Here is a 72,089-nt window from a genome sequence, read left to right as displayed (position 1 = left end):
ATATTCTTGTTGTGCAAAGACCTCTATTTATAGACAAAGTTGGCATTGGGAATCCAACTTTGTCGTATAAATATGGTTGACAACATTTAAGGAAACTAAGTAAGTTCCTTTGAAATGCTTGATAAAGTAAGCCAAGACATTACTTTATCTAACCTGCTTTATGCACTTTTGTACTTTAATCATAGACAAATGATATTGTTTGTATAAAGCTGCATAAAGCAATAAGGTCTTCCTCGTAAACAGTGTAAAGCATTGTAAAGGCTTTAAACTGATATTCTACAGTTTCAATCTGAGTAGAATGTCAACTAGGCTTCGCTACCATTGTCATTCTCTATCTTCCATTTGTTGTCTTCGACGTCAATTGGAATGTCTTCAGTTTTGATCAAATCTCAACTGGAGGAAGTCTTCAGTTGCATTAATTGTACGTTGCAACTGGACTTCAATATATTTCTGGACAATTTTTCTGGTCTCCAGATGCAACTGGAGACTGGCCAGTTTGGACGAAACTGGTTCTAACAAAGATCGAACACCTAAATCCCTTGAATGAAAAAATACCAATTGAAACGACTTGACTCAATTTAAGAAAAATACGATTTTTTTTTTTTTTTGGTACGAAGATTAGAATTATTAAGAAAGTTTAATGGAAGAAATTGGAAGGAAATATGTAGGTGATAGTATGAGTCATTCAATCAAGTGGCTGGACTATCTATCCATAAGCCACGTTTTCTTTCAATTTTAATGGATGTTATACCCGCTAGCCACTAAAGTTTCAACTAAATTAACCCCTTATCTCAACAAAATATTAGGAATTTAATTTAATGTCAAAACTATGATAAGAGTTAATTTTCTGTTACCTTAAAATATTGGAGTGTTACAAAAACACATCAAATTTATGTAATATAATCGTAAAGATAACAATAATTTTTGAAGAAAACCCATTTTTGTGGTGGTGATATGGTGATAGCAGAATTTTTTGAAGAAAAGGTGAAAAGGAATCAATTATAGGGTTGCATGTTTGGATTACTAGATGATTTACATCATCAATTGAAGGTATGATTACCATATTTGTTATTTTTCTAGTTAGGGTTTATAATATATATGAAATGGGGGATTTTGATTCAAGTAATAAAAATGGATTAAACATTGATTATTATTTTTAGGGTTTTATAAAATAATGTCAACAATAGTTATTGCATATCAAATATTATGTAAAGATATAGAAGTATTTATATTATCATGATATTAGAATGAAGTGATTGTTTAGTATTTGGTTGAGAGAATGATGAATTTTAGTGATAAAAATAATATTGTTGGATCATGAAACATATTCAATTGAGTACCTATAAGTGTTATTGAGTTAAGGTTAACTAATAGAAGTGTTAGAAATTGGTTTATGTTGTGTGTTGGTGATTTTAGGTAAAACCCGTAGGTATGGTTGCACTAAGTGCAGAAAGTTTGTTGTTTTTGAAAAATGATAGAAAATCAACCGTAAATAGTTAGGAGACGTATGAGCTATCGGAAAGGTATGTGAGTCTAGTTTTTAACAAAGTTTTTCTCATAAATTAGTTTTGATCAGAAGACAATCAAATCGTTGAAGTTTTGCAGGCTGTCCAGAAAGTGTTGTACAAAACTAAGTTGTGTTCGGAAAATCATAATAAATCAACCATAAGTCCGTAGGAGACGTATAAGCTGTCATTTGAAAGGTCTATGAGTATATTTTTCTATTGGTATGGTCTTATATCATGAATGCAAGGTTTTATTGCTCCAATGTTTAAAATACTACAGGTGGTCCAGAATTATAAAATGAAATTTGAAGGTGTTGATTTATTAAATTGTCGAATAATGAATGATAAAGAGATATATAGGTTATCACATGTATTATTTTAAGTATTCAAAGTATGCAAAGAAGATAATGGATAAAAGTATATATGATTAAATAAGTTAAGTATTAATTGGGTAAAGAATTAATACTAAAGACATTGTAATGATCATATTGTATGTTTAATGTTTTAGATTTCAAGAGCCTAAGTAGAGACGGAACAAAGTTCAATAGCATGAGTTGTCATCCGCAAGGTGAGTAAAATGTAGTTATGTGTATGCTTTTTACAAATGATGAATATTGAATGAATAAATGAACGAATGATGTATGATTAAATGAATGAATGAATGAATGATGTAGGAATGATTATGAATGAATCATGTATGAATGAATGATGAATGAATGATTGAACGAATGAATGAATAAATGAATGAAAGGCTTCAATGGGTTGGAAAAAAAACGTGTTCAAATCTTTGTAGCTTATGATAGAATGTTATAGTTAAATGTTAGTTGTACTCACTAAGCGTTTCACTTACTCGTTAGTTGTTCTTTTATTTGATAGGTGAATCTCAAGGAAAGGTACATATACAAGGATTAGAGCTTGTGAAATAAAGTCATTAGAAAGGTAGAAACTTGTACCGTTTCGCAGTGAGGGTACAAGTTGTCTCCTGTACATTTGCTCTTGATATGTCGTCCATATTTTAATGGGTCACTTTGTAATAGTAATTCAATGAGTACGGTCAAATGCATTTTTGAATATTTATTTTTCGAAACAGGTTTTCATGCTTAGCAATAAGCATAGATACTAGATTTTACGAAAAGGTCATGCCAAAATTTATAACTTTTGTAGATTGTCGTTTTGTAACAAACTTGACATTTGGTATAAATTGTACAAGTATGTCAACGAGTTTTATTGAATGGTTATTTGATGTATACATGAAAGTTGAAATATTTCTAAAAAAAAATGAACTGTATTGTAAGATGTTTTATTTTATATAATGTAAATGTTCCCTTAAAAAAAAAAGATTTTTGAAACTCAGGGCGTTACAATGGTCTCCATAAATATCCCCTGGAAACACCCTGGAACAAGCTGAGCATGACATCTGTAAAGAAAATAGGGGGGCACCTAGCCCATAGCATAGAACAACCGGTAGGTCCTAGCATTCATAGTTTGTCCCAAACCAAATATCGGAACCACTCTATGCCAATTCAAAGTGTAGTCTTCCGTTTGGGATTTCCATAATGCCATCTGTCGAGAAGATAGAGAAAAAGTGGATTCAACCGTTTGAGTAACACGAGTCAAATATATATCTGCCGTTTTCTTCATGAGTTTGGGAGCAACGATCTCACTTCGATTACTCAAAAGGTCTATTATTATTATTATTATTATTATTATTATTATTATTATTATTATTATTATTATTATTATTATTATATTAAAAAAATATGAGTGAAATTTACTTGTACTTGCATTATTTACTTGTACTTGCACAACATGAGTGAAATTTTTATGCAATATGAACTGTCCACCTTCCCACCTCCAATGTAACACCCGTCATTTAAAAACCTGGATTTTCAAAAACTTTGTCAAACGATGTTTAAAATGTAGTGGAAAAGATCACTTTAAAATATGCCCCATCCGTAACGGATGGTACCTTTATAAATGGTGTTACTAAGAAGCATCATCAAAATAATAAAAGTAAATCCAAGTCTTGGCACCAACATCAATGTCACATTATTACAAGTCCTTAAACGTAAATGAGTTATCCAAAACATAAGGCTAATGGGAAGTCTAAGCATTTAAAAGTCTTTGCTAGTCTTCTTTATTCATTCTACCCAATTCACCAAGCTAATCTTCGCCTAGCTCAAGCTTGATTATCCTGAAGGCACAACATTTTCAAAAAACATGTGTTAGCTAATAAATTAGCTAAGTAAGATAACACGTGTTTGAAAACATTTGTCATTTCATAATATATTTACATAATCATTTCATATCTGTTAATATCACATAATCATCAAAACATATGTCATATCACAATAGAGATATTACCTACACAACATAAACATAACACATTAGGATTCATCATACTCCTAATTGTGCCTATCACCATAGAGCTTACTTTTCATCTTTCTTTTCATATCTTTCTTTACTTTCTTTTCGTTTGCCTAGACATAGGCTATGTGACATAAGTCACACATACTTAGGGATGTAGGGTTATGTGTAGGCGGTCATAGACCATACATGGAGTCCTCACACCCGACATGATGGGTAAACCAAAAGGTGGTCTATCGTCGTCATTAAGGAAAGAGAACGTCATTTCCAACTGAATAAACCGTTTATGCCTTTTTGCAATGGTGGTTAGTTACTCCATTGGGAATAATAAAACATAACTATGCCACGGGAGGTATCATGATTCCCGAACCACGTACCCACATACGCCCTAGCTCCGAGGAACTAGCACGGGTTAAGCTTAACACAAGACTTTACTTTTGCTCGAGACTTATTAACTTTAAATTAGTTTAGGCTACACTTTCACCTTAACTAATCACATGTTTCTTTCTTTATTAGCTTAGGCTACAATTTCACCAAAGTTAATCGCATATAACTTTCTTTACTTTACAGCCCTTAGACGTACACGTGACATGGCAATCTTAATCATAAGTCTAGTGACTAGGTGTTCAAGCCATGCATTCAATCACACATCATAAACATTACATCATTTCATAACTTTACATAATCACATATCATAAGCATTTCATCATTTCATATCATAAATACTTACATCTTACCTTTGCAACCTGCATAAGCATACCATACATCGTTAATGGTAAGCAACATATCCCATAACAACCTCACATAATCACCCTTTAACTTACTTTAAACATTCATAAACATTTGGGAAGTTTATCTTATAAAAACGAGTTTTGTTTTACCATCAGGTGACAAAAGATATTATCTTACCTCGGTACAGCTTACCAACAAGTTATGTGTATCTTACAGTGCTTGCTACATGCCCCCGACAACCTAGAACGAGTATAAATGAATCATAAGTCAACTAGACACTTAAACACACCTTAGACCTTTCTGATGTTTGATATCGTCGAGGGGAATAGTGACCTTGTCGAGATCAAATTCCAGACTCACACTAGCCATACTGATCTCGCCGAGGGGGAAAAGTGCCCTCGCCGAGATTGATGACCAGATCAGCAATTTCCATCTTTAACCTAATTCGACTCCCATTCAGTTTTAACACAACTCCAAGACTTATGAACATCAAGTACACTTAAAATAAGACCAAAATCACTCATTGAAAACACTAATTAATCCTTGAATCATTTACCATCATTATACAATCGATTAATCACCCGAATGACTCGAAATTAATTAACGGATTGCAATTAAACCAACCCAAATCCTAAGACCAGATTTGAAATTGATTGACTCATATCATCAAAAATCAAAGGGAAATCACCTATATTACCTATAGATGATTAATAGCATCCGATATCTTCACAAAACCTAATCGAAACACCAAGAAACGGAAAGTTTTGAAGAAGAATTGCTTTAGGAGAGAAGAGGGGGCGACTTGGGGTTTCTTTCTCATGTAAGATCTGAAAAATGATGATTAGGGGAACCTAATTATCATATAACCCCTGGCCATAACTTCCTTAGCTTCCATTTTAGGTCCCTCAACTTTATAAACGTTACATCTAAGGCTTTTCTTTCTATCGGGAATCTTAATGATCTAACAAGCACTTACTTTCATACTTTACTTTAAGTTAAGTTCATTTAACATATCTTTATCATTTCATATTAAACACACAAGCATTTAATCACATAATCCCGTATAGGGCACATAAACTTAACGAACCTGACGTTGACTAACGCTCAAGTCAATAAGTCAAACTTGAAAAGTTTGGGATGTTACATCCAAAGTCAGACGTCCGACAAAATAATCAACTATAGGTCTTTCCCGCCAATGACTTTTCATATACAAACATTTATGGGTTTTTAACTGTGTTCTTGTATGTTATATAATAATTATCATAAATCGTCCGTATGGTTTGTTCGCTTCACATTTTCATCTCTGTGCTTTTTTTTCATTAGGTGTCCTGTACTTTTTATTTTCATTGCCAAGCGTCATTGACACTAACAGTCGTTAGTTTTCATCCGTTAAACACCTCATGCGGCATTTTCGTCCAGTTTGTAACCACACAATTTCGGCCACCATCCCTGACCAGCCGAGAACCACCACCCCACTTCATCTCTCTCTCTCTCTCTCTCTCTCTCTCTCTCTCTCTCTCTCTCTCTCTCTCTCTCTCTTATCCGTCTTTGATTTTCAGCCACCCTTTTCTTTGACCGTTGCTTCCGGAAAGACCTCACCGGAAAACTCATTTTCAAGATTTCACCCGCGATTCTTTGACTTAGAACTCGAGGTTGGTACGCGAATTCTGCACAAACCCTAGACAAAAGAAACCCCCTCTTGTCAAGTGGTGGGTTGGTGGTGTTCACAGTGATTCAACCCATGGAGAAAAGGGAACCCATTTTAGGGTTTTTAGAGAGAGATCGCGTGAGGTGGAGGTAGAAAATGGAGGTTGTCGGCGTGAGATGGTGGCCAAAATTGTAGGGGAAGATGATGAAGTGTATAAACCTCAAAGATGTTTTATCACAAATAGTCCCTGTGGTTACAAACCGGACGAAAATGCTCCCATGTGCATTTTATACTATGACTTGTGCCTTAATGATTATAATGTAATCTTTCAATGATTAAATGTGACTTTTCTTAAAGTTTAATTGGATAAATATTTTATCAGATTATGTTTTATCTTACTTAGCTTTAATTAGCTAACACTTGCTCTTTTAAAATGTTCAGATTTTAGCAAGTTTGGGCTAGATGATGAATAAAGTGCGAGGCATGGGTAGATTATATTAAAGTTGGCTTTAGTTTACCATAGTAGCTTCTCACATTAGACATTTGCTTTTTGTCTAGACATTGATGACTTATAATTATTATGATGTCGGTTGTTTCATGTTGGGCAACCATTGGATTTTCACTTGAACTCATTGTGATGACATTGCTGGTAACACCATTTAATAAATGAACCAAACCGATCCTTTTGGTTTAATCTTCTAAAGTTTATTTCCACTATCTTTTGACGCCGTTAGATAAAAAATTTTGGAAATGCATATTTTTAAACGACGGGTGTTACACCATGCATTGGGTACATTTTTTAACATGGACATGCATATGGTACACTTCTTGATATTAATATCACTTGTTCATGTTAATCATACGTTTTCTAACTATCTTGTATAGTTACTCGTATGAGGGCTTGTATGTGACGAGGTTTTACTATGAGCAAACCTAAATTACGTTCATGTGTTGTATAAGGGCTTATTGTAAGTTCTACTTGCCTACATCTTGTTCATATTGTGGATGATTGACGATGGTTTCGTTTGATCCATTACTACGAACTCACCAACCTAGTGTTGACTTTGTTTAGTACTGATGATTAAGACGAAAAACCTCCTTCAAAGGGCTCACAAATGACTCCGGATCATCTTAGGGTTTTTAAGTGATGAAAATGTTCCTCAAAATCAGTCCAACTAATGTTTATATAAGTAATCAAAGAGTAACGGCTGTTAGTGATGTGTAACGGCCATTACACGGGCTAACAGCAAATCTGTACACTTTTAGTCCTTCAGTCTAATGCCCGTCAAGATTTTTTGAACGCCCGTCAGAAATTTGTTACACCATCAATCCATCAGATCCTAACGGTAGTTAGCGAGTACATGTAATTCCAACTTTCTCTTAACGGCATTTAAGAGATCTTAACGGGGGTTAGGCTCTGAAACTCATGAATTCTTCATTTTAACATCCTTTTTCATCATGCCTTTCACCCGGAACTTCCACGAACATCATTTCATCCTTTCTTAATGTACGTTCCTCTGGTCTTGTACTCTTATCTAACCAGAGATCGACTTAAGGATATGTGGAGGTGCTGAAATTCCTCGAGATAACCCACTGTTTATATATCTATATCTATAATCCCTTATAAAGAGGATTGAGTTTAAGAAATTCAGCATAATTTTTGTTCCTAAAATACCCCCACTTTATTTCTAAAGTTTCAAACTTACCCTTTCACACAAAAAAAAAAACTCACACATCCTAGAAATACATATCCACGCAAACAAAAAACCCACCTGTGTCTTTCTTTATTTTTCTTCTCATGCCGCCGGCGCCGGAATCAAATCCCTACCGTTGTCTTTTTTTGTTTTTCTTTCATGTTTCGTATGCGATAACCGTAAAGCCGCCGCAAGGCGCAGGCACCAGGCTAGTCTACCTTTAGATGATATATATATATCAATATATATATATATATATATATATATCTTTTACGTGATGATAAACACTCCGGGAACGGCTTTCCGGACACACCTTACCAAACACATGGTAATCTGCAGTCTACGAGCCGTTTGGGGGGTCGGGTGTGTGTTTGCGGTTCGTGCACGAGACGAGTATCACCCACAAGAAAAGCTTATACGTGTTCTTAATATTCTCTCTCTAGGATTTGCTTGTTTCTCTCTCTACACTCTTGTTGGAACACGCATGACACACACCCTCTATTTATAGGCAAGGGCTAGGAACACGCAAATGGCCATTTGCGTGTTCCGAAACACGCAGGCCCATGCGTGTTTCCAAGCCTAAGTCCATTAGGGTTTTGGCCTATTTGCGCGTTTATGTGGTCAAGCATACTTTTGCTTGTTTCCACAGAAACTCTCAAACCATTTGAGAGTTCTTGAGAACAAGCATACTTTTGCTTGTTTCTTAGAAACTCTCAAATGACCATTTGAGTGTTCTTACTTTGAACAAGCAAATCTTTTGATTGTTCTTAAGAACCCTCAAATAACACTTAGGATATATTGAGCAAATGTCTTTACTTCTGTCAATACATAGAACCGACATTGTACTCTGAGTTAATGTCTTTACTACTGTCAAGACGTAGAACGACATTAACTCAACTAATGCTTTAACTGATGTAAATATACGCAGAATTAGCATTAGCCTTCGACAACATTTCAACTGCTGTAAATACGCAGAAACAATGTCGTTTATATTACCTATTGGAAGTGTGTATATAAGATAATGTTTATACTGTTGTAAATACGCAGAAACACAATTATCTTAACTTCCCTCTGGAAGTACATTAAGTTAATATCTCAACTGCTGTTAATACGCAGAAACAATATTAACTTAACGACTCTTTATATGTTATGTCTAAAACCTGCAAAATACAAATAATAAACAAACATATAAACATAAGTTGGATCCCAATTGGCTCAACAAAATATGCCAGGGTAATATTAAGACAAACGGTAATTACAAGATAATTACAAGACTTGAACTTATAAATAAGTATTCTACACATATCTAGAATGTTCATGTCACTGAGAATCATGCACTAACACTTAAGTCGGTTTTGGCCATTTTCTTCCATGAACCTGCTCTGGACCTGAAACCACTCGTACATACAATAAAACATCGAAATAAAGGTACGAATGTCTATAAAGTAGAGCATAAATAGCCTAAAACAATGTGGGGAATATGTATAAAATGAGTCACATCTAGGGATGGCAACGGGTCGGGTTTGGGCCGGGTCTAGGTGATCCCGAACCAGGACCCGATTAGAAATCTCCATCCCAAACCCGGACCGAGACCCATCGGGTACCCGTTTACTTACTAACTGTCGAGTTACGGGTATCCCCGCGGGTAATCGGGGATCCATTATACTATATTTATTTTTTAAAAATTCATTTGTTATATATAGTACCAGTATTAATTAATTCATAGAATCATAGTTGCCTTAAGCTCTGTTGAGGCTTTATAATGCTTTACATATAACCACTATTCGTTAGTCACAATATGTTACTCTTGATTAGTGATATGACTTATATACACTGTATGTCGCTCATTTGTTTTATATTGCAACATTCATGATTGATTTTCGAACATTTTTATATGTTGTATGGTTATTTTGGTTTTAATATAAAAATTATATTTTAATAGAAATATATTATCATTATGTAATATATACGGGTCAGATATACGGGTTTGGGGCGGGTTTCGAGTATACGGGTCGGGTATGTGGGTTTTCTTCTAAAACCGTACCTGGACCCGAATCCGGGAAAAACTATAAAACCATCCCCATACCCGCCCCCATACCCAAAAACCCGGACCCAAAACGGGCCAAAAAAGTCAGGTTTTGGGTTTACCCGTCAGGTATGGGTTTTTTTGCCATCCCTAGTCACATCAAGTACACTTTTCAGGTAATCGAGTGAAGCCGAGACGTGATGGTTGAATTGTTGCATTTGCTAGGACTTGGACTTACATGCTGTGATTCATTTGCCCCTTTTATGGTTTCATGCTTTTCATGCATATTGTACCTTGAATGTTTGATGTTGGATTCACCGAATCCTTTTAATTCCATTTAGTTCATATTATACAACAATTTCATGCTAATGGTATATCTTTTCCGTAATATTCATTGCCTAGCTTGGGATGTTACAACATGATTCACAACAAAGATAGCTCAAGCTCATCACAAAAACAACACACATCAACAATAACACCAGTAATATACATAAAAGAATCATCTCATACAATATCCCCGAGCTCTACGTCGTATTCCTAACAACAATGGGGGTGTTAATGTCGCATCCTACCCCGGGGGATTCCACAAGGGAGAGTAGGCCAACAATGCACTTGGTTGGTGCTCACGTTGGTTAGCCAATAGATGCTACAACGAATCAAGATTGTCAGGACGAATCCCCATAAGGAAAACACATAAACATCCCACTATCATCTACATATTGTACCATATATATGATATCGACACTCGTGTATAAAACCGAGTACACTTTCCACCCAAAAGTTATCAAAGATAGGGGTTACGAGATTCACCTGGGAGATCACAACGAATACCGCTTTAAAAGTGAAAAGAAATGAACCAACGCTCAACAACGATCACAACCTATTATACAAGCATCGAATCAACTCAAATACCCTAAAAAATAATGCCTAGGTAGTTGAAGTCGTGTCATAACCTAACAAACACTTTGCAAGCTTTCCCGACTGTTTGATCAAAGAATCGTATGAACCTTTGATCGGGAATAAGGAGGGGTTTTGAATGATTATTGGCGATTCCCTTTCGGTCAGAGGGCCAAAGGCCGCTTTATGCCATTGTAAATGACATAGCCCTCCTAAATGACGGCTCCTTCAGAAAAACGAAGTTGTATCGGAGGTGTTTGTGTTTGCGGTGGAAGATTCTCCTTGAAAGAGAAGTCGTCCACCTTAGATGTTTAGGGGGTGAAGAGAACATGCCTCCATCTTATGAGGAAGTCCTCTATTTATAAGATGTGTAATTTTGGAGGATAAGTGGTCATTAGGGTTTTACCCTAGAGTTTAGGAAGAGATTTGGTAGACATGTTTTATGAGATTTACATGCCATATAATTAAATATATTATAATAGTAAAAGATATGGAAACGCACCTTTTCTTTAGGAGGAAGAAATAAGAGATTTCCTCCATATTTGGCGGTGAGCTCCGTATTTCTGGCAAGAAACATCCTTAAGCAGCCTTCGTAATAACAGATTTACATACGGAGGTAGAGCTCTGGAGGGGTATATCATCACCGACCAAGAACGGGGACACTTTAAATCAAAATTTTGAGAAATGATTTTGGATTCATCCCAAATGGATGGAACCATAAGAAAGTAGACTCTCATACGATTCCAATGATAGCTCATATGTTAAAAACGAAGTTACGGTTTATAAGGTACGGTCGTTTAACGAAAAGATACTTGTACTTTGCACAGGGAAAATATGCGTCACTTCCTAGGAAGATGCGTCGCATCTTGTCAGGAAAACCAAAATATGTGGCCATCGCAAAAATGTGCGGCACATATTATGATAGAAGAGATTCAAAGATTTTGTGCGGCGCATGGCTCAAAAGATGCGGCGCATATTGCCCAGATTCAAACCAAAACCCCAATTTGACACAGATTGAATAACCTAGGAGCCAAATCAAGTTACTAAACTTTAATAAAACATGTTTCTAGTATAATCAAGCATGCATAAAAGTCAGTTCCTTATCAAAACCCACATTCAAAAAAATCAAATCCTCTTTTGAAACCAAGAACTCAAATAAAACCGAATTGATATAGAATTATGAACATAGGAACTCAAGATCCATTTAAGAAACACATTCAACAACATCCATATAGACCTTTGAAAGTAATTACACTTACCAAAACTCCCTTGATGCAAGAGATTTGAATTTAAAATTATTAGGTGAGCATGAAAAAGGAAATCTTTTACTTTTGATTATTATTATTATCACAATACAAGTTATCACTAATATCACTTACAAAATGAGATTATACACGAACTTTAGTAGAAAAAGATGATAAGATGATGGTATAGTTCTTGAAAAATAAAGGGCAGAAAGGAAGAGTGTAGAGTGTAAGGGGGAGAAATATACTAGTAAATGAATGGTGGGAAAGGGTTTCGGCACACTAACACACACATACACACTACCATCTATCCACTAGCTAGTTACCACCTTACGGATACCATAACTAGGCATAAATGTCTAACCAAACACTTTACACTAGGCACATACAACTAGATATTTTATTAATCATATAACTTCACTAATCATAATATTACCAATAACTAGCAAAGTCAAACATAAGTCAACAAGGTCAAAATTCACTAGTGTTACAAGAAACTGATGGCGTCAAAGATCAAATAACGGTCAAACAATAGAAGTTGGCAATTGACTAACGACAAAGTTAAGCTCAAAGATAGAAAGGTTTAAGATGTTACAGTTTGAGTGTGGATCACATGGGTCTAGTTCGTATATCACACTTAATATATAATATTTGTGTACCAATATTAGATATATAAATGCAAATGTATACAATTTCCAAAACATAATGTCCATATCTAATGTTCATTACAGACTCGATAAATATGACAAATCTATCTAGACCGCTAATTGTCACAATACATATACTAATAAACTCCCCATTAACAATAGCTTCTAAATATCTTCAAAAATCTTCAAGTCTTCATTTATACTTAAGACTATCAGCATGTAGATCTTCCTTTAAACATAGTAGGATCATCTTATGATTTTTCTCTAATTGAGGTCTCATTACTTGTGCTTTTAGCCCTTTTAAGTCTTCTTAGAGTCTTCTCAAAAAAATAACAAGTTGCATTGGATCATGATGTTGGGATTGATCACCACAATCAACACGGCAATCACCAATAATAAAGTATGCAATAAAAAGCAAACGACACAATAATTTACTTGAGTTGACTCGGTGAGTTAAATCTACTACCACACAAATATCACAACAAACATTCGATTACAAGAATAGAGACGCTCACAGTCGACAATCTATAATCCCTCGCCAACGTTCACTCTTACAACAAACTCTGAAGAATTTTTCTCACAAGAATAAAGTACATAAAACTAGTAACTAATAACTCATGTTTATATGGGCAACCTACCATGGTAATTTTCTACCCATAACAATGTGTAAGACAAGAATTTAGGGTCAATTACCATCATATGAATCCTCTCAGATATCTTTATTATAACCTAAATCTTCACTAGCTAGCGCGCAGGGCCGGCTTAATTACACAAACTAATTAAGCTCACTGTATCCGATCGACCAGGCAATACAATTAACTAATGCTTTAACCATGCACCTTGCTACATGATTTAACTTTAACACGTACTGACGTACAGTTAAAAGAAAAAATTCCAATCATCAAAGCATAATATACATATGAACCAAAAATTCATCCAACAGATAATAATTCAAGTACTAGCTAGTTGCAGTAATAATGTGTTATAATAAAAATAATAAAGAGTACGACGCAGTAGTTAAATATTTGAGGCAGGCCGGAGGATTAATGGAATTGCAAAACATTAATTATGCATGCATGCATGGATACTATGTGTCCCACACATAGATTCGACCTCCAGAGGTGGAACCAGCAAGCAGTCCAGGGATCATCGGATGAGCATCCAAACGGCGTGGGATTGCATTAATAATGCGCCTGCTTTCCAAGGTGTATAAAACTCGCTGCTCATTAGCCGATACAATATCTACTCCTTTCTTGCCCAGGTTCGCGACCATAATGTGACAATCATCCCAGCCCCATATACCTCTGCAAATTAAATATATATATTTAATTAAGTGATGCATGTGTGGTTTGCTTAGATCGAATGAATTAATGTGGATAATTAATAATCTAGCTAGCTAGATCTATTACTTGATTTGATGGCTTACATATATCATAAACCTTTAAATTAATTATTAATAAACCCATAAACCTTCTTCCTAACATACGGAGTACAATAATTAAGTTATGCACAGGTTTATATATCGATCACACGTATATATATATATATATATTGGAAAAAAGAGGTGGATCGGACATACATACCCGGCCGCCCGCTTATATAAGTTAATACCTACCTACCTGATTGACAAATTAGTACGAGCAGTTTTGCTGGATATGTGATTGGAGTGGTATAGCATGCACTCAACATTATAATCTCTTGCATCTACAATCCCGATGCAATCGTCTTTGCTACATACGTACAGATCATATATATATTAATCATCATCGATCAATCATTAGTAAATTAATTAATTAAGTAGTTTATCCAATAATTTTCACCCTATATAAATATACATAACTTTATTCCAGCTACTAGTATATACTCAAGATATTTTATGAGTACGTACGTACGTATTGAAATATAGATACCTGGTGGTTGCAAGATAAGTTCCAGAAGGAGAAAAATAAGCAGAATTGACGTGATAATCGTGTTTAATTATCTGAAGCGGTTTTGGATTATTATCAAGTTTTCTCAAATCCCAAATGCGTGCGGTGTGATCTTTAGAAGCAGTGGCCATTATATTTGTATTTTGCGAGTTAATATCAATGGTGTAAACCTTGTCCTCATGTAAGCTCCATGACCGAGTAGGACGTGAAGAAGAAGAAGAACGCAAGTCCAAAGTAGAGACGTCTCCGTTACTCTCACCAAAGAATAAAGAGTTCATGTCATTATATGGACTACCACATATGGAAGTAATTAGCTCGTCGCTCTTATATGCTAGATCGAAACTTTCACGTTCAGCATCCAAGACACGTATATACCCGTTATAACAGCTACTTATAATCTGCACATCCATATATACACACAACCATGCACAAATTAATTACTGTATTATGTATATATATATAATCCTGAAAGAAGGTGTCTTAAAGAGAAGGTCCTATAAGCCAATCAAAACGCGACATGTGGCAAAAATTAAAAAGTTGTGCGGTGGCATAATCGTAAATAATATTAAACTTTTTTGAAGCTTGGTCAGCTTGGTCAAATGGGTTAGTTTAGCTTGGAGTTCGGTTAGGTCAGTTTGGGGATGGGTCAACTTGGGTTGGTTAGTTTGGGTTGGATCAGTTTGGTTAGCTTGGGTTGGGTCAGCTTTACACAATCTACACATAATCTACACAAATGTAAATTAATCTACACAAATGTAGATTATGGGTTTTGGGTCAGCTTGGGTTCTGGGTTGGGTCAGCTTAATTGGGGTTGGGTTGGGTCAGCTTGGGGTCTGAGTCAGGTTGGGTCCGCTTGACACAATCTATACATAATTTACACAAATGTAGATTATGGGGTTTGGGTCAGCTTAGGGTTCGGTTGGGTCAGCTTGGGATGGGTCAGCTTAGGTTTGAAGTCAAAATATTTACAAAAATGTCACCGTGTATTTTTTTTTTTAAAAGACGACTTGTCACACTAAAAAGTTCGTTTCTACACTAAAAAATTTTGTCATGGATCTTTAATTTCGCATGCCATTACAATTTACACTATACTGAAATAAAATGAAAATGAATGTTTGTAACACAACTTAATATTAAAATAATTTAAGTATTTTAAAATATATATTAAAATAGGTTGATGTTATGTGAGAACTAATTAAACATGGGTGATAATTGTGAAAACTACTAGTTTCTCTCCCTCTCCCATTTTTTGGTGTGGTTTTTAAATTTTTACGTTTTATTTTTTTGATTTTCTTTTAGTTTTTTATTTTCTTTCAATAAAAAACTCATTCCAAAAAATAATAATAATAATAATAATAATAATAATAATAATAATAATAAAAGAATTATATGAATTACATGTTGAAAAACGTATGTATACTATAAGCACCCTCATCCGTTCTAAAATAAATGTATGGATACGATAGGGACCCTCTCTTATTTACGAGAGGTGATGTAAATGCAAAAAAAATGTTATTTTCAATTACCGTAATTACATACATTTTATACAACGTACAAACTGTATACCACGACAGAGTTATATATTTTCATACAATAGATAATTATATACGTATGTATTATTAAAAGAAAACTATGCATGTGAATAAAATGTATTATCTAATATAATACTGTATTATATTACATTACAATAAGAAAAAAAATATACAGGGTATTATTATTTACAATCAAAGTCAAAAAACCAAACTAACGTTAACTATATATGCTTATGTGTGTTGAAAGCCTCGAATGGCATGGTGGCCAGAATGGTCACAATATTGTCTGTGACACTTTATGTGGTACGTATATCGTAGAGTATATCATGTGTATTAATTAAAGAGATCAGTAAAAATAAAAATAAAAATAAAAATGTAAAATATATAAGTATAAGTATAAGTATATAAGTATAAACGTGTAATACCTTGGACAATGAAAATGGATTAATGGAAAGACCAGAAATGAATGCTGGATGAGGGTAATAAACATAAATCCCAATCTCGTCAGCAGCATCTTCCATCTGATGATCCATATTCCAAAATCCAATATTCCCAAACTCGTTTCCAAAAACCACCATCCTCATATTTGGTGTCGGCATAAACTTGACTTGAGTTATTTGCGCCGACAAAATCCAAGCAGCGTTATGGTGATCTTGCTTCATAGACTTTATTATATCAAATGAATTATTATTATTAATATTAGTACTAACAACCGATCGGGATGAACCCACATTATCTTTGCATACTCCCATTTTCTTTATATCACTTACAAGTTTTTTGTCATCCAAAAGTAAACACGAACGAACATCTTTCATGTTTATCGGACCATTATTGCCCCGTGGTGATTTTTTATAACTCACTTTATCCTCGTATGTCTTCATTTTCTGTGTGGTTCTCTTGCGTTTCTTTTCAGAAGCCATACGAGATTGCTCAATGGTTTTGAAGGAAAAAATTATAAAAAAAAAAAAAAGAATGACTGAGATTTTGAATAAAAGAAAGATAGAATATACTAATTTACAATTCGGATTAATTTCAAGATTACCTCCCAATTTGATCGAGGCGAAGAAACTTGTTTCCTTATACGGATATACAAATTCGGTTTCCAATGTCATATATTTCGAGTACTAATACTAAAATTTATAATGATTAGATTCCGTTACTATATATATAAATATATAAAATACAAAAATAAACATAATACTGTGTGATTACGAAAGAACATGCTAGTCTTTTTTCTTCCATATTTAGAGACTACTAAAAAGCAAATGAACTGGGTCAATTGTAGTAAGTATTTCGTTTAATTTTTCTTTTCTATTGTATTACTAATTATTTTTTTCCCTTCCATATTTAGATTTTAGAGTCTACAAATGATCGATTTGAGTCAATTTTAGTTAATAATTGTGTTTTTTTTTATTGAATCACTAATTTGTTTGAATAAATCATATATTGATATGGGATATGGATGACCAATACGCTACAAACAAAAAAAATTACATTACCAATATTCGCACTTTTAGTTAAAGTAAATAATTAATTTTAAAAAGTCTGTCATATACATTTTTATATGTGTAAAACTATATGTAACGTCTCAACCCAAATGAAAGCGTAATTATTGAAAACCAAAACTTTAGACTTTATACTTAGAAAAATACGGTCATTTTTCGCGAAAAATCAAAATGTTGCAATTCAAAAAAAGACACTTGTAGTGTTCTTAAAATGATGTAAATAAACTACTATATAAGTTTCAAGACCCAAAAAGGTCAAACGAAGGCTCGAAAAAAAAACAAGGTTCGAGGTCAGTGGAGCACGGCCTTTGCACAGGGCAAGAGCCGTACTCTGCGACACAGAGGCTGTGCTCACTGTTGTACACCAAAAACACTTTTTTTGACGTTTTTCAGCATTTCAACTCACAATCAAACTTTTCCTTATCATTCCCAGATAAAAATAAATCATAAACACATTAAATGTACCAAAACCAAGTTTACCAAAGTGACAAGTTACCGAAAGGATTTGTATCAAGAGCCATTAAGTACAATAGGGATATTCTACCCAAGTTACCCATATGCCAACCTTTGAGATGGCAAGAACCTTCAACTTGATTTTCACTCTAACGCTTCTTTACCGTTGCTACTACCAACTCCTATAAAAGATTTAAACAACTAAAACGTAAGCTACGCTTAGTGAATGCATACACATATAATCATAATCATGTCATTTCAACTTTGTGCATCAAGCACCATATAAGCCTAGCAAGCTAGCCTTTTCATACAAATCAAACAACATACATTCATTTTCAACATGGCCATGGACAATTAGGCTAGTAGGAATTTACCCACCTACTAGCTCTTGCATACAATATGACTAGTAAGAATTTACCCACCTACTAGCTCTCAAAATAAATCAACAAATGGGTCATAGGAATTTACCCACCTATGACCTCTAATAACAAGAACATGATTACATGCATATACACTCACCTCAAACTTGACTGGTTGACATAATAAGGCTACAAGATCAACAACTCACTCTTCTACACCTATACATGAATCAACACAACATCTATGAGTTCTACAAAACTCACTCTCTTGCAAGTATCTACTTGCATTCATAAATCCCATCACTATGGTGTTTGGCTACTCAATAATTCCAACAAATTCCATATTCTCCTCATAAAACTTTGTTTCATAATTTACTAGTCAAACACCATAAATTATGAGATTCTTACTATGAGGGATTTTCATTACCAACAAACTCTTTAAATCAAACTAACTATATCTCAATCAAATTTTATTAGGGTTTTACTTGAAATTCCCAAATAGCAAAAAACCCCAAATTCTAAGATTAAGAACCCTAAATTTTAATAACAAATAGAATTAAGGTTATGGAAATCATTACCTCAAGAATGAGAGACAAAGAATTAGGGTTATCAAATCACAATTCTTCCCCCTTTTTCTTCCTAGAATTTTCTGTCACCACCACCTCCAAGAAAGCCCCAAATTTCAATTTCTAATACAATAGGAGATGATTGTTGATATAGTTTTATGATTAAAATTCTTTAATTTATGATTTGATGATTCAATTGCATGAACTTTGGAAGGATTTGAGAGATGAGTTAGTTAGAAGTGAAGTGAAATTTGAAGTGGAGAACATGAGTCACAAACACTATGTGGCTGGCTTTCTTCTTAGATGGCCACGTCCCATACTAATTTTAGTGGGTTTAATACCCGCTAGCCACTAAAGTTCCAACTAAATTAACCCCTTAACTCAAAACAAAATACTAGGAAATTAATTTAGTGTCAAAACTATAAAAAGGGTAAATTTTCTATTACCTTAAGATATTGGGGTGTGACACTATATTGAACTAAAATTTCACACATTTAAATGTATACATTATGATATATGAATTACAATAGTGCAGACTTAAAACTAGATAATATTCGGTCTGTAACCGGGTTACCAAATAAATCAAAAGCCTATTTATCCAAGAATAAAGTTATTATGAAATCGAACATAATGATAAAATAAAGTCTTAAAATTGGATTTGGGTTATGAAATCTCGACCCCGGTAACCTGCTAATTTTATTTTTTTGGGTCACGGTTAGGTTGACTTTTTAGGTTAACAAGTGAATCTGCCAACAAAAAAATATTTAAACTTATATTATGGTTTTTAATAGGTTGACCCGTCAACTTATTTGATCCGGCAACCCACAACCCGTTTGACTTGAAGTTAACTTGTCAAACCACCAAGCCACATAATCTGAAATCAATCCACCAATCCATTTAACGTGTCAACCTACCAACTTACCTACGTACCCATGTGACCTTAAATACAGCCACCAAACCCATTCCCAACCCGATTATTTGTTGGTGGTGGTGGTTGGGTTCGACTTGATTGTTTAACGGGTTTTGGTTGAGATTTCCATGTTGATTTTGATATCAAGTCGTTTTGGGTTGGATATTTTCAACTCGTCAACTCGAACTCATTAGCCTAAACATTTTAGATTATTTACATTTTACAAACGTAATAATTAGATAATCAATTTAAATTGCAATCCCAAACACCCTATTAGTAATATTGACAAATTTTAATGAAAGCTGTCCATGCTACGATTCAATTTATTTGATTGAGTTTTTGAAAAAGTTTCATTCGTTTGACCTTTGAATCTAAGTTTAGAAACATGAATCTAAAATATCGTTTACTTTATAATATAAAAAGGATACTGGATAGTACTTGCACAATGTATCGAGGCTAAGTTAAAATAGAAATATAAATAACCAAAAACATTATATATTTTACTTACGTAATGACAAAATAAATGTTTTTTTTCCCATATTAAAAAAGGATGATGCATATGAAGGTCATCTGTTTATCAAATATTTATCAGGTGGGCCACTCGTTTATTAAAAAAAAAAATTCATAAACCATCAAAATTTCTATTTCATTTCCTATATATTACCAATTTCGGCTACAGTTCCATAAACATTTTGTCAAATTGTGAAAGTATTGCTACTTATAATATTTTTTATATGTTGAATGTTTGTACATATTATTTATATCTTTAAAGTATTATCATGAAAAATATTTTTTTTCATATTAGAAGTATAAAAAATGTTACATAATTTAAATCTTAGTCTCATGTTAAGACAATGGGTATGTTTGGGAAGGAGCTTTTAGGAGCTTCAAGCTAGCTTTTAATATAAAGCTCCTAATTAATTAGAAGTCTTGTTTGGTTAAACTAGCTTCAAGCTTTTGGATTATGAGAAAAAGCTTCAAGCTCCAACGTTGGTATTACTAGCGTTTAACAAAAGCTTGTAGCTTTTAGTTATCAAATTACTTAGATGACCTTACTATGATTACAAAATTAAAGAATGGGTTTACTTGTTTGTGCACCTGAGTCGTCTTAGTTGCCGAGGACACATGTATTTGAATAATTGAACTTTGAAATCATATTTTGTAACAGGTATTGAAATCATGTAACTATATAGGTAGTATTGTTTGAGTTTTCTTTTTTTATGAATTTTATGTTTTTATATTCATGTATAAAGATAGCTATACGTAGTGTTTTTCATGTATGACTTTTATATTCTTATGAATTTTTTCTATACATGTATACTTAATCGAGAAGGAATACATATGAATACACGAACATAATACCCGTGTGTTGCCGCGGAAGTTTGTTTTAAGAATGAAATAGATTCGGGGGTAATTGGTCCAACTGAAGAGGTGGGTATATAAATATATATTAAGGTGAGGGACATTTTAGACTTATCAGGTTCTTAATGACTTAAAGCTAGTTTGTTTTAAGGGAATATATGAATACATATATACAAATGTTTAATATTAGTTATTTTTATGTCTATTTATGTCATTTTACATATTTCATTAGAAGTTTCAGCTACTTTGCCAAACACATCAATAAAGTAATAAGTTTCAGCTAACAGCTTACAGCTAACCGCTACCAGCTAGTTTTGCCAAACATACCCAATATGTAGTTTACATTAAAAAAAAAATACAAGTTTTTTAGTTGGAAGCAATCGAAAGGAAACAAATTACATACTTGAAGGGCTTATAAGTAAATTTTTAGAGTCGGTGGCCAAAAAAAAGTTTTAATATTTATGTGTAAGAATGGTATTTTTAATAATGCCAATGGTGTTTTTAGTGTTTTTGGGAAAAAAATTTGTAAACCTAGCTAGGAACCCTGGCATTTGAAACATTAGACTTCGCTTTTCAATGCAAGGGAGGAGTTTTAAATGCCGGACTTTTATTACGTGGCAATAGATTGTATGACTTTTTAATAGTAATAGAAATCTGATAAAATGTATAATTATTTAATTTATTGCCATGTAATAGATCTCCAATGTTTAGAATGTCTCCCTTATCTTAAAAGTAAAGTCCAACATTTCAAACGCCGGGGTTTTTAGTTTTACAAAAAATTTTCCCAAAACACTAAAAACACCATTGGGACTAAAAAAGTTCCTATACATACAATATTTTCGACAAAAGTATGTTCCCCTAAATTTAGTTACACTATCTTTCTCCATACAAAGGAAGTTTGAAGGCTTGATAACATACTTGAGTGACGGGATTAAATCAAATATCACAAAAGGTTTAACTTGGTGTGTTTTTTTCCTTATTCAAGGTTTTCATAATATTATAATATCATCCCATAATCAGATAACCTTTCCTTAAATGTCATTATACATCTGTCTATGCTAAACATTGTTGAAATTTTTTATTACTTTCATTGGTAAAGGGGAAGAAATTAAAAGACTGTAATTCTGAATAATATAATATGTTTGCGAAAACATTTCACTTCTAACATTTAACAATGATAGGACAAACTAGAGATTTGAGCTCATACACATGAAAAATTAAAGTTGAACTAAGAGTCTAAGACTGAATATTTGACCCGGGTATCGTACCTTCTTGGTCCGAGTGGCAGAAAAGAGATCAGTTTGCGTTGTCAGAAAATGACAAAAGAACATAGTTTAGTTCATAATAATGCAATAAGTAAAATATCATAATTGCAATATATTGGGCTGCTATAAACAGATATTATTCAAGATCCCGTAGATACTCTAAAATCTCATAAGTAGGCGAATCAATTAAGTGTGACGACGATCTAATCACATCAATGTCTAGAAACTGCAATCTTCTATAGAAACACATAAATGGTGCTGCCGACCCACACACACACACACACACACAAAAACATACCTTTGGTAAGATGTTGATAATCTGCTTCATTTCTTCTTCAAGTTGGCTTCCAACATAAATGACAAAGCACTGCAAAAACCAAAACTTACATTTTATCAAAACTTCCTAGAAAAATAGTGTTTCATCAAGACTAAATAAGCTATAAAATCACAGTTAATTATTCGTTAGGTCATCCTCGACAGCATAGATATCTACAGGGAACTACTATACCTTTAGGTTCTCAAATTAAATCCTTTAGTGTTTTGTAGATGATCAAGAAGTCGGCAAGGAGTAGCTACCAATTAATTAACTCCCTTCACAACACGCAGCCTCACCTCTTTGTGCTGCACCACCAATAATCAGACCAAGAGTTGGCGAATGATACTTGACAAGGTCCTTTGCAACTGAATGAGTCTGTAGAATCAAAATAATAGACAAATCCATCGAAATTCATAAATGAGACAGCGAAATAATCATAACTTAGAGTTAGAGGTTGCAAAATGGAAAGGGCAGACGAGTTGGATTAAAAGTAAAATGGTTTAATTTAGTGCAATTAAAATAGATTAAGTCAGATTATTCAAGATCCACAAACACTTTCTTTATATTTTCTATAAAAACTATAGATAATCAATGTGCAGGCTGATCAACTAAAAACTCAAATGAAGCATACTTGTCTTCTATTATACATCATGATTAAACATGCCAGTTGTTCATTAGGTCACACAAATAAAACCAAGAAACAATATAGCGTTGCACCGCGTCATTGGCATAATGAAGACGTTTACTTTGCAACGCTTCTTTCGCATCAAACATTGTAACACTTATAATTACCCAATCTGAGTCTAAATCTAAATCTGATTAGTTTGTACTTTAATCTAAAGAGGCAGCAGAAGTAATGGTGATAGATACTCAATGACTTGGTCGCTGGCTTGGATGGATGGCAGAGTAAACCTCAAACTCAAGGTCAAACCATTGGCGGAGTCATCTACAGCACGCCTAAGAATAGTGGAAATATTAAGGGTAAGGACCCTAAAACGAGAAAGCAATTTTAGCTTGGCAAGGGGCACGCTATACATGTACTGCAATTGTTCAATTCCACATCACTAATCCTATCAAGCTTAGTAATAGGATAGGTCCCAAAACCAACAGTTTGACAGGGCCACTTAGACACAAACATATAAAGAATAGTAATAGCAACAAAATATAATTGATGGGTTCAAAATAAACGCCAGCTTTTGTAAAGATAATAGGCTGATCCTTTATAATTACAGTCCAAGCATAACAAACCATGAGAGAAACTGCTTATTCTTAAATCTCCTTCAAGTAGTTTAGGGAAAACGATAAACAAGAAAGGGTCATCATCCACACATTAAAGAAGCTAGATCATGATCATAAACTGCAATAAACTCCGGGCTGTAGATGTAAGACTTCCATGTTTTGAAAACTCATCAATGAGTTGACACTAGCGCTTAAATATCAAAAGGTAAGAGTGTAAGACAATGTGGTAGTCTGGTATTTTGATTTCGGTTGTAGGGACATGAATAAATACATTTCCTATTAGGGTGTGGAATGGAATCAAAAATCCAGATCATAACCGTCTACCACTAGCTAGACTTTATCTTGTAACACCAATATGAACATCAAGCACATAACCCAAAGCTCATTGAATATACCAAGTGTGCAGATATATAGAGTCTACCAGATATAGATTTCTTATCTTGTTTAATACAGTGAGTTAAAGTTGAGCTGATGACAATATCAGTAAAAGTTCTTGGAGATTCATTAATGGATTGGTAAAATCAGGCCCTCAAAACTTCCACAACTCAACTCTAAAAACATATACTTGAGATTACATGAAAAATAACATATACCTGGTACTCTGGTAGAGAATTACTATTTGCAGGCTTAGAAAGCAATGGCTGCTTGGAGGAGTCAGCAGTGAAACATTTGCTTCTCTTTAAAAAAAAGTTACTGGTTTGTTCCTGGTAAAATTCAAAAGGATGCAAATACATATATAGTAACTTTGCCTCGTATATTCATTATATTGCAGGGTAAAAAATTCAAATCATATCATGTAGATTATATCAAAGATAGTAAAAGTATTCATAGCTGCTTCCCTTTACGCATTGCATTAATAAAATTCCAAAAGATGGATATCCATAATACAATATAGTAAATTAAGGAACAAAGAAACACATTAGCCAAATAAGAACTTCAGTTGCAGCATAACACATTGATTATATTGCCATCTACCATTGTTCTTCTTTACATGCAAGTCTCAAAAGAATTAGACTAGTTTGCAACTTCAAAAAAAATATCAAGCACGCCAATGTCAATCAGCTTATCTATCATCATCACATTTGTCTGGCCAGTGAAGGAACTTGGAACCTTGGAGTGAAACTGGTAAATATGACTGATATTCAGAAGGATTGTCAGGAGGATAGATATAACCTTTTCCGTATCCAAGTTCTTTCATCAGCCCGGTAGGTGCATTTCTAAGATGTAAAGGCACGCCTTCATTTTGCCCAACCGAATCTTTCACAGCCTTCCTAGCAGCCCCTAATGCTCTCCATACAGCTACTGATTTAGGAGCAAGTGCCAGGTAAACAACACACTGAGCTAAATTGATATCACACTCAGGCATTCCAAGAAAATGGCAGGCGTGATAGCAGGAAACAGCCTGGGTGAGAGCCGAGGTGTCAGCCAATCCAACGTCTTCGCTAGCAAACTGTATAAGCCGACGTGCAATGTAGAGAGGTTGTTCCCCACCTTCCAACATCCTTGCCAACCAATATATAGACGCATCTGCATCACTTCCTCTCATCGACTTATGGAGTGCACTGATAAGATTATAGTGTTGTTCCCCGTCTTTGTCATATGAAAGGTGTTTACTCTGCAATGCTTGTTTCGCATCATCCATTGTGACACTCAGAATGACATCAACGACTTTTTCCCGATCCGGATCTAAATCTGAATCAAAACCTGGTTTGTAATCTAAACGGGCAGCACAAGTAACAGCTGAGAGTTCCAAGGCATTAAGTGCGACACGGGCATCTCCATCACAATTTTGTGATAGATATTCAATGACCTGGTCGCTGACTTGTATGGATGACGGAGTAAACCTTAAACTCTGGGTCAAACCATTTTCGGGGTCAACTACAGCACGCCTAAGAAGAGTGGAAACATGATCGGGTTGAAGGGGGTTAAGGGTAAGGACCCTACAACGGGAAAGCAATGGGGTTATCAAATGAAAGGAGGGGTTTTCAGTAGTCGCGCCTACCAAGATAATAGTTCCATCCTCGATAACAGGCAAGAAAGAGTCTAACTGTGATTTGTTAAACCTATGGACCTCGTCTACAAACAGAACGGTTCGACCCCTAATACCATTTTTTTGTCGTTTTCTTGCTTCATCGACTACATCCCTAACATCTTTAACACCAGCAGTAACAGCAGACAAAGATACGAATCGATAAGACGGACAAGAATTAACAATGGCTCGGCCAATGGAGGTCTTACCAGTACCAGGGGGGCCCCAAAGGATGAACGATGGCAAACGACCAGAGTCAACTGCAGACCGGAGAAAACCAGGGGCGAGGAGGTGGTCTTGGCCCACTATTTCGTCGATTGTGCGAGGACGCATACGCTCCGAAAGGGGTTTTTCGTTCCGATGGGCGGTGGTTTTTGTTTTTTTGAGTTGAGGCTGTGATTCCTCCGATTTGTTCTTAGGTGGCGGTGGCGGTGGCGGCGGCGGCGGCGGCGGTGACTTTTTCTTTGAGGAGGGTTGGGAATTGAAACGAAATAAAGAATTGATTTTGGGGTGATCGAGTGTGGTTTGTTTGGTGTGAAGGACGGATGATGATGATTGTTTGGTCAGAATCCATTCAGCGGCAGTGGAAATGGAATCGGGATGAAGGGAAAGTGCTTGAGAAGCTAACTTCTCTGAGAAACCCATTTCTACAAGTTGCTGCTGCAGCTTCTTTTCCTTTTCCATTTTCCCGCTTCTGACAAACCCTTCCCCTCTTCTTTTTGGTTTTTTTATTTGATTTGAGGAGATGCTAATTGCTAACCCTCCCTCCTTTTATTTTATTTGATTTTAGGTCTTTTGATTTTCACTTTCACTGTTTTCAAGATATTTGGCCACTGCAAGTGGGCTGCGGTAGATTTAAGGCTACTCCCATCGTTTACTAGGAGTTACATGACGTCCGAAGGGCGACGTAAGTTTTTAAAACGTTTATGTTTATTGGTGTGGTAAAAAAAAACCACAAATTTATGAGCGACAAAAAATATTGAAAACCAAATGTTAAAAAAATACAAAAAAGAATATACTAAAGCAAAATAATAAAAAAGAAAACCAAAAAGACAAAAAAGAATACGAAATCAAATGACAAAGTTATAAGAAAAACAAATATTAGATGTGAAAAAAGGATAAAAACCAAATATTTAAAAGAGTATAAAGAATATATAATGCAACAAAAAAATTAAAAAAACAAAGAAAAAAAATAGTAAATACCAAAATGTATAACATTATTAAAAAATTTATAACATTTTAAAAAGTTATAAAAAAAATATTAAATGTAATAAAGGTATAAAAAACAAAAGTTTAAAAAAGTTTAAAAAAAAACCATAAAATATATAAATTTAGGGGGTTGAAATAATAAAAAAGAAATATGAGGGATGAAAAAGTCAAAAGAAAAAAAAGGGGCCAAAATACAAATATTTATTATTAATTACAAACTAAAAAAAGGGGGGGAGGGTTGAACCCATGACCTCCTCCCCCACAAGGATAGACACCAACCACTTTATAGTTCATTATTTGTTTTATATTTGCTATATCTCTTATTTATATTTAAAATGCAGATAAAGACAAAAAAAATATTGTTCACATGCTACTTTATTGTAGACTTATAGTATGTAATATAATAGAAGTCTTTCTAATGCGACATTATATGTGCGGCCATGGTGTGCCGGTTGACAAACGAGTGGGGTATATATAAAACAACCAAACCACAATATCAAATATATATATAAAAGTGATAAGATTTTTTTTATTATTATTATTATTTTTTTTTTCACTACGCCGCAATGAGGGGAATTCACGCCCCACTGCTTCGCAGTCACAGCCGAGACCAGAAGCCAAAATTTTCAGAGATATTCCACTGAGCCGCAGTAGAAGTGTACAAGCTTCACTAAGCCACAGTGGGAGCCCAACCCAGATTTTCATAATTACTTTTTGACACTAAATTCAGTTAGTAACACCCTTCTACTCATAACCCTCATCCATAACCTGCCTAAACAACTTTCATAAAAACATTTCAAACATCATGTACATCAAAAGTTAGTTTTGGTTACAATGTACAACTTGGTTCTTACTCCATACGGGTCAATTATCCAACTTGTAACCCTACTTTGCAAAAACATTTACAAGTAGACATTTCAAAGACTCAAGTACTACATTTGCATATTTTTACATCATCGAGACACATTTATAACAAAACCAAAGTATCATTAAGCCATGAGTTTCAAAGAGACATTTTTACCCAAAATTATCCAAGTTGTCAACCTAGTAATGGCAATCCACAAATCTTCAAGCTTTATCCTAACTTAAGCAAGTCTTTTCCCATGCTACTTGCCTCTCCTATAAAAAGAGTAACAACTAAAAACATAAGCTTTATGCTTAGCGAATATATACATATATGATCATAATCTAGCTATATAAATTTTACGTGCATACAAGCAACTCCAAGCCATTATTGCAATAGTCAAAACAACAACATACAAATCATGATCATGCTAATTCTACTTGGCCAAGGATATATGCTAGTAGGTATCTCATTATCTACTAGTCTTACACATGGTATATGCTAGTAGGTATCTCATCATCTACTAGTCTTACACATGCCATATATGCTAGTAGGTATCTCATCATCTACTAGTCTTACATACACAATTTATGCTAGTCAAACTCAAAAGTTTAACCATCATGTATGGTGTTTGGCTTTCAAGATCATTGTAACACCCCAATAATTTTAAAATAAATAAATTAACTCCTTTTTGTAGTTTTAACATTAAAACAATTTCCTAGTATTTTATCTTTGAATCGGGGTTAATTTAGTTGGAACTTTAGCGGATAGCGAGTAATTTACCCATAAAAATTTAGAAAAGGCGTGGCATCAAGGGAGAGATGCCAGCCATCTCATTTCTTGTGAATCACAATTCCACTAATTCTTCCATTACATTCTTCTATCTTCTTCTATTGATTTCTTTCAAATCATATTTCACTTCAATTCAACTCTAGATTCATTCGACCATAACAATAGCAATTATCTTCTATTATTCTTCTAAATTGAAAGTGTGTGGTGGTGGTGTGTGAGTCGATTTCAAGAAGGAAAAAGGTGGGAGAATATAAGTGTGATTTCAATTCTCTTCAAGTGTGTTTATCTTAATCAATCAAATCCTCTCACAGTAATAACAATAACTACTAACAACGAGTTAATTGGAAAATTGGAGATTTGAATATGAGTGTGGAGTGTGTGTCGAATTACATCAAGAAATAAGAGAGAAAGGATTGTGATTTTAGTTGTTCAACTTCCTTCTAATAGGTTACTTTTCCTAAGGTAAGAATTCATTTAACCTAGTTTTGATTTTAGTTTCAAGAATTAGGGTTCACGCAACTATTAAATTGGGGTTTTTTTGGGTTGGTTGATAATTAGGTTATTAAATCCCCAAATCCTAATTATATTTTGATATGTGATTATAGAAATGCTTGAATGGGCTGATTTGAGTTGTTAGTGACCATTATGGTCAAATGAAAATTTGGTGATTTTGAGCAATGAGATGAAATGGCCACATGATGGTGGTAAAAAAAATGAGATTTTAGTTAAATGATAGATAGTTGAGAATAATAATTATGAAAGAAATAATTTTTGTTAATTGAGATTTGGAAAGAAGTCAACTCAAAGAGAATGAGTTGAATATGGTTAGGAATGATAGTGAATCGATAGTATGGCTAAGTGAGTTAGCCAAGTTTGTGAATAAAGTCTTATGCATGTTGTATTGATTTGTTAGGTTGAAAGCTTTGCACTTGTTGTGGCATTCTTGATTGTTGTTAGTCGCGGAGGAGGTGAGTACTATTGCATACTCTTATATGTGCGTTGGGTCGATTACCATTTGATGGTGGATTTCGTGTGTGGTAATCGATTCGGCGTTAGGGCCTAATTTTGAGGCCGGGGCCTAAGAACCCTATAGTTGAGATGAGATAAAGGCCTAAGAACCTTTTAGGCCTAAGAACCTCTTGAGATTATTGTTTAGCGTATATGGATATATCCATGTATGTGTTTGTTAATGCAAAAGTGAATTTGCAAGTGATGATATGACGATATCATTGGCTACATGCGATAGTCTTTTGTGTTTTTGCCCTCCTTCATATATATATTTGTATGCAAGTTTATTCACTAAGCATTCGCTTATTTTTTTAGTGGTTTATCATTTTATAGGTGGTTCTGGTAGAAGGAACTAGCTTTAGTTGATTGAAGTTGTTGATTTTGGAAGTGCTAATTGATTTTGAAGGTATTTTGACCATTCGCGGAAGAATGGTATCTTTTTTGGTTAGAGACTTAGATGTCCCTCTTCATCTTGGCTCTTTGATACATTTGTATATTTGGTTCATTTCAGCAAAATCATTTCAAGTTATGGTCCCATGGTTTTGCAAAACTTGTAATTTGACTTAAAAAGCGTCAACTTGGGTAATGACCTATTTGATGGTGTTTATGGAAGTTGAATCAAATGGATGTTATGACTATGATTAAAAGTGTGATAATTACTTGTTTGAATCTCATAATTATTGCGTATGAAGTTGGTTTTGGAATTTGAAGGTTATAAGTTTGATCAAGTGCTAAATGAAATTGTGGTGTTGCTGATCTGGTGCCCACTGCGGTGCAGTGGAGATGATTTTATCCATTGCGGCGTAGTGGAATTCTTCTGGTCTGGGAAGCATTTGCTCCCACTGCGGCGCAGTGGGTATACTCTGAAAAGAAAAAATTTATCGAGTCCAATCGTTTCAATCAATTTACATAAAATTCTCATAATACTTACAATATAAAAGTTTAGCCAAACACTCTAAAATAATACATTCACCAATATGGGTTCACCATCAAAACACCGTTTCCATCTTCCAATTTTCTCAATACAATCTCATTAGCGTTCTAGAAATTCCCAAACTTACAAAAATCCCAATTTATTTAAATTCCCAATTTCAAATGCAAAGAACTTTAATTTCAATATTATAAGAACCCTAAATTAAATTAAGTACTTGGAAGGATTTCTTACCTTAAAAGAACAATAAAACAAACAAGTATGAAGTCACCAATTCTCCCTCCCTTTCTTCTTGTGAATTTCCAACTCACCTCAAGCCAAAATCAAAACCCTTACTTGTTTCCTTGTTATGTGAATTAGATAGGTGGATTTATGAAGGAGTATTCACCAATTTACTAGAAAAGATTAAAGCTTGGAAATTGAAATGAAGAAAAAGCATGGAGGTATAACAATGGAAACATGAGTCACAAAAGTTTGAGATGGCTGGCTTCATGATAAGCAGCCACGTTTTCTTTTTAATTTTATGGGTATTATACTTGTTATCCACTAAAATTTCAATTAAATTAATCCCTTATCTCAAAACAAAATACTAGAAATTTAATTTAATATCAAAACTATGATAAGAGTAAATTTTCTATTACTTTAAAATATTGGGGTGTTACAATATAGTTGATGTAAAGCTAATTAATATAAAGGGTTATTGGAGATCCTTTAGAGATAAAAGATTGGTAGTGTAATTTAATCATTAAGAATACTTTAGACATTTTTTCCTATTTAACTTTCAACATGAGAGTTATTTTTTTATAAGATAATATATATACTTACTAGCACCTCATCAGTCCACAAAGTCTTTGGACTGTGGAACAAAATTTCAACAGGGTTCAAGTCGCAGCAGTTGGTGGTTGACTCAGTTGTCACTCGAACTGTGAATGGTAGTGTAATTTAATTATTAATGTTAAGAGCATAGTGTGTAAGAAAAAATTCAAAGCAGTACTAGGTGAAAATATTACATATTTTTTCAGATTTTCAAAAATAAAATGGTTTTTTATAAAATAGTATAGCTATCTATTTATATCCATATCTATGTTGCATTATAAAGCCTTTAATTTACTATATTTAATTTATTGACAACCCAAAATGCCTCTTTTTTATTCACTATTTTTAAAGATTTTACAGAAATACCTATAATCATAGTTGTTGACTTGTGGTTTTCGACTCGACTCAAAAACTTGATTTTTTGATGCGTGACTTGAAAACGTAACTCGAATCATAATAGTCAGGATATTATATTACATATATTCTTTTGACATTGTATAAGTGTTATGGTACAGATATAAAGAATAATTACATATTAAGCTAAAAATACTATTAAAAATAAAATTAAATTTAAAAACATATAAAAGAATTAAATTTACAAAAAAAAGAACTTTTTTTAATTGCGAGTCGGAACATAACTCGCACCGACTCAGACGAGTCTGTAGCAAAGTCGTGTTATCCACTGAGTCATATCGTCTTCACTTTATTTTGACTCGATCTCATACGATTCGAATTGTGACTTGTACGAGTTTGACAATCATGTCTACAGTATGTATTTGAAATATTTATAATATCATACTGAATTTAATTTTATAGCATTTATCTTAAAATCTTAATTAATTATATTACCTTTTTCTACATAAATTATTTTTACGTTAATAACTACATCGTTATTGTGTCGACATATGACTAATCATGCTTGATGTATATTGCTCGGTCCATCAACTTATCTGTAAGCTGTATGATGTTTTAATTTTTGATTTTTTAAGAGTATTTTAAAATATTAAAAAAACAATTACTCTAATAATTTATTGATGAATCGTAATTTTTGATTTTTCAAAATTGAACTTTGTTTTTAATTTTGACTTTAATTTATACTTTATATTTTTTTAATCACAAATAATTTTAATATATTAAATATAAAACAATAACTAATATATAATCAATAAAAATTAACAAATATATATTTAAAATATTTAAGATATCTTTTATCCAAAAATAAGATATTATTTATAACAATGTAAATAATTATGACTTCCTCCTCACCGGTCCGATCCTAATTGTCGAGTTCCGCAACCCTGTTCATAATAACTCAACCCTACTAAAACACATGATAGTTTTTCATATATCTAACTAATCTCTTATGAAATATGAAACAAGGAATAATTAACAAACCCCATATAGAACATTGGAAATGAAGTATTTAATCTTTTATCTATGTCTAAAAATATGAAAGAAATCTAACCAATGACTAATGCAACATAACATGTTCACTTGAGTAGTAATCAATTGATATACTATATTTATATAGTTTGAGAACATAATCAGAATATAATTGTTAAAACATTTTAAAGCTATTTAAAAAATATAGTATATCTAACCAATGACTAATGCAACATAACATATGTAAATTTAAAATATTCTACTCTTTATTATTGATAAAATAATAATATTAAATATCATTAATGTAAGTCATTAACAAAGTTAAAATAAACACTAGCGTAGTACTCGTACGCTGTAGCAGATACCATTAACAGGATGCAAATGAAAAAAAGAAAGATATATTGAAAGAAATGTGCGTGTGTTGAATAACTACAAATGAAAATAGGAGAATTTTTTTTTTATGAGGGGATATTTTAGAGAAGTCCCTATGTGTAACTATTTAGGGGATGTGTTTTCTAATAATGTAATACTAGCATGGTAGCGCGCAATGTGGCGGCGACAGTATGGTGGTGAAGGCGGCGTTGACTGGTGTAGATAATCGATGTAAAAGTAATTGATGTAAAAGATTAATGGAGATATTTCAAAAGTTTAAGGAATGATAGTGTAATATAATCATTAAGGTATTTTAGACATTTTGTGTTATTTAACTTTCAACATGAGAGACATTATTTTTATAAGACGAGTCATACGCCCGCATAATGCGACCGCGCCGGTGGTAGTGGTGCGGGGTGGCGGCGGCGACAGGTGGCGGGAACGATAATTGTGGTGAATATAAAAGTAATTGATGTTAAATGAGGTAGTGTAATTATTTTAAGGATAAATTGATTTATGTTGTAAATTATTTTATCGGTATATTAGATGAAGATATTTAAATTAATGAATAGAAAAGAAAAATATTTTATGGTAGTTTAATTAAGATTTTGGGGTTAGTTCATATTCTAATTCTAAATAGTAAGATAAAATAGTATAGGTAGAAAATAAGGTTGTCAATTGGGTATCTGTTAAGACCTGTTAAAATAACTGTTAAATAAAAAATGTACCATGCAATTTTTTTTATTTTTAAAAATAATTATTTTTAATATTTTAAAATTTAACATTTTACTTTTTTTATACATAAAACGAATAACTTTCATATTCATATTCAAATCAAATGTTAAATGGGTTATTTTTATGGTTGAAACCCTACAAATATTTCGCGCGGGGGAATAGAAAATAGAAACGAATGGGTTCCCGCCGAAAAGTAAAAATTTGGGACTGAAAAGAAGGAAATGACTTTTGGGTGACTGACTCCATCCAACCAAAGAAGGAGAATGTCGAGTAGCTGTACATCATGGCATCTGTTGTACGCCGCCGCCGGTGGAATGAACAATATCCGGTGGTCACCCCACCCAAACACCACGACCACCACCACCCCTTTACCTTCAAGTAATAATGATGATATTAACAACAACAATAATAATAATAATGATCATCATCTCCCGGCTATCCCCGATCTCTTGTTTCAAGGTTTTTTTAAAATTTTTATTCCCATTCTTTGATTTAATTAAATTCATTGTTATTATTATTATATTCACTCTCAAGCAATCTGAGCCCTAGTTACAGTCATTGAAGAATTCTACACTATTAATCATAATTAATTTGTAATTCATACAAGAGACTGTCGCTACAATTCAAATCCATCCCCCCCTTTTTTTTTTCTTTCTTTTCTATAATTAATTGTTTCAAAATGAAAAAATACAAACAGGATATTCGAAAATATACGAGACTCCTGACCCCGCCGCATCCGCAACTGACAGTCGAGATCAACATCCATCAGGTTCTGTGTTTGTTTATTGGCAGAGTAAGTAGTAAGAACTTTAGTTAAAAAATATGATTAACATTGAAATCTCAGGGGGAGAATATCTCAAGAAAGAAGAGCAAGTTTCTTTCGCATCCGGAAAACCCGTTGCTATCCAGAAAGCACTTTCTATGTTTGCAGACCAACACCAACAACATGATGATGATGATGCTTTTCCAGGTTGGTCATTCAGAGCTGTTTTTATGTATCTTTTTTACCTACACATTCATCGGCCAAGTGAAAGGGAGGAGAGTCAACATTGTGACTATACGTTTTCATAAGTGTATCACATGCACCGAGTAATGAATTTTACTACTTTAAAAAATATTGGATCGGAATGAACATTATATTATGTATATGTATAATAAATAATAGAGTGAGCGTTCAAATTCAGGATTTTTGAAAACAGGATTTACAATACTAGATGGGAATCAAAAACCGGGATTCAGAACTGGATTGGGGAAACCGGTTGTTGTAAAGCAATCTTCTTTAGCCAAAGCATCATCTATTCTTGTCGATCAAGATGGAGGCACATGCATTACAGATGCAGGTGAATTTTTTTTTTTTATATTACTAAGCTTTGTTGATGTTTTTCAAAATAAATAAAATGGTTGATTGGGTGTATTTTATTTTAATTAAAACAGGACATCCGAAATTATCTAAGAACCAAAATGGGACCCCTCCGACATTTAGAACTGGATTGGGGAAACCAATTGTTGTGCAGAATTCTTCCTTAACGAAAGCATCATCTATTCTTGGCGATCAAGGAGGACCAGGCAGTTCAAACACAGTTTTTTTTGTTTGTTTAGTATTAAGATTATATATATATATATATATTTCATGAAAACAATGGTTGATTGAGTATTTATTGTTGAAACAGGATATCTGAAACCTAATAAGAATCAAAGTGGGACCCCTAGGACATTTAGAACTGAATTAAGAAGCCCAGTTGCTGTAAAGCAATCTTCCTTAACCAAAGCATCATTTATTCTTGGTGATCAAGATGGAGACTCAGGTATTACAGATGCAGGTATATATATATATATGTATGTATTTTATTTTTGTTTTCTTTTTTTGTTTATTACTGCATTAGGCTTCATTAAAAAAGAATGAAACAATAGTTTGATTGAGTGTTGATTTTTTTAGTGAATATAGGGTATCCGAAACTGTATGAAAATCAAAATACCACCCCTCCCATGTTCAGAACTGGTTCAGGGAAACCTGTTGTCTTAAAACAAGCCTCTTTAGCCAAAGCATCAATTATTCTTGGTGAACAAGATGGAGGAACAAGCATTGCAGATGCAGGTGATTCTTTTTATTTGTTACACTTTTTTTTTTTTTAAATTCATTTTGTAATCATTAATCAAAACAATGGTTGATTGAGTGTCTTTACTTTTAATAAAGAAAGAAACTGCTGAGTGCCACCTTCCGTGGGTTTTGAGCCCCAATATCTTGATGGTGTATGGGGGAGGTTAAGATGTAGGCATACCTTACCTCTACCTAAGTAGAGAGGCTGGTTCCAAATTTTTTACCTATAAATGGTAGAAAAAGCCCTCCAACTTTTGCATGGGATGAGTGTCTTTACTTTTAATGAATGCAGGGTATCCGAAACCTTATGAGAATCAAAGTGAGACCCCTTCAACATTCAGAACTGCATTGGGGAAACCGGTTGTTGTGAAGCAATCTTCCCTGCCAAAGGCATCATCTATTCTCGGCGATCAAGATGGAGGAATATGCAATGCAGACACAAGTGATTCTTTTTGATTTTTATTAAGCTTTCCTTTTTTTCCAATCAAAACAATGGTTGATGGAGTGTTTATATTTTTATTGAAAACAGAAAACCCAAAACTGTATGAGAATCAAGGTGGGACCCCCCCAACATTCAGAACTGGATTGGGCAAACCGGTTGTTGTAAAGAAATCTTCCTTGGTCAAAGCATCATTTATTCTCGGCGATCAAGACAAAGGAGAAGCAGGCAGCAGAGATACAGGTGGTTCTTTCTGCTTATACTGAAAATATTTATCGAAGTATTGTTTGTTTGCAACCTTACCATCTTTCTTGTATAACTTGTTTGCTTACGATTTTAGTAAAATGGTATAGCTTTGTAACTATGTATTCAATGACGAAACATTGTTTCTTTTGAAACCAGGATATCTGATGCTAGAGCATTACTTGAAACTAATTGGCAGAACTTTCACATTTCAGACTAAATTGTCGAACTCTATTGCTATAAAGCAGCTCTCTATAGAAGACTTGAATTGAACCTATGTGACAAGTACTATTATTTGTTTGTTGAGATTTGTCAGTGGAAATAACAATATAAAATATCATGAATAACACGGGGAGTTATATAGTTATTTTGATACATATGAACAAACTTTGATATATCTTACTATATACGGCGTAAATTGAGAGCCAATTACTAGCAATATGAATACCTAACTTTGGTATAGGTGGGGGTAGTGGTTGAAGTGTAAACATATTGAATATAACGTAGAAGTTTGTCATTTGACTTATATGAGTAGTTTTAACAGTGTACTGATTGTTGGAGTATATCTCTTCTTGGACAGAATGTATGAACATACATGTGGATAACAATCATAAAGCTGAGGCTCCGGTAACATTTGAGACTGGATCAGGAAAATCGGTTGCCACGAAAAAGTCTTCCTATGAAAAGGCATTATCTATTCTTCAAGATGATGATGACGATGTTTTTTCAGGTTATCCTTAATTTTTCTTTTTTGTTTAAGGTCAACCAGAGTTGCACCTGTTAAAGCAATGTGCTATAAATTTATAACTAATAGATTTAGTTCAATTTAACTTAACATTCTGCCAAAGCTGTGAAAGTGACGAGTAAAAGCAATAGTGTCTGTATACATCTTTACAGACATCTTTACGCAAGAAAAATCAAAAAGTTATATTATTTGTGGAATCTTGTCCCTTTGACTTATTATGGCTCGAGATGTTCTTATCTGGTTGGAGCTACATAGTTTTAAGTTCTGTAATCATTTGAAGCTGGAGAAATGAAACATTTTGCATATGATTCATTTGTTCTGTAATAGCTATCTGAAACTGGTCCAAAGAAGTAGTCTTCGGCTATCATTCTATTTTAGCGAGTACAAAATTGTTTATATTCTTCTATTTTGAAAGTTTTAGCTCACTTTTCACTCAGTTAATGGGCAAATTAGAAACATTAGAATTAGAACTTTTATACATTGAACACATTCTTTTTAGTTCTTTTTATGTATTTGAAACTTTATATCTTTGACATGAATTCTGATTTGTTTGCATTTTTACTTTGTTGCACATTATATTCTAATGACAGATTGGGTGGGTGGATCAGTTGACCGAGACAATGGAACCAGTGGCTTGAATACCATGTTCCAAACAGGGTCAGGGAAAGCTGTAAACATATGCTCTACAGGTCTTATTAAAGCTCGAGCATTGTTAGGACTGGAAGAAAATATTGATTGTATTGAGGCTTCCAAAGGCCACATACAACTGAGACAACATCCAAATTCAGATGATATCTTCACCTGTCAATCTTCTTTGAGACTCCGGAATACCAGTGATGAAACTTATTCAGGGTTTCAAGAAGCTAGATCCATTCCGAATTCTAATTGTAAATCACGTTCTGGTGTATATGGAAATGATATGAAGGAGGTTGCTCAAGGATCTTTCCATTCTGCTTCTAGGCCACCACCTATCCAGTTTCGTACAGCTGGTGGAAGGTCTGTAAAGGTTTCTAGTGATGCCTTGAAACGAGCAAGGAGCCTTCTAGGAGATCCTGATGTGGGGAATTTTTTGAATGAAGGACATGAAGGTTCTCCCGTGGTTTTGGCGAGTACGAACGGTAGCTTTGAGGATAGCATGAACAAAGAAATTAGTGTGTGCACTTCTTCCAGTGCTGATGTACTAAAAGCGAAGAACATGTCTAATGGTTTCACGACCCCATTAAGATCAGCTTTATCTTATAAGAAGACTGCAAGCAGAATACAAAATATAGGTCTTCGGAGTAATTTGATCAAAGAATTCGATGCTGTCGAACATGATATCAGTATAAAGCAGTGTAATGATTTACCATGTTCCTCATTGCCTTTATCAGCAAATATGACTCCTGCTATGGAGGGAGTAAAAGGAACCCTTTCAGAGAATGGCAACATGTTAGGTGCTTCTTCAGAGCGAAAGTCTTCAGAAAGGCCATTGGTGGATATTATAAATATAAAGGGTTCAAATCTTGTTGGGACTGATCAAGTCGTAAGAGCAAAGAGGAAACTATCAAGTCGAAAATATATATCTCCATTCAAGAAGCCCCGCAATTCTACATTTGTCCCTCCATTGAACATAAAATCAACAGCAGTTCCCAACGGTAATTCAAATACAGTTTAAAATTGTTACAGATTAGCTTCTTAAGTTATTCTTTAGCATGTGAAGTTATCCGTTTGCATTAGGTACCGTGCCTGAAGCTCTTGGAGCATCATGCTTCAATAACAGGGTTTCCACTCGATACCCGTCTCAGTTTCCACGCAAGTATATCAAGGAGTACCTTGGGGAGCCTTTATTCTTTCAAAACATGGTCAGTAGACCATAATCACATCTTTGTATTATGAATGCAGACTTTCATTAGATTTCGTTGACACAGTTGTAATGCGTTTATGTCATTAGTTCAAGAACTTGCCTGAATGGTTAAGAAAGATAAGTCCAGAGAATGTGAACAAACACATGTTTGATGATGAATCTGGTACAAAAAGCATTGGTTTGGATTCCTTCTTTCACATGTTGTCTCAATCAGGTTGTTCAACCATTTCAAAAGAGTAAGCATCATTCTCTTTCTTAATTACTTTGCTATCGTATCTGAGATTGAATCAATTAGCTCCAAGAAATATAAAAGTTTGTTTTGGATGCATACCCTTTATAGAATTATATAGTTGCATATACCCGCCAATCCTGCAGTCAAAATTGTTTTTGATGGTATCACAATTTTTTGCGGCTTTCAGTACTGACAATTTTTTCATGCTATAACTCTTGAGTGTAAAGTTTCCATATATATTTATGTAGGTGGATTGCAAATCATTACAGATGGATAGTGTGGAAACTTGGATGTTATGAGAGATGCTATCCTACTAAATTTTTTGGAAAACTTCTGACTGCTTACAACGTGCTTGAGGAACTGAAATATAGGTATTTACTCTTTGATCAGGTGACTTTTTGACTGACTTGTTGAAAGCATGTAAACGAAGGATCAGTTACAAATGTATATATATATATATATATTGTGTGTGAATATAAGTACATTAATATCAAAGTTTAGTTTTTGGGATAACTGTTTTACCCTCTTAAGTCACAACTTAGGAACTTTCTATGGAATAGGAGTTGAAACTTGAAAGAACAGGATTTTTTTATTTGTTTTTCTTGAATCGCATTTCTGCTATTGGTTTTGATACATTATTACATATCTTTCTTTAGATACGAGAGAGAAGTTAACAATGGTCATAGATCGGCACTTAAGAGAATTCTGGAAGGAGATGCTCATCCTTCTTCTCCTTTGGTACTTTGCATATCATCTATACACTTGAAGTGTGATTCAGAAACCGATACAAACGTATTTTCTACATCAAATGCTACTGAAAGCTCTACAGTTGCCAGCGTGGAACTGACAGATGGATGGTATAGAGAATTTAAGATTGTAATTTCATTTTGTGCACCTTGTGAATGTTTGAATTATTTGTCTTGTAGGTATTCAGTGAATGGTCTCTTGGATGAATTGCTTTTAAAGCAAGTTGTTGCGGGAAAATTGTTTGTGGGACAAAAGCTTAAGGTACTGGGTCTATTTCTTAAATATTTATCTATTTATTTAATCACAAATTTATTGTTTTTATTTTTTTTTAACTATTTAGTCATGTTTTCAAGGTCTGTGGAGCTAGTTTATGTGGTTGGAATGCACCTGTTTCACCCCTTGAGGTCAATGCCAAGTCTATTTCGATCTTATACAATGTTTATACTTATTGTAACCAGTATGGTTTTGATAAAATAACTTCTTCAAATAGGCATCAAGGACGATTAGCTTATGCTTGAACATTAATGGGACATATAGAGCTCATTGGGCAGAGCGTTTGGGATTCTGTAAGACTTATTATGTATTATTTTTTTGAGAAAATAGCATGAATACCCAAAAATCACTTTTAATATACGAAAATACCCAATTTTTTTTTAGTTTTCATAAAATACCCATTAAATCGCAAATCGCAAATGAGATTTGCGATTCAGACCCTAAATCGCAAATCGCAAATGAGATTTGCGATTTAGACCCTAAATCGCAAATCTCAAATCAGATTTGCGATTTGCGATTTTGAGATTTTTTAAATTCATACTTGATATAAACAGATCGATATCCAGCTCCATTACATCACCTAATGTTAGTACTTTTCTTCAATTGGCAAAGGCAAACGATGTGTCGATGCTTTGGTTTGAATTAGGGTTACAAGTTTCATATAAACAGATCGATATTATTAAACTCTATAACCAAGTAATTCAATCATAGCAAGAAAATTATTATACCAAAATTACTCGTATTAAATATATCAATAATAGTAGTAGTAGTAGTAGTAGTAGTAGTAGTAGTAGTAGTAGTAGTAGTAAATATCAATACGCCCCTGCATTTAAACTCCAGCGAAAAATTAAGAAAATAGGGTCCATAGGGATGATTGTAGAACTTTGGTGAATATGTCTGCATCCTATATATTGTGCTAGTGAGACGGTTAATGAAGAACGTGAACTTGGCCAGTTGCCACTTTGTCATAGCCGAAATTAATATCGATCAAATCATCAAATTATGGTATGTTTCATGGGTTTGTATTGTACTAGACTAGAAGACAAGTAGACATTTTGACATTGCTACAGTGGACAATGGAGCTGAACAAAAATAGAATTCCCTTTTCATTAAAGAAAAGCATCGACACATCGTTTGTCTTTGCGACTCGAAGAAAAGTACTAACATTAGGTGATGTAATGGAGATAGATGTCGATCTGTTTATATCAAGCATGAATTTAAAAGATCTCAAAATCGCAAATCGCAGATCGCAAATCTCATTTGCGATTTGCGATTTAGGGTCTGAATCGCAAATCTAATTTGCGATTTAATGGGTATTTTATGAAAACTCAAAAAAAGTTGGGTATTTTCATATATTTAAAGTGATTTTTGGGTATTCACGCTATTTTCTCTATTTCTTTAAGTGAGCAGCTGACTATCAGTATATTGACTGCTTTGTATTCTTTTGTTCTAGGCAAAAGCGGCTGTGCCCCATTAGCGCTTAAGTGCATTAAAGGTTCTGGCGGGGTAGTTCCCAGCACATTGGTTGGAGTCACTCGGATATATCCTGTTCTTTACAGGGAAAGGTTTGTTTAGGTCTGCTAATATAATATGCTGTTTGTATAAAACCATTTGGGATTCTCCAATGGAGGTCCCAGGTTTGATTCCTTTCAGATTCAAATTCTTTGGTGGACTTGTTTTAAAAACTTGAAGAAATATTCTATAAATACTCTACAATCTACTATAGTTTTTGACTGTGCTATGTTTTGTTGTTTCTCACGTTTAGGTTAAGTGATGGAGGTTTCGTGGTGAGATCAGAGAGAATGGAAAACAAAAGGGTGCAATTGTATGACCAGAGGTAAATCTAGTCATCATCTACACTGTACAGAAGTTTGCGTATCTTTTACTTAATGAGATAATGGTATGTGGCAGTCGTGTCTAAACATTCAACATCTTGTGAACTATGTGTCTTTTTCCCTTGAAATGATGACAATAATCTAGCTTCTGACGTTAGTTAAATCATGTACTCTATATATGCATGAAAACCACGAGGAATGACACTAGTATGAAACCAAAGGAGGCTATTATAAAATATGAGCAAGTTGGAGTTCATGTTTGATAAAAATATGTGAGATACTATGATGTACATGTGATGGTAGCCAGACATGGATTACGGCATTCAGATTAAGCCCATTGAGTATCTTCTCTGCAAAAAAAAATCGTTATTATACTGAACCCTGGTTCTTAATGTTGAGAATGGCTATTTTGTAGACGTTCAAGCATTGTGGAGGGCGTTATGTCCGAATTTCAAAGGGGGCTCAAAAGTTTTCAAGTTCACGATGGGGAAAATTCTGATGACGAAGGGGCAAAGATCTTTCAGTTACTTGAAGAAGCTGCCGAACCAGAATTTCTAATGGCTGACATGACCTATAAACAACTTAATTCATTTGTCAAGTATAAAGAAAAAATTGAGGTAACTTTCTGGTATACTTGCATGATTCAGGACTAATTGATAATAGAGCAATAGATGGTAAATTTGCATGATAAGAAAGGTGAAGGATAGCATTTCAATAATTGAAACGATTATGCAAAATTTTGTGTCTTGTCGGTGTATCTTTTTTTTTCTTTCTTTTTGTTCAATATATATTTTTTGACCTATGACTTTTTCAGGTGGTCTGCTAATGGACTTGTTCTTTTGTAGGCAATTAGAGAGTCAGAAATGCAAAAATTAATTGAAAAGGCATTAGATGAAGCTGGCCTAAGAAGGAGAGAAGTCAACACGTTTATGAGAGCGAGAGTGGTTGGTTTGACTAGTAGAAGCAATAATCAGAAGAGCTGCTCACGTCAGGGCATGGTAACAATCTGGAATCCAAGTGAGGAACAGGTGAATCTTGTTATACACTGTCATACCTTGCAATCTTAGTGTTTCAGTTATATCTACTCCTTTCCATTCTTTAATCGAAAGGTGGAAATATGGGCGGCTTTTGTAAGCAGTTGAGGTGAGTATTTTTGTATGGCCTATCTGAAATACTTTTGTCCAAAGTTTTAATTGCTTTTAAACAATTAGAATGACAAATTTGCTATATGATTTTTTTTTGGAATAAGATGTTTTTGAAGTTTTTATGCCTTACCAATACACTTTGAATGACTTTTAAATTGTTTGACTTCTTCAACAAAAAATGTTCTTACCAAAACACTTTGAATGACTTTTAAACTGTTTGACCGCTTCAACAAAAACTTTTCTATGTACTTTTGTAGCCAACTTTCTTTCTTTCTTTTTAGTTTACTCTTGACCGTTCGAAATAAAACATATCACCCAGAATCATTCATAAAAGAATGGACCGAGATAGCCAGCTCTAGTCACAACTAATATCTGATAAACCACATTCTTTTTTTTTCTTAATATAAATATTATTTGAGCAGTCTGACAAACACACCAAAGTTGCTTTTGGAAAGACTTGAGTAAATGATACTTGGGTTTTGTCAAACAATCACACTTAAGGAAACAATAACTAACCATATGCATTGTTGTATCTGCTGTTGTTTTAATACTTCAGTCTCATTGTTATCACGTTTCCAATTATAAAATGAGTTGACATTTTGTAACATTATTTGGTTACTTGATGTCGGCGGTAGCTGGAAATTTCATCACTGGATTTATCTGTGGTTGTTGCAGCAATCAGAGTTGGTTGAGGGGCAAGCATATGTTGTTGCGGGTCTTTCACCAGTTCACTCTAATTCGAATATTATTTATTTGCATGGAGGATCTACAACAAAATGGCAGCCTTTATCTCTGTCCACAATTGGACAGTTTCAGTATGTCTCCACATCTGTTTTCTATTTCATAGGGGATGGCAAATGGGCACGTTGGGTAACAACTAACAAGTCAAAACTTTGTTGTACGGGTCATAATGAGCTCAGCTGGGCTGTGACTCATTACAATAAATCATATCTAAATACAGTGTTAAAGTTTGATATCGAAACTATATTGCTACAACAATTAATCATAACTATTTTTTGTGCGGTAAAAGAGGCATCACACCTTGGTTTTATTCATGTAATTACATTTCAGATGGCTTCCTATCCGTTTAATTTTACCTGTTTTAATTTTAAAGTAATATATTAGCTCAACTTAATTTACATGTTATAAAATTGAAAAAGGCCCCCATTTGACTCAGTTGTTTATGATTAGGCTGAAAATACCACTTCTTTTATTTTCTATTGTGATGCATTCTCTTTCATGATCGTTTAAGAATTTTTTTAGGCCATTTTTTAGTGCTCGGAAATCAGTATCATTACTAAAAATGGATGAAATTCCTCTCTCCAGGTATTTTTTAGTAGCTACATTACATATACAATTGGTGATATCGCTATTGAAACTTATAAGTAAATGATGTCAAAGTTCAATATATCATGATTTTGCAGTGAGTTTGATGTTGCTGCGTTTGTTATTTATGTGGGGGAAGTGCACAAATCTACTCATCACAAGAAACAGTGGGTTTTTGTGGCAGATGGCAGTATTAATACATCACATTCACATGACCAGTCAGATACTTTGCTTGCAATCAGTTTTTGTTCACCAGCTGTTGACTGTGATTCTATTGTCCCAATCAACTACAACCTTGTTGGATCAACGGTATGTGCATGACGGGTACTCGTGGCGTTGTAATTAGAGATGGCAAGATGGGCGGGTTGGGTAACAGGTCAAAATGGGTTCATGTTAACCAATTAAAGTTTGGATACCGTCCAAAATGTTCCAGGTTGTGTTGGGTTGGCCGTATGACATCCTACGCATTTGTATATAGAGTTAATTTCAAAAACCGTCCTTGTGGTTTTACCAAAAAATCACGTTTCATCTTTTAAACTTCAAAATGACACTAATAGTCCTTTATACGTGGATAATGGTCACGTTTCGTCCTTTAGTCGACCGTATAAAGGACAAAACGTGACCATCATCTGTTAGATTAAAGGACGAAACGTGACCATTATCCGTGTATAAAGGACTACCAGTGTCATTTTGAAGTTTAAAGGATGAAACGTGATTTTTTGGTAAAACCACAAGGACGATTTGTGAAATTAACTCAACTTATTATAAATTTAGTCATGACTTAATCAAAAATACTAAATCAATTACGTTCTTAAAATTGTTTGTTTTTTTGACTTACTACACATAAAACAACTGTATCGACTTAATCCATACAAACATTATTTATCTATTCAGTCATTTTATCAATTCAGTCACTTAATGGTTAAAAAAACAAACACAATTATTTGAGAGAAGAATGCAAACTGAATTCACCCATTAATAAGTAAAATGGGTCGAAACATTTGCCTCTTTTTCTACAATTAACTTTATTGCTTACAGAATATAAGGGCTTTTTATTTGTTTCTCACACATGTTTGACTGGTTTTATTATGATTACTTTTCAGTGTATATTATAAGATTTACATGCTTACATGCTTAAAATTAACAACACCAAATTAAAAGTTTAACATACTTCTAAGGTTGTAAATATCGCTTTTCGGTATCGTCTCGGTCGACCACCGATAAGCGATATATCGGGGATTTATCGGGAATATATCGGATTTATCGGGGATATATCGGTAATATATCATCTCGGTCGATCACCGATAAGCGATATATCGGGGATATATCGGCCGAGATAACCGAGATTTACAACCATGACATACTTTGATAGCTCTAGTGAAAACTCAACAATGGTGTTCTTATTTATAGTTGGGCTCCTACTTTTAATGGTAAAATAATGTCCCCTACTATTTAGTGTCTTTCATATGTTTTGAATGTATTTGATTATTAGAAGACTATTATGGGTTACAAATAGGATACCTGTGAGGCTTATCGATTTTAATTGCAGGTTGGGTTTTGCAATCTTATAAAGTGTGACAAGGATCATACAAACCGTATACGGGTGGCTGAAGCAACTGAAAATTCTACATACCATCTAAGTTATGATGCTTCTGTTTCCAAACACTTGAAAAATGCTGCTGTGTCTGCTGATCGATGGGCAAAAGCCTCCACCCTGGTATGCTTATCACTAATCCTGGAAAACATATTATTAATTGCATTCTTGGTGAATCTTAATGCAATTTTTGTTTTCTAAATGCAGACTATTGAGAAGCTAAAGAGAAAAGTATTATCTATTCTTGCCTGCAAGATATAGCCTTCTGACTTCCTTCATGATTTATTACATTTTACCAGGACTATGCTACGACCATACTCGTCTCTTAAAGGGCATTTCGTATTAACTTTTGGGAGGCAGTTGGTGCATGAAATTTTGTTAGCTAGCCTCCAACAAAAACGGTGATATATTCTAGTTGCGTTGTTTTTGGGTTGATAGTTATCGTATCAAAAGTATATTTAAATGCAAAAATCCACATCACACAAAAAAAATCATTTCCATAACGAGTATGGTATCCGCGTAATGTGGCGGTGGTGGAGAAGGCGGTCTAGTGGTGTCGGTGATGATACTATTGGTGGTGGTGGCGGTGTCAAGTTGTGTAAGTTGATGTAATTGTGATAGTGGAAATTTAAAAGATAAGGGTTTAAAGTGTTAAATATTAAAATAAAAGTTTAGAGTGTAAATTATAATTCATTGAGAGCAAAACATAAAAAGTCTAAGAGTAATTTTGGTAATTTAAAAGTAGAATTACTTAAAATAAAAAATGGTCATTTTCTTTATAAGAAAATAAAGATAATTACAGATTACTATAAATATTTAGGAAAAAAGTGAAAACAAGTGTTATGCTCTTCTATATAGTTCTATTCTTTTATAAATATTTTTATATTAAATGTACGTTGTACGGGTTAATTATTTGTCATTTAGATGATCTGAATTTATCACAATTTGTTTTTATTGTATCTTTTAAAAACACAATGTGTTTATGTATTCTAAAAACATATTATGTTAGCTTTTAAATCTGTTTTTAAATGCGCGCAAAAGTCAAAAAATTGTTCAAACATACTGATATGAATTTAACACAATGTGTTTTTTAAAAACACATTATAAACACATTGTGTTTTTTAAAAACACATTATAAACACATTGTGTTAAATTCAGATCACAATGCGTTTTAACAAATTTTTTACTTTTCACGAAAATTTTAGTTTATAAATGATTACAACCCAAAGAAAAGAGTTAATTAACTATAGTTGAGAATAATGTGTTGAAATTAAGGAGGATGTAATCTATATATAATTAAACTAAATGAATGTCTGCGCGATGCGGCGGTAATAGTGGTAGCAACGAATATGTGGCAACGGCGACAGTGGTGGCGGCGATGTGCGGCAGTGATGGTGGTGGTGGCGTGGTAGTGAATGTAAAGTAATTGATATAAGAGGGGTTAATATGGTTCTTTAAGGGTTGAAGGATCTATGTTTTAATTTATTTCATTAAGGGTATTATCGGTAAATAGTTGAAGATATTTAAATTGGCAAAAAAAGAAGAAGAAGATAATATGATCATTTTAAAATCTCAATTACTTAAAGAGGGAGGAGTAGTTTGATTTACATAGTAGTATATAAATTGAGTGATATGAAAACAAATTTGAAACCATTTAAAATGGTAATTAATTGTTAAGTATTTAGTTAATTTATAATTCAAGTTACTCCAATGGGTTAATTTCAAACCAAAGACCAAACAAAAGCCCAACTAACAAACCCATTACCCAACCCCAAACAATACCCATCCATTTTATATCCATAAAACATGCCGTCTAACTAATTTTTTTTTTAATTTTCTTTTCCTTTCTTTCCATGATCGATGTCCAATCCATAGCCCAAGCCACATGAAACGAACAAGACTCGATAACCAAGTAAAACGAAAAAGGAATTTTTTTTTTTACAACAGATTAATACTCCATATATTAGTCTACAACAGACTAATACTCCATATATTAGTCTACAACAGTCTAATACCACAATAGACTAATACTCCATATATTAGTCCACAACAGACTATTAGTTCACACAGACTAAAACCACAATAGACTAATACTCCATATGTTAGTCTTAAACAAACTATTACCCTACATATTAGTCTACAACAGACTAATACTCCACATACTTTTGCACAAACCCATTTTGACCTAATAATTCATTTCCACATATTAACAACTAGTAAAATTAATCACAAACACATTCACAAACTTGTTAAAACATACCACAATACAACTAATCCAACAACGACCAGAATTCGAAAAGCAATTGACCAAGCATATCCATAAACAAATGTACCAAAACATGACCATAAACAACCAAAGTTGTACCATGAGCCAAATTAGAGAGGGACAACTAGGTTTCTACCAAAAACATGCCATTCATCCGAGAATAGCCAAATTACTTTCCAAGTATCTACAAACAACTTCAAGCTGTAATCCTCCAAATCAAACCAACCTAGTTCCTTCTTCCGGAACTACCTATAATCAAAAGGGTAAACAACTGAAAGGTAAGCGAAATGCTTAGTGAATATACATGCATATAATCATATAAACGAAGGAGGGCAATGCTCAAGGGACTGTTGCATATGGACTATGACACCGTCGTGTCATATCCATAATACTCACCCTTGGGCTAGGCATTACATGGATCCATATAAGCAAATGTTTACGATCACAATCAATATATCAATAACAAATGCTCCTCATGAGCCAAGGCCACCAATTAGGCCTGTAATCATGCTCAACCACAAACGTGGGACTTAACGCCAAATCAATTACCAACGATGGACACACTCAACACCGAATGGTAATTGACCCGACGAATATACAAGAATATGCAAGTATACTCACCTCCTTCGCGACACAACAAATAATCAAGATAACTGCAAATGCACAAAACCAAGCTTTCAACCTATCATTATAACATAATGCATACATAAGACGATAATCACTTTCCAAGCTATCTCAACATAGCTAATCAATCTTTTCACTAGCATTCTAACCTTTAACCCATTTCACTAAGTCATTGAGTTGCTTACTTAACAAAGTTTTCATATCAATTCCAAGATTTCATCATCATCATCATCATCATTTCAAATATTAGTAAAAATCATCATTATCATAGTTGGAGCTTCACCACCAACATTCATATTTTCAATCAATAATAACATAAGCAACCCAACAACTAACTCATAATATTCTATAATTTGGGGGAAATTCATATTTGGGCTCAACACTATCAAAACCCCCAATTTCTATATTCAAGAACCCTAATTTCAAATAAGGAAAGGAAATAGGTTAGGAAGCAATTACCTCAAAGGAATATAAGATCAAACTAACACTTGAAATCTCAATTTCTTCTCCCCCCTTTTCTCTTGATAAATTCGGCCACCACCACCACTATTTCACCAAAACCCTAACTTTTTATTCTTGAAAGATAGTAGGATAATGTTCTTTGATGATTATTATTTTTATTTGAAGCCTTGGATTAGTGTTTACAATTTGATTTCTATGGAGGTTTGGAAGAAATGAGAGTAAGGAGAAAGTAGTATGGAAGATAGTGGAATTATGATGCATCACAACAAAAGTGGCTGGCATCTCCTAGTGATGCCACGCCCCCTTCACACTTTTGGGTAAATTTTTACCCGCTATCCGTTAAAGTTCCAACTAAATTAACCCCCTTTTCAAAAACAAAATACTAGGAATTTATTTTAATGTCAAAACTACAAAAAGAGTTAATTTAGTACCTTAAATTATCGGGGTGTTACAACTCTCCCCCACTTAGAATGGATCACGTCCTCGTGATCCAAGCCATATGCAAAGACGAATAATACACTAATAGATCATGTTCGGTTTCCCATGTGCAATCGGACATCCTCCCATGCTTCCATAAATTCTTGTAGGTTCTCACCGTCTTATTTTGAACTCTTCTAAGTTCTTCTTCCACAATAGCGATAGGTTCTTCCACATAATTTAATTTGTTGTCAACCTCTATCTCTTCCAAAGGTACATAAGCGGCATCGTTGGCAAGACACTTTCTAAGATGATAGACATGAAAAGTGGGATGAATTCCCGATAACTCATCGGGCAATTCTAGACTATATGCAACTTTTCCAACCCTAGCAAGAATTTTGAAAGGACCGATGAAATGAGGACTCAACTTCTCACGTTTTCGAAATCGTAAGACGCCTTTCCATGGAGACACTTTCAACAAAACTCGATCTCCCACATTGAATTCAATTGGCCTTCTTCTTTTGTCCGCATAGGACTTTTGTCGATCTTGGGCCGCCTTAAGTCTTTCTTTAATCACATCAATCTTTTCGATTGTCTTCAAAACCACTTCCGTGCCACCAAGTTCTCTTTGCCCCACTTCTCCCCAACAAATGGGAGACCTACATTTCCTACCATACAACATCTCATACGGTGGCATTTGTATACTTGAGTGGTAACTATTATTGTAAGAGAACTCCACCAACGGTAGGTATAGATCCCAAGTCCCACCAAAGTCGATGATGCACACCCATAGCATGTCTTCAAGAGTTTGGATAGTTCTTTCACTTTGGCCATCGGTTTGAGGATGATATGCGGTACTAAACTTAAGAGTTGCGCCCATCTCTTCTTGAAATTTTCGCCAAAAGTGAGAAGTGAAACGAGTATCTCTATCTGATACAATGGAGATTGGAACTCCATGCCTTGCTACTACCTCCTTTACATAGATCTTCGCCAAAACTTCGGATGAAGATGCTTTACGAATGGGAAGGAACAAAGCACTTTTCGTCAACCTATCAACTATTACCCAAATTGTGTCGAATTGATTTCTAGGCGTCTTGGGCAATTTAGTGACAAAATCCATAGTGAGATCCTCCCATTTCCACTTAGGGATTTCTAATGGTTGCATCATACAATACGGCTTTTGATGCTCCGCTTTGACTTGAGCACAAGTTAGACACCCTTCTACATACTTCACTACATCCCTCTTCATTCCGGGCCACCAATATTCAACCTTTAAGTCATGATACATCTTGGTAGCACTGGGGTGAATAGAAATTTTGGATTTGTGAGCTTCGTTAAGTAAAACTTGCTTTAACTCGCAAGAGAAAGGAATCCAAATTCTTCCAAAACGTAGGGTAAGGCCACGAGAATCCTTAGTGAAATATTGAGTTTGGCCTTGAATTCTTTCCTTCTTAGGATCCCGTTGTAGAGCTTTTTCTTGAGCCGCTTTTATTTGTTCCATGAAATCGTTGGTGATTAAAACCCATAGTGGAGAGACGATGATAGAATGATGCGAACTTTTCTGGCTTAAAGCATCCGCCACTACATTTGCTTTTCCCGGATGATACAAAATTTCACAATCATAGTCTTTCAAAAGATCAAGCCATCTTCGTTGACGATTGTTGAGGTCTCTTTGTTCAAAGAAGTATTTAAGGCTTTTATGATCGGAGTAAATGGTGAATTTGACTCCATAGAGATAATGACCCCAAATCTTCAAAGCAAAAACAACCGCCGCCGACTCCAAGTCGTGAGCAGGGTAACACTTTTCATGCTCCTTCAATTGCCTTGAAGCATAGGCAATGACTTTTCCTCTTTGCATCAACACACATCCAAGCCCATTTGATGATGCATCACAATACACCGTCATATCCTCCAAGCCATCGGGTTGAACAAGTACCGGTGCTTGACTCAATTTCTCCCGTAATTGTTGGAAAGCCACTTCTTGATCACTTCCCCATTCAAATTTAATGTTCTTTCGGGTCAATTTCGTCAATGGCGAGGCTATTTTGGAGAAATCTTGAATGAATCGGCGATAGTAACCCGCTAGACCAAGAAAGCTTCTAATCTCCGATGGGTTCTTTGGTTGCTCCCACTTCATCACTGCACTTATCTTAGCCGGATCCACCATGATACCTTTATTACTAACGATGTGACCAAGGAATTGTACCTCTCTTAGCCAAAATTCACATTTGGAGAACTTGGCATAGAGTCTTTCCTTTCACAAAGTTTCTAACACTTCCCTCAAATGGACTTCATGATCGGATGAGCTCTTAGAATAGATGAGAATATCGTCAATGAAAACAATAACAGACTTATCAAGCATGGGACGGAAAACACGGTTCATGAGATCCATGAATGCCGCGGGAGCATTTGTAAAACCAAAGGGCATGACCACGAATTCAAAATGGCCATAACGAGTATGAAAAGCGGTCTTAGGGATATCTTCATCACGTACTTTGAGTTGATGATAACCCGAATGAAGATCTATTTTGGAAAAATACGAAGCTCCTTGTAGTTGATCAAATAAGTCGTCGATTCTTGGCAACGGATACTTATTCTTGATGGTCACCTTGTTTAGTTCTCGGTAATCGATACACATGCGCATGCTTCCGTCTTTCTTTTTAACAAATAGTACCGGTGCACCCAAGGAGAATTACTAGGGCGAATGAACCCTTTTTCAAGTAACTTTTGGAGTTGCTTCATCATTTCTTGCATCTCTGTTGGTGCCAAACGATAGGGAGATTTAGCGATGGGGGTAGCCCCCGAAATAAGATCAATAGAAAACTGTAGATGCAAATTCGTGGTGACAATCGCAACATAGATTTGATTATCGTTTATGTTTTTAGGAACTTGTGTGTAATCATTTAAATAAGAACTTGTGTTGATATTTAATGATTACATTTGAACTTCAATATTATATCTGTTTATGTTTTGTATTGTGTTTGTGTGTTATATATTGTTTTGCAGGTACAAGAACATAGAATCAAGGTTTATAAGTGTCGTAGAACACTTAAACGGTGATTGGATGTTATGTACGAGTCAAACAAAGAACAATGGGTCGTCCCTCGTGCTGACGTCATCAGCATGTAGGAACAACCTCGTGCTGACGTTAGCACGAGGCAGATCGGTTGTTTATTGTTTCGGGCCTAATACGTAATTAAGGCCTAAGCCCACACGATCCAATACTTAACTAGTATAAATACAAGACCTAATCTACGAAATTAGGGGAATGATTTACGAATTCTTGATAGATATTCACGAATTTATGAGCTAAGGTTATTTGTTCCTTCGTGTGTTCTTCTACATGAACCACAAGCCTTGTGCATCTCCTTGGGTTGGTTAATTGCTTATTAATCAACAAAAGGCAATAGCAATCTAGTTATCTCAAGAGGATTCTGCACTCTTGACATAACGAATCGCATCTTATTACGATCCACACAACAATAGGGCACCTTACAAGTGGTATCAGAGCCCTAAGGTTGATTACCAGAAGGTTTAAGATCGTTTGATTTGCTATTGATTGCAAATTCGTTCGAAAATCGTGTTTTTCTTTGTGTTCATGTCTAACTTCGCGCGACCTCGTGCTTACGTCAGCATGAGGTGATCCTTGCTTAGTACCTACGTCAGCACTAACTTGACTTCGTGTCAGCTTCGCGCCACGTCTGCACGAACTGATTTTCGTGCTCAGGAGCGTGACCTCGTGTGTCTTCGTGTCACGTGCTTCTCGCGTGACCTCGTGTTCTTCGTGTCACGTGCTTCTCGTGTGACTTCGTGTTCTTCGTGTCACGTGCTTCTCGTGTGACCTCGTGTTCTTCGTGTCACGTACTTCTCGTGTGACTTCGTGCCACACAATCTACGTTGTTATTTTGTTTAATTTGTCACCAAAAGATTCGAAAATGACGACTTTACCAGCTGCCGCAAACTCACCCAATGCACTACTTATCAGCCAGATGATCATGCACGATCATGAGGTTGGTCGGGGTAATACACCTCCAAAGCTTTTCCGTATGGAAAATTATTGGATGTGGAAGAGACGTTTTGAAGACTACATTCGTCTCACTGACATGGAAATGTGGCTAGTAATAACTCAAGGTTTTGATTGGCCTTCATATGAGAAGAACGGAGTGATCAGTAGGTATAATTATGCTGATATGCCTATTGAAGAACGTAAAAGATACGCTGTTGAGGGAAAGGCATTGTCTACTCTTACTATGGCCTTGCCTCAAGATAGTGTACATCTGTTTAAAAAGTACACTACTTCAAAGGATTTATGGGATGCTCTCAAAAGATACTGTGAGGGCGATGTAACTTTGAAGAAAAACCGTATCAAGCTTCTCAAGCGTCAGTATGAAGCCTTTAATGGACTGAAAGGGGAATCTCTAGACGAGATTATTATTCGATTCAGTCATCTGACCACTGAGTTGTCATACTTTGAAGTTGTTTATCCTCAAACTGAGCTAGTTGATAAGTTTCTGGATTCACTGCCTAAAACTTGGACTGATTATGTTCATCAACTTCAAGATGATCAGGAATACAGTACATGGGATTTTGAGAAGGTAGTCTCCAAGCTGAAGAACAAAGACATGAAGAGAAGGATTAAAGACACTCACTCGGATTTTACACAAGATCCATCCTTATATCATGCTAAGTCTGTTCATTTAGCAAGTTCCAGCTCAGGAAATAATGCATTTCTAAGTGGTGCAGAAGCTACACCAATAGTAGATGATGATGGTATTGCCGGATATGTTGCTTATGACAATACAAATTCAAATGTTAAGAGCAATGTACAATCTTTCCACTCTATGCCAATGAGTATGAGTTCTGCAGAAGTAAGAATGAGTATTTACTCAGCCTTTTGTAATGCTCATGAAGCATTTATTGGGGGAAAGGTTACTGATCCTGCAGTAATTGATGAGGATTACAATCAAATAGATCCTGATGATTTAGAAGAAATGGATCTACAATGGCAGCTTGCTATGCTTACTATTAAGGTCAGAAGATTCACTCAGGGAACTGGGAGACCTATAGGTAATGGCACTAAAGGCTTTGACAAATCCAAGGTGAAATGTTATAATTGCGATGGATTTGGTCATTTTGCAAGAGAGTGTCAACGACCTAAGAGGATTGATAATACTGTTGCTGGTCGTCAAAATTACAATCAAGGCGGTATTACACCGAATAATCATAAGACGCAAGCAATGATTACATATCCTGTTACTCCACAGCAGCCAGTTTCGTCACCATTTTCGGAGTCAAAGGCTGTTGTTGTTCAAAATCCAGATGGTACTTATCAATGGGATACACAATCTGATGATACCTCGAATCATGCCTACATGGTAGAATTATATGATGAGGTAGATGCAATGATTGATTATGCTGTGTACTCAAGTGAAGAAAGTGCATTTGAGATAGTACAGAAGAATATGTGTAATGTTGCTGAGACAGTAAGATCTGAGAGTGAACAAATGACTGCAGTAAAAGCATCTGAAGAAAAGGAAGAGTCATCAAATCCTGTTGATGACATTTCTATGAAGAGCATTGAAGAGCAGATGAAGAACTTCGTGATACCTGACGGTATGACAACTGAAGATTTTGTTGCATACATGGCAGATTGCAAGGCTGCAGATCAGAAGGTATCTTGTTCTTTATCTTCTATAATTGACGTATGCAGAATGGTGTCAGATTTAAAACTTGAGGTGTTTATTTTGAATAAGTCAGTTATTAACTTAACTAGTCAGAACAACATGTTTAAAAAGGAAAACGACTCTTTGTTTGCCAAAAATTCCGGTTTGGTAAAACAAGAAAGTCTTTATCAAGATAAAATTCGTGCATCTGATAAGGATATTCTTGCATTAAAAGAAAAACTAAAAGAGTCAGTTCTGATGGAAAAAGTGGGAAATGAACAATATGCTCAACTAACTGAGGACTTTTCTAAAAAGGAGAAAGAATTAGTTGACGCAAAGTTGGAAATAGTTAAGCTTAATACAAGACTAGATCAAATTAGGGGATCTGATTTAATATGATCAATGCAGATGCAAAAACCTGTACCACAGGATTCAAAAGATAAAAGTGGTTTGGGTATGAGTTATAATGAAGTTAGAGGTCCGTTCAATGATAATTATACAGAGTCTCTAACACAGGTTACTAAAAAGATTGACAGTGGTGAAATAGATTCAATAGTTTCGGAAAAACAAAATATTGATCCAAAGACCCCTAAAAGCTCTAAAAGCTCAATTGATAAAATTAAAGAGCTTAACAAGAAACATAAGCTTGAAAGTTCATTTGTTAAACCAGTAGATCCTAAGAATGGAGTGTATGATGCTAGTACTTCTAAAGGGTCTAGTCAAGTAAAGTCAACTTGTCCTGTTGATAAGAACATTTAATGTTTTACAATGAAAGGATGTGATACTGTTTTTACATCAAATGAAATTGATTTTGAAAAGATCGATCATGACAAGATTGATAAAGTATGGAATAAGGATGAATCTACGTCTAGTGAAGTTCCCTTAACTCCATACAAGACTCATAAAAATTCTCAAAAGAAGGTACATTTTTCGGGTAAAAATGAGTCAACTGGTTTATCAAAAGAAGAGTCAGCCACAATTGAACTTAAAGAATGTTTAGACATGACTTCAGCTGAGTTTGATGTTAAAGCTAAGAAAGTAAGAGCTAAAAAAATATTGTTTCTATTGTTATGAAGTAGGACATGTTTATAGTTGCTGTCCAAATAGGAAATGGAGATGTCCGGACAAGGGTATGTCTTCTGGTGGATCTAGTGACTCAGATACTGTTGCTCATAATAATAGATCTAAGACTGCAAAACGACAGGGACCTTCATAGAATACTACTTCTAGTAGTGTAAGTCCGAGTCGTTCTCGTACACCTCAAAGGAGTAATTCACCTAGGAAGATGGCTCAACAAAATCGATCTCCTCCTGTTAGAATTAACAGTTCGTCTAAATTCTATGATCGATTAGGGAGTCAACCTAGATTTGATACTCACTCACCAAGGAATTCACCTCCTAAGACTCGTTTCACTTCGCCTAAGAAACAGTTTGTGACACCATCTTCATCCAAGGCTCCATTAAAGAGCGATGGATATTGGACCGAATTAATCATTAGAGATGAATTCGGCAAACCTAAACCTCAAAAGGTTTGGGTTCCCTTCAGAAACTAACCATCTTATTATCTGATGTGCAGGGAGAACCAAGGAAGCCTATCAGTCTTTGGTATGTTGACAGTGGATGCTCTCGGCACATGACAGGGGACAAGAACGTTTTGTCCAATTATGAAGATGTAAATGGGTCGTATGTTAGTTTCGCAGGTCCCAAGGGCGGCAACATCTCGGGCCAAGGTGATGTTGTCAATGGGAAGATTACGCTGGAAAAAGTCAATTATGTGGAACAGTTATCACATAATTTATTAAGTGTTTCTCAGATTTGTGACAAGGGTAACACTGTCCATTTTAATGAGAAAGAAGCACTTATATTGAAACCAGGATATATTATTCCTGAAGACTGGATCCTGCTGAAAGCTCCTAGGAAGAGAGACATCTATGGCCTTGTGTTAGGTGTTGATAATCCAGAGGAGTCTGTTTGCTTGTTATCAAAATCAAATGAATCTGAATCGTTACTATGGCATAGAAGAATGGGACATATCAATTTCCGAAAGATGAATGACATTGTCAAACATGGTTTGGTTGACAGCGTTCCCATGAAACGGTTTGGAATGGAAGACAAATGTGTACCTTGTCTGAAAGGTAAACATCAAAAGTCTGCACATAAACCGAAACAAGAAAATTCTATTGCCAATCCTTTTGAGTTACTTCACATGGATTTATTTGGTCCAGTAAATGTAAGAAGTATCGGTGGGATGTATTACTGTTTGGTGATTACTGATGATTACTCGAGATTCTCATGGGTATTCTTTCTTAAGTCGAAAGACGAAACTCCGCAGATTTTGATAAATTTCTTTGTTGAAACTGAAAATATTTATGGAGTTCGTGTTAAGAGAATCAGGAGTGACAACAGAACTGAATTTAAGAATAATGTGATGGATGTCTTTTGTTTGTCAAAGGGAATTCAACATGAATATAGTTCTCCGTATGAACCACAACAGAATGGAGTTGCTAAAAGAAAGAATAGGACTCTAATCGAGACAGCCAGAACTATGCTTGCAGATTCAGGGCTTCCTACTATGTTTTGGGCGGAAGCAGTGAATACAGCTTGTCATATTTTAAATAGGGTTACTGTAGTTAAGCGTCATAATAAGACATGTTATGAGCTTCTACATAAGAAGAAACCAAATTTACAGAATGTTGAACCATTTGGTGTACCGTGTACTTTCTTGAAGTATCTACCTCAGTCAAAGTTTGATTCAAAGGTTGAAGAGGGATTTCTCATGGGTTATAAACCGGGAACATCAATTCGACGGGTTTACAACAAACAGACCGGCAAAGTTGATTTGGGAACAAATGTCAAGATTGTCAGTCATAAGCCCGCTATACATTCTGGAAGTGGCAAAAACTTCGATTATGATAGTGTGTTTAGTTCACTACATGGTCCTGATTCTTATTTAGATCCTTAGACAGTTGATGATGTGATTATTTTAAGAGATCACATGGATAATACTCCTACATTTACACCTACTCGGAATGTCGATACTACTCCAATCAACGTTCAGTCTACTACTGATGTTGATGAAAGTGGTAAGGACAAGGATAAGATACCAGATTCAGCCAATAATGAACCCGCAAACACTACACCACCTACTCCATCGAAAGTTACACTGCCTGATGATGATCCTATTTCTGAAGAATCGGAAGATGATTTCAGCTCTCCTGAGTTTCAGATTAGAACAAATTTAGGTGAAAGTTTGAATGTTGATTCGGTTCCTCAATATCGAATTAATAAGGATCACTCAGTTGAAAATATTCTTGGAAATGCTACAGAACCTGTTCGAACTAGAAATCAGTTGAATAAGGATCTAACTAGTTTGTTCTGTGAAGTGAAAGACACTGGTTTGATAACTGAGTGTTTGTATTCTGGTTTCATTTCACAAGTAGAACCTAAGAATGTTAAGGCAGCACTTCAAGATCCATGTTGGGTTGAAGCTATGCAAGAAGAATTAGCTCAATTTGAAAAACTTGGAGTTTGGGAGTTAGTAGATGTGCCTAGAGGTAAAGAACCGATTGGAACTCGTTGGGTATATAAATGCAAACGAGATGACAAAGGGATCGTTACTAGAAATAAAGCACGTTTGGTTGTTCAAGGATTTGCACAACGAGAAGGATATGACTATAACGAAACTTTTGCACCAGTTGCTAGGATTGAAGCTATAAGGTTATTTTTAGCTTTTGCAAGTTTCAAAGGTATAAAGGTGTATCAGTTAGACGTTAAGAGTGCCTTCTTGTACGGTGAAGTCAAAGAAGAAGTGTATGTTTACCAACCACCGGGGTTTGAAGATCCGAATTATCCAAGAAGAGCATATCGTTTGGATAAGGCTCTTTATGGATTGCATCAAGCACCCAGAGTGTGGTATGAAAAGTTGTCGACACATTTGTTGACAAATGGGTTTACAAGAGGATCGATAGACAGTACATTGTTTATCAAGTGGAAGAAGCGAGATTATCTAATTGTACAAGTTTACGTGGATGATATCATTTTTGGTTCATCTAATATAAAGATGCGCAAAGAGTTTGAAATGAGCATGAAAAATGTATTTGAAATGAGTGCTATGGGGGAATTACAATTTTTCCTCGGACTACAAGTAGATCAAAGGAAAGATGGATTCTTTATTCACCAGTCTAAGTATGTTGATGACATCTTGGAGAGGTTTCAAATGTTAGAATCCAAGACATATGGTACTCCTATTCAACAAAATCATGGTTTAGGAGTTCTTGATCCGAAAGATGAACTTGTGGATGCAACTTGTTATTGTGCTATTATTGGCTCATTGATGTATCTGACTGCTTCGCGTCCAGATATCATGTTTGCTGTTTGTCTTTGCGCTAGATTTCAAGCTAGTCCCAAAGAGTCACATTTGACTGCAGCAAAGCGTATTCTACGTTATCTTAAGGGAAACCAAGGGCTTGGTCTATGGTATCCAATGGGAGGAACGTTTGATTTTGTTGCATATACTGATTCGGATTTTGGCGGTTGTAACAATGAAAGAAAGTCTACGACTGGAGGTTGTCAGTTATTAGGAGGAAGATTAGTATCGTGGCAATGCAAGAAGCAGGCATGTGTTGCTCAGTCTTCATGTGAGGCAGAGTATATTGCTGCTGGTAGCTGTTGTTCCCAGGTATTGTGGATTCAGCCACAACTTCGTGACTACAATATGGATTTTCTTGATACTCCTATTAGAATAGACAATAAGTCGGCTATAGACATTACAAATAACCCTGTCATGCATAAGGTCACCAAGCATATTGATATTAGACATCATTTCTTGCGTGATTGTGCCCAAAAGAAGTTAATTCATTTGGAAAAGGTTATAACCGATGATAATTTAGCTGATTTGTATACCAAAGCATTTGATAAGACTCGATTTGAGAAGTTAATTCTTCTCAATGGGATGAAGAATGCTGATTCATATTAAATCTCTCAAAGAACTAATTTTGTAAGTTTGTGTCTGTAAATAGCTAGAGTCATAAAAATACAAAAAGAGTTCTTAGTGTCATAAGAATTATAAAAGTGTGAAAAATGAGAAAATGACAAAAATATGGAGAGATTTAAGTTAATGCTGTCAGATGATTAGAAGTGAGGATACTTAGCTTTTAAGTCTGCTTAATCGTAATATAACTGTTTAGTTCAGTGATTACAATTTGGGATATATTGGTAGACACAAAATAGCTAGGTTTCCTTAATCTGAACTTAAATTATACAATGTTCTTGTGGGAAACATATTCAGATATATGGCTAAGAATGCTTGCTTTTTAGTAATGAATTGATCTGGTCCTTAAATTTTGTGAAAGATCTAGCATTACTATAAGATTTGTTCAATATATAGGCAAAAACCTCTACCAATCATGAGCATGAAAGCGAAATGTGATATTGTTTATGCAAATGAAATGAATGTAAATTAAGGGGCTAATGTGGTCTTTGAGATTCGGACAAGTATGTCCTCGGGGTGTCTTTGTATACCTAGCCTACCTAAAGCTTCCAACTTGGGATAGGTTGTCAGAAAGTTCGCTACATGGATCTCATAGAAAATCACAGGTTCCTTATAAATAATGAAATGCAAAAGCAAATAAGTTCAATCACAATGTAATTAAATTCTGCTATCTAAAAAGTGTCTCATGATTTGTTAATGATGTTTTTGAATATATATTGAATATTTGTTATCTTAGTGCTTGCATCGATTACGGAAGTATATCTGAATGTGGGTCACATAAGTTCGCAAACTATTCAATGGCATATTAGGCTACTCGGGTTACATGGTGACTGTCCTTGGCCAGGGTATGTCGAAAGTGTCATAACTCAAAGGAAACTGGAAGTACTGAGTGTTTAAGAGGACAAATATACCGGTAATCGTGGTTGAATCATTGTTCATAACTAATAATAAGAGAATTATTTCTCACTTGCAGACTTATGTAAATGCTAATCTGATATAATCTGCAGAAATTTAGAATTGCTTGTAAATAAATAAAGTAGCTTAGTTTATTTTTATTTTTATTTTTATTCTTTTTATTTTTATTCTTGTAATAAGTGTCAAACTAGTTCTTATTGCACGAGAGATTTAATAAGCATGAAAAGTTATAATTCTTGGTGAATTATATAAGTCTTGTTGCTTAGGGTATTAATGTTTAAAAGTTGGATTTTCTAATTAATACATGAGTTGTTTAATTTAGAAAATGAAATGTTTTGGAAATTGAAAAGTCAAAATATTTTTGAATGTGTTTCAAGTAAAATTTTGAAATTTCAATTGTTTGTGTTGGATAAGTATGCTTGACAAAGATGGGACTTGTCTTAGATCTTGTAATGATTATTAGGTTAAGTTTTTTTTGGTTGTTTTGCATATTTATGATATTTTTATTGTTTTTAATGCATTGATGAAGTTTGTTAAGTGTGCAGGTTACAAATAATAAACTCATTTTAAATGTATTTGGCATCAAAAATTTCAGATTGTGATTGAAGGCAAAATTGTTTTAGCTTGCTTATTGGAATTGCATTGCGACGGACAATAAAAGCCTATCAGAAATTGCTTCTACAAGACTGTATTACAAGGATAGATTGCCTTGTAATTAACCTAAGACTTAGTGTGATAGGTTATAGTTTTTATTATCAAGATCACAACCTAAGATGTAATGTGATAGGTTGTTGATATGATATTTTGTAATGCATTATACATTAAAATGCTTTGCATTGTTGAGTTGGACATCAATGAAGAAATGATCGATTTTATGTCAAGATGATAATGTAAGATTTATTTGATACATTATTGTGGTGACAAGTTAGTACGGATGATTTTTGATTGCATATTCGAGTAGGTACAGGTTTTAGTAACGAGTATCTACAGGTTTATGTTTCTGGAATTTCTGGAATTTTTCCTTGTTTAAATTTCTGGAAAATTCGTGAAATTTGGCTAAGGAATGAAGCTTATGTGTTTTAAATATCTGAATATTCGAAATCACCTCGTGCTGACGTCAGCATGCCTCGCGCTGACGTCATCACAAAGCCCACGAACTACGTGTTCGGCCCGACCCATGTGGATTCGAATATATATATGGGTTATTACTATTCATTAATTACCATTAATCGAAAATTAACCCTAAATAACCACACGAACTTCGTCTACCTCGTGCCACTATTCATTCGTCTCTTTTTCGATTGATTTCACCCTCTTTTCGTGTTTATCATTCAGATTTGTTGGTAAATTCGTGATCTAGGATAGATTATTGATGTTTTGACTATGAAATTTTGACAATTACAAGTCGTTATGATGCCCAATGATTGACTTGTTCTTCGCGTGAACAGTACCACGAACGAACTAAGGATTGAATCTTTAATTTTTGTTGATTTGGACTGGAATTGGACATAAAATTAGATTAACTAATGTTTATACACTTTAAATCTATTAAAAGTTCATCTTAACATGTTTAAAATCAAGATTAATTGAAGAACCTATGGCTCGTTTACTATTCACACGAAGCAGATGAAGAACACGAAGAACATCCACTTCGTGTTCATTTAAATTGAATTCGTTTTTATTTTTAGTTTTCCTGGGCATACACGAACCATAAACAAGTCCACGATGATGTTTTAGATTAATTTTAACATCATATGGAGATGTTTTGTACTTCGTGTTCTGGGTTCTTGCTAGGTTCGTGCTGACGTCACGACGAAGGAGATCCTCCTCGTGATGACGTCATCACGAAGCAGAAAGCCAAAATCCTATTTTTGTTTTTCGATTATTCTAACTTTTTGTTTTCTTGTCGTTTTTGTTTGTTTTTATGCAGGTATGGCAGGACAAAGTGCTCGCGTGTTCGTCAAGGAACATAATGCTGCAATTGACCTCAGCATTACGTAGTCGGGATGCACACCAGAGTTTCATGGTTTCCTTCAGTACTTAGCACGCTCTCGTATTCGTTTTGCTTTGACCGAGAATCCTCCGCTGGTCATAAGTCTTATTACTGAATTCTGGAACTCAGCCAGATTGGTGCAAGTTGGTGATCACACTATGATTCGCACTACTGTTGCTGGACGTAACATTCAGTTTACTGCTGGAGACTTAAGGACCATTTTGGACTTAGGAACTGATGATATGGAGCAAGGTCCTGTTGAGTTTGAAGAAAGCTTTTGTAACGGTGCTCTCAGGCGTATGGGATATGTTGGTGATATTACTCATCCTTATCGCAAGAATCGTCTTCTAGGCAAATGGAGATTGCTTGCCTACTACTTATTGAGGTCTCTTAGTCATCGGAGTGCAGGTCATGATCAGTTGAACATTTTTATTGCTTCTTAGGTGGTTGCTCTTGTGTTGAACAAGCCCTACAGCTTTTCTCAGTACATATATGACAATTTTGTAAAGCAGTTGAGAGCATTTGGAAACGATAAGAAATTCTTCTTATTTCCAAGATTTGTTATGATAATCATTCGGCGCAGAATAGCAGATTTACCGTTTGATGGTCCTACTTTCAATTTGGGTCGTCTGACTCATAAGGTGTTTGTTAAGAGTATGAAGCGCTTTGCAGGTCATGGTGTTCCTGATAATGTTGCCAATCCACCATTGTTCGGATATCTCATAAATCCTGGCTATGTTGCTCCTCGACAAGGTTGGGAAGATGAAGCGCCTGCTGCTGCTGCTAATGATCAGGCTCAAGCAGATCCTCAAGAAGAGCGAGCTGATCAGTTTGAGGGACTAAATGATGTTCCTCTGTATGCTGGAGATCTGGAGGATGATCCAGATATGGATGCTCTTATGCAGGATGTTGATGATCCCGCAAATCTTGTACCATCATCTACTGGAGTCTCTACTTCTACCTTGTAATCAACACGATTTTTCAACCGAATTCACATCAACAATGGCGTTTGGTTAGTGTGTGTGTTCTTGGTGTTTGTGTGTGTGTTGAGAGAGAATTGGAATCAAGAGTGTGATTTTCAAGTGTAATTGTATGAAGAATGTGTTGTTAATCTGCCAAAAATTATAATTTCTAAGGAATTGAGGGCTATTTATAGTCTAAACTATCTAACTATGCTAATTAACACTATTAGCCCTTCAACCTTAGAAATTATCAACTCATGACTTAACAACAAGTAAGTCCATAACTTAAAATACAATGTATCACTTTTTTTGGATTTCTAACATTCTCCCCCTTAGTGATATATTGTAAGGTCTGAAGTACGTGTTGGTTTGTCTTGTAGGAATAAATTTGATGAGCCCGGTGATGAAGACAATTGGTAAGTTGAAACAAGTCTTCAAAGTTTTCTCATTGTCTTTGGAGAACTTGATTCAATTTTGGTCTTGGACTTCTTGAAGTTAGATCATCTGTTGATTCTCGATGTTCTTATAGAGCAGAGAATGATGAGTGTGTGTATGTCTTGAATCTTTGAAGATTGTTGAATCATGAATCAGAGTTGTCTTTTGAGGCGCAGAAGGTATGAACTTGTCTTGAATTCTTCAATCTTTGATTCTTGAAGTCTTGGAATGAATTTTCAGAAATATGTACTCTCCCCCTTGATGTGTGCACTATAGCTTTAGATAAAGTGTTTGTTGTATGACGTGAAGATCTTTTATTTGACGAATACTCTTTTTGAAGCTTTTCTTCTTTGTCTCATCGTCTTGAACACTTTTGAGAGTAAATATTTCAATAAGGTTTTGGAAAGTCTCTTATGAAGTAATCATGCTCCTTATTAATCCATTAGTAAACATAGTCTCTTTGATTTTTGAAGCTGAATGATTGTATCTCTGAAAGCAATTGAAACAACCAAACACAAACTTTTCTCCTTGACCTTATCAATCATTCTAATTTCTTTTCCTAATCAATAATCAATCATACTATTTTCTCCCCCTCATAATGACAAAGTTGGGAACCAATGTCATTATGCAAACATTGATTGATTTGATTGTTTAAAAAAATATTCATGACTAAAATTTTGACAGTATGCTCATGAAGGATGATCAACCATCAAAACATCAATCTAACCACATAAACCAACCCAATTGTTCCTATGGGTGACTAAAATGTAAGATTGAAGTTGTTAGGATAAACATTGTATCATGGTGTTGGTGTTTGCTATGTTCGGGTGATGAGAAAAGAATTCGGATAAGAATTATCCGTTTTGCATTCAAAAATCGAAAGGATTAATGAAATGACCGAATGAAATGTATTATCATTTATCGGATTTCCTATGTATCTTTGAGAAATGCACAAAGCAAACCTCTAACATAGTTTGGTCTTTTGGCTTTCCAACCTCAAGATTGCTTCAAAGAATGTAAATCATGGTCAGTGTCACCTAAGCGTTTGATAACCATGTTCTACTATCCTTAAATACTTTTAGGGAAAAAATCCAAGGTCACAATAGACTTCTTGTTAACTCAATAATTACACAAATGCAATTATGAGACCTACATTCAAAGCTGGAAATGATGTTAGCAATGGTAGGATTTCCATTTGATCATCGTGAAATATCATTTAAGATATTACTACAAATGTTCCGGCTATGTCACAAAGATAAGCATGTATATCACAAAGATATGACGCAAATGTGTCCTAAAGAATGAATAATGATCAAATTAATGATCAATCATGAAAGCTCTAGACACAAAGTGATCAAATGAAGTTGGGAACTGGAGCAGAGTGTCACCCTTCTTCAATATCAACGTCTTCCAAATGAAGAGTCAATAGAAATGAGAAAATCTCTGTGAGAAGTAAAACAAGTATTTGTTAAGAAACACTTGAGTGGTTAGGTAAAGATGTGCAATGCTTCATTGGGTCCATGAAGGCTTCTTTGATACTGAGATATCAACAAATGATATCTGATAGAAATGTGTTTAACCCGGTGATTTGAGAATTTTAGGGAAGGGTATCAATTCTTTTAACCCTTTTCTCACAACATTATCACCATAACCTCTCCTTTTCGACTATACTCCCTCCAACTTAGTTGCACGAATTCATCATCACTCAAGAATACCCTCACTATCTAATGAAAGAAGTGAAAACTCCGGGGATAGAACTCATCGGCGATGATGAAATTCATGGAGTAGAATTTTGAGAAAAACCTAGTCGCTCATGTGCAAACTAAACACCGAACTTCTTTTGAAGTAAATGTTTTGAAAAAAATCATCAAATGTGAAAGAAAATGTTTAAAACACATTTGAAGTTTGAAAGAGATTTGAAATCACAAACTCCCCCTTAATCTATGCAAAGATAGATCAAAAAGATTTTCATAGAAAAGGTGGAGCAAAAATGATTTGTGTGAAATCAAAACAAGTTTTATGAAAAGTGAACTCAATCAATTGTTCAAGATGAGATAACTCAGGAGTACACAAAGGCGTTCAATCCTTTGCTTCTCATATCAACAATTGAGAGTTTTTGAAATAGGTGTAACAAAATTGCAATTAACATCTTGTATTACACATATATTCATATAGGACCACTTGGAAGTACACAAAGGCGTTCAATTCCGCGTTATCTTATATTAATTTATATGTATAACAACATGAATTAATTCCAACTTTGAAACATAAATAATTTTTCTTTTAAGACCGGGTTGCATACAGAATATATGCAAGCCATTTTGAAATAAAAAAACAAATAAGTACGGGTTATACACTGAGTGTGCATAAGCCACTTTAAAGTATAAATAATTCAATGAAGAACGGGTTGCATACTGAGTATATGCAAACCACTTTGAAATAAAAAAAAATTAAGAAAATCTTTTTGTTATTTTTCAAAAAATTTTTATTATTTTGTATTTGATTTTTGGTTTTTCAATTTTTAATTTTGAAAAATGAATCAAGAATTCCTTCCATGGTAAAGTGAATCAAGGATCAAGATTTAGCATACCAAGTTTAGAGATTAAGAAATTAAACCTCTTTTCGTCCAGTGGTTTGGTGAACAAATCAGCGAGTTGGTGGTCAGTTCCCACGAAATAGAGTTCGATGTCACCTTTCTCAACATGATCTTTGAGAAAATGATATCTCACATCAATGTGCTTTGAACGTGAGTGGTTGACTGAGTTGACAGCAATTGCAATGGCACTTTGAGAATCACAATAGATAGGGACACGATCATATTTCAGACCATAGTCAGTAAGTTGTGTTTTCATCCATAACACTTGAGCACAACAACTAGCAGCAGCCACATATTCAGCTTCTGCTGTTGACAGTGATACACAATTTTGCTTCTTGGATGACCAACTTACAATCTTATCCCCTAAGAATTGTAAAGTACCAGATGTGCTCTTGCGATCAAGCTTACAACCTGCATGATCTGCATCTGAATAGGCAGTTAAATTGAATCCAGTATCCCTTGGATACCAGAGACCAAGATTGGGTGTACCCTTCAGATAACGAAAAATTCGTTTCACAGCTTGGTAATGTAAATCAGTCGGAGCGGCTTGATACCTAGCACACATACATGTTGCAAACATTATATCTGGGCGAGATGCTGTAAGATACAACAACGAACCAATCATGCTTCTATACCTCTTTTGGTCAAATGGTTTCCCATTTTTATCAGCATTTATGTTTGTACGAGCAGCCATTGGGGTTGAAATTGAAGAACAGTTAGTCATTTCAAACTTTTTCAACATATCTTTTATGTACTTACCTTGTGATATAAAAATACCAGTTGGTAATTGTTTGATTTGTAGACCCAAAAAGTAATTCATTTCCCCAATCATGCTCATTTCAAAATGATTGACCATTAGAGATGAAAAATTTCGGCAAAAAGTTTGACTGGTTGACCCAAAAATAATGTCATCAACATATATTTGGACAAGTAAAACATGTTTACCTTGCTTACGAATAAACAGGGTAGGGTCAATAGTACCTTTGGTAAAGCCTCCTTTGAGTAAGAAAGTAGATAAGGAATCATACCATGCTCGAGGTGCCTGCTTTAAACCATAGAGAGCCTTGTCTAACCTGTAGACATGGTTTGGCTTCTTAGGATCAACAAAACCTTCAGGTTGCTCCACGTAAACTTCTTCTTTGAGTTCTCCATTCAAGAATGCTGTCTTCACATCCATTTGAAACACTGTGAAGTTTCTGAATGCGGCATAAGCTAAGAATATACGAATGGCCTCCATTCTTGCAACAGGAGCGAAAGTTTCGTCGAAATCCACATCAGGTTGTTGGCAGTAACCCTTTGCAACCAATCTAGCTTTGTTCCTTACTACAACTCCATTTTCATCCTTCTTGTTTTTGAAAATCCACTTGGTGCGAATTGGTTCTTCTTTCCTTGGATTTGGAACCAATCTCCATACCTTTAGTCTCTCAAACTGAGCTAATTCCTCTTGCATTGCTTTAACCCACTCTGGATCACAAAGAGCTTCAGAGACGGTTTTGGGTTCAATGTTACTCAGTGAAAGTGCAACAAGACACTCATTGACTGTAGTACGGGTAGAAACACCAGCTTGTGGATCTCCGATGATTTGTTCTGTAGGATGATCTTTGCGCATACGTGACCACTTGTTGTCATGAGGAAGAGGATTTTGTTGATGAAGGTCAACATTATCATCATTAAATCCAGAGTTCTGTTGAGCAATGGAATCATAGCTTGGAAGAACTCTTTCCTCAAAATTGGATGATCAAAATCCAGTGGTACATACACATTTGGAGTATTTGATGGATTTGTTGTTTGGGTGATTTGAGAAGGTTGTTCTTGATCATTCTTTTGAGAATAAATATCACTTGAAGATGATTCTTCTTGCTCTGTAGAATTTGAAGATGATTCATGATTGTTGTCTGGAACTGATTCATTTGTTTGAATGGGGTTATTGTTCGGAATTGGTTCATTGATGACTTGAGGTTCCTTTTCTTGAATTGGTTTTGAGTTGTAGAATTCTTCGAAAAGAATATCTAGCTCTTCACTTGTTGGAGTTGGATATTTCTTGAATTTTGAAGCTAAGGTAGACGTTCTTGAAGAAGCACTTGAAGTACTTGGATCACTAATTGTTGGTAGCAAACTTTCTTGTTCAAATATCATGCCAGACATCTCGTCAAACCAAACATTCATGGTTTCTTGAATCGTGTTTGTTCGACGATTGAAGATGCGATATGCAATCGATGTCTTTGAGTAACCAACAAAGTAACCTTCGTCACCTTTCCTTTCAAACTTTCCAACATTTTCCCGATCATTCAAGGTATAACAGACACACCCAAAAATATGGAAGTAATTGATGTTGGGTTTGCGTTTGTTAATAACCTCATAAGGAGTCTTCTCATGACGCTGATTGATGATGGACCGATTTTGAGTATGACAAGCTGTGTCAACAGCTTCAGCCCACATGTTTGATGGTAACTTGGAATAAGCAAGCATTGTTCTTGCTGCTTCCACCAGCGTACGGTTTCTCCTTTCAACAACACCATTTTGTTGCGGGTACGAACAGCAGAGAATTGGTGAGTAATGCCTTTTGATTTGCAAAATTCATTGAAGATGGCATTTTTGAACTCAGTACCATTATCTGAACGGATATAACGGACTGGAAGTTGAAGATTCACTTGAGTGGAAGTGATGAAATCGATCAGAATTTGAGTTGTTTCATCTTTTGAAGCAAGAAACTTGACCCAAGTGTATCTAGAATAATCATCAATGATAACCAGAATATATCTCTTCCCGTTTCTGCTTTGTACTTTCATAGGCCCACAAAGATCCATGTGAATCAAATGAAGAGGTGCCAAAGTGTGTGGAATTTTCTTTGGTTTATGAGAAGTTCTCTTGATCTTCCCAACTGCACAAGAAGGACAGACATGCTCACTTTCATATTTGTAGTCAGGCAAGCCTTCAACAAGTTGCTTGTTGACTAATGCATTGATGGTTTGATAATTCAAGTGAGAAAGCCTTCTGTGCCACAACCAAGAATTTTTCGATGTAGCTTTTGAAACAAGACAGATATTATCAGTTGGTTGGTTATCATCAAGATTAACTGTGAAAAGATTGTCTTCACGATCTCCGCATAGGATATCAACTCCATCTAGAGTTTGGACTTTGCACAGAGATTGTCGAAAAAGAACTTGAAGATTGTTGTCACAAAACTGTCCAACACTGAACAAGTTATGACTCAGGCCTTCAACATAATGAACTTTCTTGATGACAATTCCGTTTCTTTCAATCTCTCCATAACCTAGAATTGGAGCGAAATTGTTGTTTCCGAAACGAACAGTTCCCATGAATCTTTCAACAAAATTCTTGAGCAATGATTTATTGCCAGTCATGTGTTTTGAACACCCGGAATCGAGTATCCATACACAGATGGTTATTTCCTGCAAACAAAAATTTAACCGACTTTAGGTACCCACTTAAAGACGGGTCCTTTGTGGTTAGTTAATACAGGCAGGGGTATAACTTAGGAGATGCATACAAACATGCTTTCATGTCAACATACTTGTTAACAAGCACATTATCAACAAGCACATTTGGATTAAACAATCGAATATTAATGCATGAATCAAAAGTAACATGTTTACCAGCATTCAAACCATGCATATGAAAACAAGAATTAACATTGTTTACAACATCACAAGGCCTAGCCTTGGCACCATTAACATTGTTTAACACAGAGGACTTAAAAGATAAATTGTTTGACTCAACAGAACATGCTTCTTCTTTCTACCATCTTTTCTTCTTCGCCTTTTCTTCTTTTTATCAACATTAGTGATCTTAGGTACTAATGACTTAGCTACCCATTTAGACTCACTAATCAAGCTCTTTCCACCTGTTGGATTGGCATTAAGAAGATTAGAATGAGAGTTTTGAAGCATTTTTATCTTTTAGACTCTTTTG

General features: G+C 34.7%; 2 protein-coding genes and 1 long non-coding RNA gene across 3 annotated transcripts; 1 reads left to right on the top strand and 2 right to left on the bottom strand.

The window, feature by feature from the left end:
- Positions 1 to 18,341: 18,341 nt before the first annotated feature.
- LOC122595236 lies at positions 18,342 to 23,161 on the bottom strand. Its single transcript, XR_006323211.1, has 3 exons — positions 23,149 to 23,161; positions 22,939 to 23,007; positions 18,342 to 18,360 (listed from the first exon to the last, which is right to left on the bottom strand). It is a non-coding gene; the product is annotated as an uncharacterized LOC122595236 (long non-coding RNA).
- Positions 23,162 to 25,017: 1,856 nt separating this feature from the next.
- On the bottom strand, positions 25,018 to 26,931 carry LOC122598303 (ATPase WRNIP1). Its single transcript, XM_043770894.1, has one exon. It carries the CDS (start codon positions 26,906 to 26,908, stop codon positions 25,259 to 25,261), a length of 1,650 nt encoding a protein of 549 aa, XP_043626829.1. The 5' UTR covers positions 26,909 to 26,931; the 3' UTR covers positions 25,018 to 25,258.
- Positions 26,932 to 35,166: 8,235 nt separating this feature from the next.
- On the top strand, positions 35,167 to 47,322 carry LOC122595253 (protein BREAST CANCER SUSCEPTIBILITY 2 homolog B-like). The gene is made up of 25 exons (XM_043767589.1): positions 35,167 to 35,284; positions 35,514 to 35,654; positions 35,749 to 35,880; positions 35,985 to 36,119; positions 36,251 to 36,409; positions 36,705 to 36,854; positions 36,942 to 37,094; positions 37,675 to 37,824; positions 38,430 to 39,473; positions 39,556 to 39,680; positions 39,770 to 39,918; positions 40,163 to 40,285; positions 40,571 to 40,771; positions 40,841 to 40,922; positions 41,015 to 41,065; positions 41,152 to 41,227; positions 42,388 to 42,499; positions 42,700 to 42,771; positions 43,185 to 43,386; positions 43,615 to 43,797; positions 44,590 to 44,729; positions 45,178 to 45,240; positions 45,339 to 45,549; positions 46,790 to 46,957; positions 47,042 to 47,322. The coding sequence occupies exons 1-25, from the start codon at positions 35,236 to 35,238 to the stop codon at positions 47,093 to 47,095; spliced, it is 4,125 nt and encodes a 1,374-aa protein (XP_043623524.1). The 5' UTR covers positions 35,167 to 35,235; the 3' UTR covers positions 47,096 to 47,322.
- The last annotated feature ends 24,767 nt before the right edge of the window (positions 47,323 to 72,089 follow it).

The sequence above is a fragment of the Erigeron canadensis genome, chromosome 4 (assembly GCF_010389155.1).
Source record: "Erigeron canadensis isolate Cc75 chromosome 4, C_canadensis_v1, whole genome shotgun sequence".
NCBI lineage: Eukaryota > Viridiplantae > Streptophyta > Magnoliopsida > Asterales > Asteraceae > Erigeron > Erigeron canadensis.
The sequence above is the reverse complement of the archived record's forward strand: the minus strand, read 5'-3'. Positions and strand labels throughout refer to the sequence as shown.

Coding starts and splice junctions, on each gene's coding strand:
- LOC122598303 (XM_043770894.1), bottom strand. CDS start 26,908: ATGGAAAAGGAAAAGAAGCTGCAGCAGCAACTTGTAGAAATGGGTTTC.
- LOC122595253 (XM_043767589.1), top strand. CDS start 35,236: ATGTTTGCAGACCAACACCAACAACATGATGATGATGATGCTTTTCCA. Junction 41,228..42,387: donor GGCAGAGCGTTTGGGATTCT/GTAAGACTTATT, acceptor CTTTTGTTCTAG/GCAAAAGCGGCTGTGCCCCA. Junction 43,798..44,589: donor GGAATCCAAGTGAGGAACAG/GTGAATCTTGTT, acceptor TGGTTGTTGCAG/CAATCAGAGTTGGTTGAGGG.